General features: G+C 44.1%; 3 protein-coding genes across 4 annotated transcripts in view; all 3 read left to right on the forward strand.

Moving 5' to 3' along the window:
• The first annotated feature begins 1,795 nt into the window (after nt 1-1,795).
• LOC138358681 (tRNA pseudouridine synthase Pus10-like) lies at nt 1,796-29,630 on the forward strand. The gene is given in 10 exon segments (XM_069316826.1): nt 1,796-2,052; nt 2,251-2,462; nt 7,230-7,355; nt 9,931-9,956; nt 9,958-9,987; nt 9,989-10,108; nt 10,110-10,123; nt 20,398-20,632; nt 26,429-26,554; nt 29,551-29,630. Coding segments are annotated over 10 exon segments (1,170 nt in total). The 5' UTR covers nt 1,796-1,810; the 3' UTR covers nt 29,590-29,630.
• A 13,312-nt stretch (nt 29,631-42,942) lies between these two features.
• The window catches only part of LOC123746735 (serine/threonine-protein kinase DCLK1), a 224,286-nt gene continuing 197,228 nt past the window's right edge, over nt 42,943-70,000 (forward strand). For both annotated transcript variants that reach the window (XM_045728486.2, XM_069316827.1), the window contains exon 1: nt 42,943-43,080. The gene's annotated coding sequence lies outside the window, so the exon portion shown is untranslated. The remainder of the gene's footprint in view (nt 43,081-70,000) is intronic.
• LOC138358736 (uncharacterized) lies at nt 68,609-69,406 on the forward strand. Its single transcript, XM_069316903.1, has one exon. It carries the CDS (start codon nt 68,609-68,611, stop codon nt 69,404-69,406), a length of 798 nt encoding a protein of 265 aa, XP_069173004.1.

The following is a 70,000-nucleotide window of genomic DNA, read 5'->3' on the forward strand; positions in this document are numbered from 1 at the left end:
GTAAATTGATGGTAGTCCCAGTTGGTTCCATCCCAGGTTCGGACTTAGCTGGGCCTAGTGTGGGATTCTCGGACTGCAACTATTCCTCTCTCCTGCGGCTTTGCTCTGGTTGCAGTCTCATTCAGTTGTTTTTGAGGGGGGACCTGGATCACTTGGTGGTTGCTCGAGCAGTTGTGAGGGAGCCTGAACTTTGCCCTGCTGGTTTATCCGCTGTGCAGGGTTTGTTTTCTGAGGCTGTTCTGGTGTCTCGGAGCAACCTCCTTCTATTCCAAGTGGTGGGCGGGGATGTTGGCTCTGCTCCAGGGGCCCTCTTCTGTAGTTCCCAGAGCTTGGGAGGAGTTAGAGTTGGGCCTTGGGTCCTATTTGACACTTTGTGAGCTCTGGTGCTGTCTGTGGAGGGTCTTTTGTTGCAGGGAGTGGAGTTTCTTATCCTCCCTGCCTGTAAGAGTTCAATATGGGTGTGGCTCTCCCAAGCGTTCATTTCAGAGTACATTTGGGTTCTTCAATTTCATCATTCCAGATGTTTTCTACCTCCTGAGTCCTCCAGGCAGCAGCTCAGGAGGTCTTTTGTGTGTACTGTACCTCTTGCTCGACCCAGATTCAGCCTTGGTGATGTACCTGGGCTCTTTTGAATTCAGTTTTTCTTCCCATTATTGGAGTACATTAACGAGGTTCTGGAGTCGTCCTGGTTAACAAACTGTTCTTTGTTTACCCTTGGGGCTTGGCGTGGTTTCTATCATTACCCCCATGCTTAACACTTTAGTCCGGGCATGACACAGCATTGAGTCATCCGATTACTGTCGGTAATCTGAGGGATGATGCAGCATTGCGTCATCCCTGGCTGGTGAAAGGCTGGGACCCAAATCGCACAGTTGAGGGGTGGCGGGCGGGGCACGCCAAAGTGTTAAGTGGTAGGTGGTGTCTCTTATTTTGCAGGTGTTTCATTGGGGCATGGGGGTGGTCTCCTTTGAGCCTCTCATTCCCTGCCTCTTTGCTCCTGCTCTCTCCTGTGATGTAGATCTCCTGCAGCTGCATGCGTCTCTTATGTCAGCTGAATTGGTTTCTGACAACTTTGTGCCTGCTCACTTTTGAGTCTTCTGGAGCTGCTTTTCGATTGGGTCATGGAGGATGTTGGCGCACTCGGCGAGGCCCTTCTCGTGGGGTTTTGGTGGCTACTGCCACTGTTGGCGCACTGCGTCAATAATCCTCCTGAACCAGTATGCTCTGGTTCTCAGGGAGACGGTGGTCACATTTTTTGCCTCCCGTTTAGCATGTCAGCAGGTTATCCTGACCTGATCCTTGGAATTGGCATGGACCCAGTATACCTTCTTTGCTTCTTCCTTTTCCTCGCTTCTGTTTTGTAGAAATTGGTTTCCTAGTTCCTGTCATCTGATTTCCAGTTTCATGACCAAAGAGTTTGGCATAGGACCAAAGAGCCAAAACTCAACCCCTGTAAGCACAACTAAGTGACATGGGGGAGGGAGAAGGATGAAGAGTTGAAATTCTGGAAAAGAATGTGGCTGATGAATGAGGAGGCTTGAAAGTTTGGTGAGCTGGCCACCATTGGTTGGCATTAGGTATTGATCTTGAAGTTAATGTTGAGTTTACTTGATCGGCAGGAGGCTAGGGCATGAATGGAGTCTTCTGACTGTGACTGACCTATGATACAACACATTCTTATCTTAGGGAGCAACCCAATGACTACTCATAACGGTGCTTTACACATTGTCTCAAAGCTTCATTTTGATGCCTCTTAAATAAATTTATTGTGGTATATTTAATAAAAAATTGCTTGTATCAAAGTGCAAATATGCAAGTGTGCATGTTTTATGTTGTGTTGTATTATTTATTTATATGCCGTAAGGTATTTAATATAAAACTTTGGCAGGGGCGTGATGATCATGTTGGCACTATCAAAGATGTCTGGAAGAATGTAGTTGGTCCCCAAGTTGCAGAAGTGGTTGGGAAAACCTTTATTGTTGGGCCTTACCAGGACTTTGTTCTCAATGTCACATCTACATACATTCATGACTTGGAAGACTGTAAGATAATGTGAGTACCATACTTGTATTGATTCCAGTCAATATTAAAAAACAATGTCACACATTTATATGATTGAAATTACTTAGATACTGCATTCTGAAACTTTGTCTGATCTCGTCAAACAGTATTCTTTTGTAATTTTTCATATATGTTTGGAGAATTAATTTTGTTAGGAAAATGTTTTAAACAACACTTTGCTGTCTACAGGGACCAGCTGTGTGGAAGCATATTTGCAGCACGTCAAAAGCAACATAGAAAGTACTCCAACGGTATATATTCCAAACAGGCAGTAGACACAGCCATTAAGAAATTACCTGATCAAGAATTTCTTAAGGTTTGTCCATCCCCTCCTTCCATACCAGATGAAGCAGTCTCATTTTCAAGTCTTCAGTGCCAACAGGCACCACTATACATGGCTGGTAAAACACATTCACAAGCTGTAACTTACTGATTTAATGATAGGAAGTCTTAGGGGACAATGGGGGAATGCCTAATGTATTTAGTGTAAACATATTATTATATTTCTGGGGGGAGCCCCGTCGGCTCCCCGGAGCTATCCCAGGCTGATATGCTAATGTCAGACTTTGGCATCAGTCATGTGTATGGAGTTCTTAGGCCTACCGGGGACCACGGCCAGAACCGGGCCCCCTCAGAGAGGCAAGGGGAGCAATGGCCTATAGAAGCCCCCGTGTAGTTGGAAGCATTCTATGTCTGCCATCGACCGGAACAGGCACCCAGAAAGGTAAGCTCCCCAAAACAAACCCCTATTCTGGTTAAAATTGCTACCTAAAACCGAACTAGTGGATAGAACTCCCCAACCGAAAACAAGCAAACTAGTGTGACGTCACACACTGCCGCGCCGCTGTCTGCGCAGCTCCCCCCTCCCCGGGAGGGGGAAGGGGGAGCCCCAGACCCCCCGCGCCGGCTACCCACACCTCAGTTCTTGAGGCTGATGCTATTGGGGGTGCATCATGTTTTGTGTCCGGTTGCGGCGCTTCGCCGTTATTTGCGCGCCACAGCTTCTGTGTCCAGGGATGCGCTGTGGGTTGATCCGGTTTCCCTTCTTCCCTGTTCGCGGGTTCGGGTCTCTCAGGTCGTCCGCAGGGTTATTAGGTCCAGCCAGCCTGCGGTCTATCCCCGTGCCCATGACGTTCGTAAGTTCGCGGCTCTTGCTGCCGTCTTTGGGAATATGTCTTGGTCTGATATTCGGGCGCGGGGATTTTGGCGGTCGAACAGGGTCCTGGCTGCTCATTACCTTGTGAATGTCCCTGGGCCTCGTCGGGCCTGTGTTGCTTTGGGTCGGCGGTTGCAGCCAGTTGTCTCGGCTTCGAGTTGAGGGGTGAGCGACGACCGCCTCCCGGGTAAGTCCCTCTTTTTCTGTCTGTGGGTAGTTAGCTCCGGGGAGCCGACGGGGCTCCCCCCAGAAAACCAGCGTTGAATGTAATGAAACGCCATTTTCTGGGTGAGTCCCGGAGGCTCCCCGGCATCCCTCCCTCCCTCCGGTCGGCGGTTTTTCGCGTTTTTGACATCCAGCCTCAAGAACTGAGGTGTGGGTAGCCGGCGCGGGGGGTCTGGGGCTCCCCCTTCCCCCTCCCGGGGAGGGGGGAGCTGCGCAGACAGCGGCGCGGCAGTGTGTGACGTCACACTAGTTTGCTTGTTTTCGGTTGGGGAGTTCTATCCACTAGTTCGGTTTTAGGTAGCAATTTTAACCAGAATAGGGGTTTGTTTTGGGGCGCTTACCTTTCTGGGTGCCTGTTCCGGTCGATGGCAGACATAGAATGCTTCCAACTACACGGGGGCTTCTATAGGCCATTGCTCCCCTTGCCTCTCTGAGGGGGCCCGGTTCTGGCCGTGGTCCCCGGTAGGCCTAAGAACTCCATACACATGACTGATGCCAAAGTCTGACATTAGCATATCAGCCTGGGATAGCTCCGGGGAGCCTCCGGGACTCACCCAGAAAATGGCGTTTCATTACATTCAACGCTGGTTTTTTGCAACGTATACACTATTGGGTGAACAAGTTTCACACAAAATTGGTGTTTCATTACATTCAATGCTGGTTTTCTGTGGGAAGCTCCGTCGGCTCCTTGGAGCTATTGGACTGATATTAGCTAATATTAGTATGGGGCTTCAGTCATATGGAGTTGTCATGCCTGCTGGAGATGGCTAGCCAGAACATGGTCCCCTCAGAGAGGCACAGGGAGCAATGGCCTATGAAACTTCCTTGTATGAAAGTTTTTTGGTCTGCCATCGACCGGTGTTAGACACCCAGAAATTTAGGCGCCCCAAAACAGGCCCCAACTGGTAGGAAAATAGCAACAGGAGACCAAACAAAGGGTAGAAACTTTCTTCAAAGCAAACAAGAAACAAACAACATGTCATCACACCATGTGCCGCTCATTAGTGACTACCCCCCCCCCCCAGGAGGGGGGGAAGGGTTTCTGCCCACATAGCTGGCCGCCGGACCATTAGTTTGTCGACCAAAGCTAAACGGGGTGGACGTTTACTCTATTCTCAGTTGCCTGACAGGCTTTTCACCCAGTTGGTGTTCCTGCTGTACACTGAGCAGTGGCCAGGAATTGGTGCCAAGGGCTGCATGTGCTTAGGGCTTCCCCTCCCTAAGTGCCCTGTGTGTACAACCCTTGAAGTTCAGGGTTGCCTTCCCTGGATTCATCGGGCTCCCATTCCCATAGAGGTAGCGGTTGCTTGACTTCTGCCTCTCCCTTGGGGTCAGCTTTGATCTCGGTGCTTTTGTTTGGCCCTGGGTAGGGGGTGGTTGTTGCTGGTTGGGGCGCACTGGGCTGCACAGCTTGCATAATCGTAGCGGCTGAGCATCTTTCTGGTCCTCTGGGTTGTGTTGTTTCTTCGGAGTTCTCTTTCCTCCTTTTAGCTTTCTTTATTGCCTGTTGGGAGGCTGCCAAGGTTCCTTTTAGGTGGTGATACCTAGGTTCAGTAGGGCAGTCCTTTGGGCCTCAGAGGTTGGTCCCCTCATGGGCCAGTTTGCCCATATAATATAAGGGGTTACAACCGGCTTTGGCAGCTCTAGTGCCTGGGCTTTCCGTAGGGATACATTCCCTCTACAGGCCCTAGAAACCCCCGTCGGGGCTTGGTTGACCGATGGATGTGTCCTCCGAGCCCCATCTCACCTTGTGTGAGTTTGAGGATTGTTCGTTACCCCTGTCTTAGGGTGACAATCACCTGTTCTGCCTCTGTCATGCTGCTTGTTGGGTCGACGACACCTACGACATGGAGTCTTGCAAAACTTGTTCTCCGCTCGTGCTCCAATTTACCCATTGTGCTTTAGCTGAGGTTCGGGGTCAAGTAGCATGCGTGTTGTATGCTAGGTTTAAGTTGTCGCAACGTGCTAGGTTGGTTGCCCACTCAAATGCCCCGGGGCTGCCTCGTTTTGGTTTTAGGGACCCGGATTTGGGGGGGGGGGGCGTTGATCTTTTCGACCTTGGTTCAGTCCGTGCCCCTTCGCCCGTGCCCCTGTTGCCGGCTCCCAAACATCTGAGGGTTTCGGAGTTGGGGCATGGTTTAGCTGGGAATGAGACTTGGGTGGCTCCAGGGGTTGTCCCATTCGATGTGGAGACGGAGGCATTCGGGCCTGTTCCTCGTGCCAAGGCCTCTGGGTCCTTCCAGCAGGACTTTTCTTTGCTGCCTTTCCCTTGGACTCTGCCTTTTCTTCAAGGGTGGAGGGCATTGAGGGCTGCGTTGGCCTGGTTCCTGGTTTGGATGATTCCGGGGCTGGAGAGGAAGTAGCCTGGAGGTGCATTAACCAGTTTTGATCCCGCGTGGGCTTTGGTGCCTTCGGGGCAGAGTCTGCTGTTGCAAGGTTCGAGGTTTCCATGTCCCTCTTCCTTGTATGAATTTGATGAGAGTTCGCCCCCCCCCCCCCCTCCCGGGGTTTGTTTCCAGATTGCCTTGAATTTCACGGCTTCGTCATTCCGCAGGTTTTCTACTTTTTGGATGTTCCCTGTGGAGGTCTGGGAGACCCTCGATGCCTACCTTCTATGACCTCCTATGAGACCCGGATTTCGTCTCTGTGATGGACCCGGTCTCCATTGAGTTCGGGTCTTCTTCCCCGTATTGGGTGCATTATGAGGTCTCGACATCTTACTATAATGCTGCATCAAAATTAATGTTTTACCACTAGGTATTGAAGTTTATGCATCTGGCAGGCAAATGAAAGTAGCATCATTCCTGTTCCTCAAATAATGCCGAGCCGGTCGGCCGAGCGGACAGCACGCTGGACTTGTGATCCTGTGGTCCCGGGTTCGATCCCGGGTACCGGCGAGAAACAATGGGCAGAGTTTCTTTCACCCTATGCCCCTGTTACCTAGCAGTAAAATAGGTACCTGGGTGTTAGTCAGCTGTCACGGGCTGCTTCTTGGGGGTGGAGGCCTGGTCGAGGACCGGGCCGCGAGGACACTAAAGCCCCGAAATCATCTCAAGATAATCTCAAGATAATCAAGAGCCATACAATGAGCCTTGTGCCACAGGGAGAACATAAGCAATCAGCGGCTAAGCGGATATACTGTTTCGCAGCTTAGTGTATCTTAGTTATATAAATTCTTCTTGAATTGGGCATATTTAAGGAATTAGAGAATAGATCGTCATAGGCACCACCATAGGTTTTGTGTTGAGCAAGTAAAATAAGATGTGTTTGCTTAGAAGAAGGAAAAAGGATATTACTCGAACATAGAAAATGTTGAAAGCATTGCTACAAGAGCTTTAACATAAGGTAGAAAAATTGGATAAAGGTGAGGAAATATTAAAACACGATAGGGGTAAATTTATAAATTATAGAATTATAAATTATAAATTAAATTAAATTAAATTTATAGTGACTTATAAAATATATATGTGTGACCAGTTCATGGAAAAAAAACACTAGGATAAACATTGTATATTCGTGTTTTCAGTAATAATAATCCTGTTTATTTTGACCAGACCACACACTAGAAGTTGAAGGGACGACGACGTTTCGGTCCGTCCTGGACCATTCTCAATCTACTCACAATCGACTTGAGAATGGTCCAGGACAGACCGAAACGTCGTCGTCCCTTCAACTTCTAGTGTGTGGTCTGGTCAACATACTTCAACCACGTTATTGTGACTCATCGCCTGCAATCCTGTTTATAAAGAAATGGCTAAAACTAATGTTTCATTTGTTTTCTTCGCAGGTCGGTACAACAAGTACAGCAGAGACTTGCCGCAGACACCATGGTTTGTTGAGGGTGAACGCAAACTACAATCCAGTGTGCAGGAGCTGTTGTGTGAACGACTTAGTCAGGCTGTTTGTGCCGATGGTAAGCTCGCTTCTCATTTATATACCATTTGAAAATAATTAATTACATGTATTTTACATGTAACTAACATGTAAATTTTACATGTAACATGTATTAATTGCTTGTAATTGCATGTATACATGTAACATAGTGGCACGTTTTATACACGAGAAGCCGAAGTTATTTATGAGTGGCTGTTGGGGGGGGGGTATATATGAGTGGCGGCAGTTACACGTGAGTGGCAGGGGTTACTCATGAGGGGCAGGAGGCTACTTATAAGTAGCAGGGGTTACACATAAGTGGCGGGGGCTACTCACAAGTAGCAAGGGTTACACATAAGTGGCAGGGGCTACTCACAAGTAGCAAGGGTTACACATAAGTGGCAGGGGCTACTCACAAGTAGCAAGGGTTACACATAAGTGGCGGGGGCTACTCACAAGTAACAAGGGTTACACATAAGTGGCAGGGGCTACTCACAAGTAACAAGGGTTACACATAAGTGGCAGGGGCTACTCACAAGTAGCAAGGGTTACACATAAGTGGCAGGGGCTACTCACAAGTAGCAAGGGTTACACATAAGTGGCGGGGGCTACTCACAAGTAACAAGGGTTACACATAAGTGGCAGGGGGCTACTCACAAGTAACAAGGGTTACACATAAGTGGCGGGGGCTACTTACAAGTAGCAAGGGTTACACTTAAGTGGCGAGGGCTACTCACAAGTAGCAAGGGTTACACATAAGTGGCGGGGGCTACTCACAAGTAGCAAGGGTTACACATAAGTGGCAGGGGCTACTCACAAGTAGCAAGGGTTACACATAAGTGGCAGGGGCTACTCACAAGTAGCAAGGGTTACACATAAGTGGCAGGGGGCTACTTACAAGTAGCAAGGGTTACACATAAGTGGCAGGGGCTACTCACAAGTAGCAAGGGTTACACATAAGTGGCAGGGGCTACTCACAAGTAGCAAGGGTTACACATAAGTGGCAGGGGCTACTTACAAGTAGCAAGGGTTACACATAAGTGGCAGAGGCTACTCACAAGTAGCAAGGGTTACACATAAGTGGCAGGGGGCTACTTACAAGTAGCAAGGGTTACACATAAGTGGCAGGGGCTACTCACAAGTAGCAAGGGTTACACATAAGTGGCAGGGGCTACTCACAAGTAGCAAGGGTTACACATAAGTGGCAGGGGCTACTCACAAGTAGCAAGGGTTACACATAAGTGGCGGGGGCTACTCACAAGTAGCAAGGGTTACACATAAGTGGCAGGGGCTACTCACAAGTAGCAAGGGTTACACATAAGTGGCAGGGGCTACTCACAAGTAGCAAGGGTTACACATAAGTGGCAGGGGCTACTCACAAGTAGCAAGGGTTACACATAAGTGGCAGGGGCTACTCACAAGTAGCAAGGGTTACACATAAGTGGCGGGGGCTACTCACAAGTAACAAGGGTTACACATAAGTGGCAGGGGCTACTCACAAGTAACAAGGGTTACACATAAGTGGCAGGGGCTACTCACAAGTAACAAGGGTTACACATAAGTGGCGAGGGCTACTCACAAGTAGCAAGGGTTACACATAAGTGGCAGGGGCTACTCACAAGTAGCAAGGGTTACACATAAGTGGCAGGGGGCTACTTACAAGTAGCAAGTGACACATAAGTGGCAGGGGCTACTCACAAGTAACAGGAATAATAAATTTTATATAATAAAAATATATATACAGTACTGTATATACTACAAGTATTTGTAGTATATCCAGTATATATATTTTTTATCATGCAAACACATGTTAGCATTTTTAAGTGGCATCCAAATTGGCATGCAGAATAGTTAGGAAATGTATATACAGTACATAATAATGCATTGCAATATTGAGATGTTAAAAATATAGAAATGAACCCCTGCAAAATTATTTTAACCCCTGCAGTGTGCATAGTGCCTTAATTCAGACAAATTTTTACACTACATACCTTACCGGGTGGTGCAAAAAATGATCGAGTTAAGAAATATTTTAATGTTTTTTTCATTTTTGTTCACTGTGGTTTCAAATTCAAATTGTTGACTTTGCCAATATTTTGACATTTTTTTCACATTTTACATAACTTCAATAATGTTAATAATTTATCAACCTGTGCCTCATGACATTGTTACATGAAACAGGTGTGCAGTGCAGGAACTAATCTTTTCTTTTGAATGATGAGTAATCCTTTAATAAATGAGTAGCGGGGGACTGTGAAGTGGTCGTGGAAGGGGGAGACAGGGACTACCTCCCCACTGGGGACCCCCACCACTGGGAAGGAATGTCCCTTCTCCGACTTGTATTAGCTCCGTCAGTTATGAGATACAACCAATCTTCTTAAATTGAAGATCTTCAATCTTCAATCAATCGAAAGTGTTAATAATTATCACTTTCACGCTTTGGTGCCTCTTGAGCGAGTCAACTATTTGTGATAATAATTTGAAAGTGTAAATTATAATTATTTGCCATTCGTAATAGATGACTGAGTATTGCTTTAAGCTTTATTTACTTTAAGATTTTTATAGAAGTATACAAGTATTAAGTCATATGGTTCTTGTTCTTTTTTCTTGGCCAGATGTCAAGTTTTCCTCGTCAGGACGAGGAAGATGTTGATGTTCGGTGTCTCGGGAATGGGCCGACCGTTTGTATTTGAATTTATTAATCCATGTCGTTCCAAATTCTCCAGGGCTGATTTAATTAAACTACAGAATTTAATAAATGGTTCCACAAGCTTGATTCATCTGAGGGACCTTCCAAATTGTTGACAGGTAAGATACATACGGGTCTGCTTGTATTTGGTTCCAGAGACATGTTCATATCATGTACTGTATAGTGTTATTGTACATTTATTTCGCAGCCATCATAGCAGAGAAGGTTTAATTCAGCAGTCTGTAGGCACTTTTAAGTTATTGATGCTCTCAATGAATAAAGATATTAAGTTTAATCGACTTGAGAATGGTCCAGGACGGACCGAAACGTCGTCGTCCCTTCACCTTCTAGTGTGTTGTCTGGTCAACATAATAAGTTTATTACGTTTACTGAAAAATAGTATTGAATGAATTACAAGATGAGATTCGTTATTCTGCAAGATGACACTGAAATTGATGCATTACTTGGGATACCCACAGATATATTTAAGAAAACAATGGGGGTGCCAAATTTTCGTTGTTTCTCCAATCTCCAGCTACCCTTAACACTATTCTCTAAACAGCAAGACATATTATTAATTTTTAATCCTTGTAGTGTGGTCATTGTCATGTGTTGATCTCTTGGGTCACTGCAGTTATCATCATTTAACAATTATCACTATTATTTTCTAATTTGTATACCAGTGATGGTAATGTAATAGTCATTATTGCTCTATATGGATGTCATGAATTTAATTAACCAAGGATCATGAAAAAATGGTGCTATCATTTTGTAATTACTTACTATGGAAATGAGGTTATTCTGTACTAGGGGCTGCGGTTATTGTTAACTCTTCGGCCGCGCATCCCTTCATATGAAAGGGATGTCGAGCCGAGCCACAAGTCGAGCCTGGCCTCACAAGTCGAGCCTGGCCTCGAGCCGGGCTTGGGGAGTAGAAGAACTCCCAGAACCCCATCAACCAGGTATGATGGGGTAGCTAAATGTGCTCAGACTGTGCATCACATCATATGAAGTGTTAGGGAACTGTACAAGATTTAAGTCTTCCACATACATGTAGTTCACAGTTCCTTCTTCAGGCCTCCAGTAACAATCCCCCATTTTGGAAAAAAAAAACTGGAGTTCCTTAACATTCCTTCTAGGGCCTTAGTAAAAAAAAATTAAGGACCATATCTGGCAATATCATCCATCCACCCAAGGGGGGTGGTAGGAGAAGCGAACACTCTTACGTATTCAGAGTTAAATGGCAAGTTTTTCCCTGAATGCTCTGTGTTCCCTTCTCTGAGGCTGTGGTTCCTTATAATTGCACCAGAGGTGGTACCCCCTATATATATATATATATATATATATATATATATATATATATATATATGCAAACAAGCCTGAATGGTCCCCAGGACTATATACAACTGAAAACTCACACCCCAGAAGTGACTCGAACCCATACTCCCACAACTGGTATTGTACAGGGACGCCTTAATCCGCTTGACCATCACGACCGGACAAAAGGAAGTGATAGCCGAGGCTATATGAACCACTTCCCCGCCGGCACTCGGATGGTAATCTTGGGCATAGCATTTTATCAAATCACCTCATTCTTTGGGGCACACGTGAGGAACAACAAATGCAAACAAGCCTGAATGGTCCCCAGGACTATATACAACTGAAAACTCACACCCCAGAAGTGACTCGAACCCATACTCCCACAACTGGTATGTACAGGGACGCCTTAATCCGCTTGACCATCACGACCGGACAAAAGGAAGTGATAGCCGAGGCTATATGAACCACTCTCCCCGCCGGCACTCGGATGGTAATCTTGGGCATAGCATTTTATCAAATCACCTCATTCTTTGGGGCACACGTGAGGAACACAAATGCAAACAAGCCTGAATGGTCCCCAGGACTATATACAACTGAAAACTCACACCCCAGAAGTGACTCGAACCCATACTCCCACAACTGGTATGTACAGGGACGCCTTAATCCGCTTGACCATCACGACCGGACAAAAGGAAGTGATAGCCGAGGCTATATGAACCACTTCCCCGCCGGCACTCGGATGGTAATCTTGGGCCATAGCATTTTATCAAATCACCTCATTCTTGGGGCACACGTGAGGAACACAAATGCAAACAAGCCTGAATGGTCCCCCAGGACTATATACAACTGAAAACTCACACCCCAGAAGTGACTCGAACCCATACTCCCACAACTGGTATGTACAGGGACGCCTTAATCCGCTTGACCATCACGACCGGACAAAAGGAAGTGATAGCCGAGGCTATATGAACCACTTCCCCGCCGGCACTCGGATGGTAATCTTGGCATAGCATTTTATCAAATCACCTCATTCTTTGGGGCCACACGTGAGGAACACAAATGCAAACAAGCCTGAATGGTCCCCAGGAACTATATACAACTGAAAACTCACACCCCAGAAGTGACTCGAACCCATAAACTCATACATGTGAGTTTTCAGTTGTATATAGTCCTGGGGACCATTCAGGCTTGTTTGCATTTGTGTTCCTCACGTGTGCCCCAAAGAATGAGGTGATTTGATAAAATGCTATGCCCAAGATTACCATCCGCAGTGCCGGCGGGGAAGTGTGTTCATATAGCCTCGGCTATCACTTCCTTTTGTCCGGTCGTGATGGTCAAGCGGATTAAGGCGTCCCTGTACATACCAGTTGTGGGAGTATGGGTTCGAGTCACTTCTGGGGTGTGAGTTTTCAGTTGTATATAGTCCTGGGGACCATTCAGGCTTGTTTGCATTGTGTTCCTCACGTGTGCCCCAAAGAATGAGGTGATTTGATAAAATGCTATGCCCAAGATTACCATCCGAGTGCCGGCGGGGAAGTGGTTCATATAGCCTCGGCTATCACTTCCTTTTGTCCGGTCGTGATGGTCAAGCGGATTAAGGCGTCCCTGTACATACCAGTTGTGGGAGTATGGGTTCGAGTCACTTCTGGGGTGTGAGTTTTCAGTTTGTATATAGTCCTGGGGACCATTCAGGCTTGTTTGCATTTGTGTTCCTCACGTGTGCCCCAAAGAATGAGGTGATTTGATAAAATGCTATGCCCAAGATTACCATCCGAGTGCCGGCGGGGAAGTGGTTCATATAGCCTCGGCTATCACTCCTTTTGTCCGGTCGTGATGGTCAAGCGGATTAAGGCGTCCCTGTACATACCAGTTGTGGGAGTATGGGTTCGAGTCACTTCTGGGGTGTGAGTTTTCAGTTGTATATAGTCCTGGGACCTTTCAGGCTTGTTTTGCATTTGTGTTCCTCACGTGTGCCCCAAAGAATGAGGTGATTTGATAAAATGCTATGCCCAAGATTACCATCCGAGTGCCGGCGGGGAAGTGGTTCATATAGCCTCGGCTATCACTTCCTTTTGTCCGGTCGTGATGGTCAAGCGGATTAAGGCGTCCCTGTACATACCAGTTGTGGGAGTATGGGTTCGAGTCACTTCTGGGGTTGTGAGTTTTCAGTTGTATATAGTCCTGGGGACCATTCAGGCTTGTTTGCATTTGTGTTCCTCACGTGTGCCCCAAAGAATGAGGTGATTTGATAAAATGCTATGCCCAAGATTACCATCCGAGTGCCGGCGGGGAAGTGGTTCATATAGCCTCGGCTATCACTTCCTTTTGTCCGGTCGTGATGGTCAAGCGGATTAAGGCGTCCCTGTACATACCAGTTGTGGGAGTATGGGTTCGAGTCACTTCTGGGGTGTGAGTTTCAGTTGTATATAGTCCTGGGGACCATTCAGGCTTGTTTGCATTTGTGTTCCTCACGTGTGCCCCAAAGAATGAGGTGATTTGATAAAATGCTATGCCCAAGATTACCATCCGAGTGCCGGCGGGGAAGTGGTTCATATAGCCTCGGCTATCACTTCCTTTTGTCCGGTCGTGATGGTCAAGCGGATTAAGGCGTCCCTGTACATACCAGTTGTGGGAGTATGGGTTTCGAGTCACTTCTGGGGTGTGAGTTTTCAGTTATATATATATATATATATATATATATATATTATATATATATTATATATATATATATATTATATATATATATATATATAATATATATATATATATATATATATATATATATATATATATATATATATATATATATATATATATGAATATATACATACATACAGTATATAAATATTTAGGGGTACCACAACTGGTGCAATTGAAGGGACCCACATCCTCAAAGAAGAAAATAAAGTGTGTTCAGAGAAGACCTTGTGGATCCTCACTAAACACTTTAATCTTTTCCTCTCCTACCACCCCTATTAGTTTTTATTAATTTTGTTTTATTTAATTTTATTGCATTGCTACAGTTTACAGAGAATACACACTTATATAACAATATAACAATCAGTGTTCGAAGACCTCGTCCAGCTCTTCGGAGGTTGAGTGCGTAACCAAGATATGACAAGCATTTCCCCTCAGAACTGCGACACTGAGGCACTGGAACAGGAAACTGGCTGCTCTTGAGTCTTTAGTTTTCCCAATGAGGTCCTCACCCAACTCCTTTAGGAACTTAAGTGCACATTTACCCCAGGCGCCCAGAATCTCAGAGCCTATCGGCACGAACCTGTAACAACATTCTAGGTCCATGTACTTGTTGGTTTTCTGGGTCTCTCTGAAGGTGGCCGTCCCGCCTCCCTCAACTGTGCTGTAAGGTAGATAGGTATCAGCCATGTAGACACACATGTTGTAATCCCATACAACCTGTTTTACCTTCCCTCCATTGCTGCAGGGTGACTCCATATGGGCATTTTTGGCTGTTGTCAGGTCTGCACAAACTGAGGTTCCCTTTGTGCTGGACACCCAGCTGTAGCCAAACTTCTCTCGATGATGTCATTGACTGCTTCATGTCTGGCAATCTTTCTCTGTGACTTACGACAGACGAGATCATGGCTGCCGTATTGGTCCGCCTGTGCATGACTGCAAATACACCGGTGTTCGGTGGAGATAGGGGTGGCAAGGCGCAGGGCGACACCAATACTTAGGGCCTGATGGTCCAGGCGGGTGCCCAAGGCGGAATTTGGGACTGCCAACAGGAAGTCCCTGGCATGGGGAGCTTGCACAGCTAGAAGACGCACTCTGTCCTTCCCAGAAGCTGCCTCCAGCAATGATGTGGCGATTTTCTCCACTATGGGCTATCCCATTTGGCCTGTTTGCAGTCATTTGGAAAAGTTGGTCAAGGGTGAGAGTTGGCAAGAGTGTCCCACTGACCGGCTCCTTCCGCGAATTTGGGATCATGAATCCCAATGGAGTCTCTTAGGTATTCTGGTAGTATTTCTCAACTAGTTCACCTGTAGGACTGGTCGAGGATAAGAATGCCGGCAATGCTAACTGTGTCGCCTTGCGAATACCTATTCCCCCGAGTCTAACTGGGAGCGTTACTTGGTCCCATTGGTCCTCTTGCAAGGAGAGGTTTAACACTTTCATGGTTATTGACCTTAGGAGTGAGTCATATTCTGTTAATTTTGGGCTGTCAAAGGAGGGAGCACACCTTAGGAAATAGGTCAGTCTGGGCAAAGCCAGGCCTTGTGAGAAGCATTGTGGAAATCCAAAGCCCCTATTCTTCCCTCCATCCTCCTCAGGTTGTTCAGCTTTTCCTTGAGGATTACCTCAATGGCGCTCGAGCCCAGAGATGCCCATAGCAGCACACTGTTGGTGGGAACGCTCACTGGGGCTCCTGGCAATATGATTCATACTAGATCTATGATTGGTTGGCTGGATGAGATGATTTCACACTTTGATGGGTTTAGGGTGAGTCCTAACTCCTCGCCCTTAGATTTCACCAGCTGTAGATCTTCTAGCAGGGACTCCTGTGTCCCTGCCAGGGTGCCATCGTCTAGGAACCAGATGTTGAGTTCAGTGGTCAACCTGCTTGTGACCTCTTTAATATCCCTCCATAATATCTAGTGCCCTCTACCCTGTGACGTCACAGATTCGCGGCACAGTTTCGATTTGTCATGAGGCTGGAGTGTTCATTCTGTGGCTTTGTTGGACATATCTGCACATGGAAGGAGAGAGGGAGGGATATATGGATGGAAGGAGAGAGGGACGGATGGATATATAGATGGATGGAGGGAAGGATGGATGGAGGGATGGATGGATGGAGAGAGGGAGGTATGGAGGGATGGATGGGTGTTGAGTTGAACTACGTGACCAGTGAAGCAGAGAGTGCGTATGTAATATTACTTTTGTATATATGTTTGTTTAGTAATATTATTAGGATAATAAAAAATTATATAAATATTTGTTTCATGAATATTGTATTAGATGGAGATTCTCCAGGCTGTCTCCAGGCAATCTACTGAGCCACATCCCAGAAGGGGATCTTGGGGGGGGGGGGGAAAGAGAGAGGCATGAAGTGAGGGTGTGTATCATAAAAAATACTTACTTTAGAACTGATTTATTAGTTTTATTGTTTCGAAGCCGTAGGTTACTGAACTGTGGCGACGAAATCGAACAAAACACGCATGGTGTTGTGTGCACACGGATTAGGCCCGTCCACTCACGCTGGAGTTGTGCAGCCAATAACAAGAATAATTTCTCGAATAGCAGATGTCTATCATATTACAGAAATGTCTATCATATTACAGAATATTTTTGGTTTTATTTAGTTAATTAGATAATAAAGCGTTATTAAAAGTTTAGTTTAATTAGATAATAAAGAGTTACTAAAACTTCAGTTTTAGAAATGATTTATTAATCTGAAACGTTCAAAGTCATGGGTCACTGAACTATGACGACACAGACGAAAGTGAGTGAAACCTCACTTTACAGTGAGGTTTACTGTACAGTATTCCTTTATTTGTCCACCCTCACTCATCTTGTTTCATCACAGAAAATGTGTATAAGAAGATTTCAACACTTTAGCTTGCTATTCACGCTTCAGCCTTTAAATTAATTTGCAAAGATACATGTGCCACAAATCGGTGAACGAAAATCATGGAAACACTCTCGTTCACTTGTGTGGACCATTCTGGCTGGTGTTTGGTTCTTATGGTTCACTTGTTGTGTGGTCCACTTTTGTGATCCAACTTGTCTTATGACGGAATTATTAACACTTTCGCGCTTTAGATTAGAGATAACTCGTCGCTGTTTTTTCTTACGATTCCGCATAACAGCCTAGTTTTCTCGTCAATCGAAAAAATATTTTTATAAATTCCATTTCTTAACCGAAATGGATGGGGATACTTTTGTTTTGTAGAGAATTTATTTGCGAATTTTTTTGGTACCAGAATGAATATTATATCACATAAACTTCTATGAGTAAAAAAAAAAATACACAAAGTATGTTTGGGGGTGTGGCGAGCGTGTGGCAGTGGGTTCCCTTTAGCCGTTGATATATCCAACACGTGGGAAATATTTGTATGTGTTATGTATATGTCTGTGTAGGGAATTTTACTGTGATCACTGTCATACAAATTATAAAATGTTTCAACAAGTATAAACATGATAAACATCAAACGAACGAAAACAATGCGTTCGTTTCTGCCGCGAACGCATACTGAGCGACGTGGTTCTATATTTGGCGCTTCTCTTACACATGCTTTGTACAAATGTTATACAGTTCATCTTATAGAAAATTTTATTGCGAACACATTGGTATAAAAAAGAAATACGTACATAGAAAAGTAGGGTCAGGAAACGTATAAACTTTCCAAGCATGATTTCCCCCCTGTGTTTTCGCCAGTGCGCTCGCGGCTAACTACTCTCCACTTCACACACTCTTGCGGGTGGGCAATTACCTATATTAAACATTCATATGCATATGTCCGTGTAGAGAATTTTATTGCGATTCCAATGACACCAAAATTAGCGATGTAGGACAACTGTAGGCTTCGCAACCATTAAGAGAGTGGAAACATTTTGTTGCTGTTTGGCGCTCTCGGCGAGTGATCTGCATAGTTTTTTATTTGGTGTTGATACTCCTTATGCTTGGGCGGCATTTTATAGGTATGCTCTTATAGACAATTTCATTGCGAACACAGTGATACGAAATTTAAATACGTGCGCCTTCAATTGTTGTCAGGACAGTCAAAAGAGTGTACACTTTTTCGGTCTTACCGCGTAGGTGCGCGAAGTGCCGAAAGCATCTGGGGTATTGTTTTTTTTTTGAGCGCCGAGAGCGCGAAAGTGTTAATTGTAACCTGTGATAGAATGTGAAAGTTTTCCACCACTCTATGAACTGTCCCAACATCGTAAGCTTGTGGTCCACTTGTGGACAACTTGTGTGGTCCACTTGTGGACAACTTGTGTGGTCCACTTGTGTGATCGTACTTGTCATGTGAGGGAATTATTAACACTATCTGTCACCGGGCAGGCGCACGGTCAACTTAGGGGTCATGCACCCGGCATGCGGGCGAGCGTGTGGGCAAGCGCGTGGTGACACCTAAATATGTATACTCGTTTCAGCTTTCTCACCTTAATTCTCGTGCTACGTCGCTCGTTTTGGTATCATTGTGTTTGCAATTAAATTCCCTACAGGTGTGTATAAATATAATGTCCAAAAGCCTGGCTTGACTCCCAACAGCAAAGCCTAAAGTCAGCAAAAGTTACCCATGAGTGCACAAAATCAGTAAAATGTGCATGCTCGTTCCATTTTTCTCACCTTAATTCTCGTGCTACGTTACTCGTTTTGGTATCATTGTGTTCGCAATTAAATTCCCTACAGATGTGTATGAATATAATGTACAAAAGTTAGAGTGCCTCCCCGCAGAAAAGCCAAAAGTTACCCGTGAACGAGCACCAATTTGTACAACACTGCAACCTAATGTTGCAGTGTACCGCAGCAGCAACCTAATAACCTAATGTTGATCAACTGGGCTGTGGTGGGTATGTGGGCCTGCGGGCCACTCCAAGCAACAGCCTGGTGGACCAAACTCTCACAAGTCAAGCCTGGCCTTGGGCCGCTCCAAGCAACAGCCTGGTGGACCAAGCTCTCACAAGTCAAGCCTGGCCTCAGGCCGCTCCAAGCAACAGCCTGGTGGACCAAACTCTCACAAGTCAAGCCTGGCCTGCGGGCCGCTCCAAGCAACAGCCTGGTGGACCAGACTCTCACAAGTCAAGCCTGGCCTGCGGGCCGCTCCAAGCAACAGCCTGGTGGACCAGACTCTCACAAGTCAAGCCTGGCCTGCGGGCCGCTCCAAGCAACACCCTGGTGGACCAAACTCTCACAAGTCAAGCCTGGCCTCGGGCTGGGCTTGGGGAGTAGAAGAACTCCCAGAACCCCATCAACCAAGTATCAACCAGGTATCAACCAGGTAATGTGTATACTCGTTCAGTTTGATAACATCAATTTTCGTGTTACGTCTTTCGTTTTGGTATCAAATTGTTCGCAATAAAAAGGCGCGTATTTTAAAACTAGTCCCATAATAATAGAGCAATAACTGGAATTTTAACAAATATTTTAATTCTGGAAGCTCACCATCACAAAATTATTTATATCTTTCCAGTGTTCCGACATAAATTTGTGTGTTACATCTTTCATTTTGGTATCAAACTGTTTGCGACGTAAAGGCGCGCATTTTAAAACTAGTCCCAACATAATAGCATAATGAATAGAATTTTAACAAATATTTTAAAATTTTGACCAAAAGCCTATTTACAATCATATAGGTGTTCAGACATCAAGTTTCATGTTACATCTTTCATTTTGGTATCAAATTGTGCACATTCTAAAGGCGCTTATTTTTATACTATCCCGAGGTCGATTGGATAAAAGATGAATTTTATACAAATATTTTTGTAGTGGACGCAAGTCCGGTCCAAAGTTAGGACTCGGGAGAAAAATAATGGACACGAGTCCGGTCCAAAGTGACTGATAGTGTTAATTGTAACCTGTGATAGAATGTGAAAGTTTTCCACCAGTCTGTGAACTCTGTCCCGACATCGTAAGCTTATCTGCACGTCCCCCGCTTCGGTGAACCATTGTTCATCGAACCGGGTGAGTAAATCCGACCTGAAAAGTGCGACCTAGCCGGAGATTCGTTGAATCGGGGTACGTTGAATCGACGTTGTACTAATTACATATCACCCTTGATAGCTCAGGGAGCCTTCAGGACTCGCCCAGAAAATGGCATTTCGTTATATCCAATGCTGGTTGTTTTCTGTGAACTCTCCAGTTGTCTATAAAGCTTTGCTGACTTTCTGAATGCCTTTCCGGTGGGGGTGGCGAATTGTTACTCACTCTGTGTCTCTGTGAAGGGGTGGCCAGGTTCTGGCTCTGATCCCCTCTAGGCTACACAAAACTCTTGCAACTGATGTGACCCATTAGATAGAGCAATCTCAGCAAGATAGCTTCAGGGAGCCACTGGAGCTCTTCCTGAAAGAAGCATTTCGTTACATTCAATGCTGTTTTTTTCAGGAAAGATATAAAAAACCTAAAAGAAGGTGAAGAAGAGAAAACTAAGGCTTATTGTGCCCTTTGTGTTTCACGCAAAGGATATAATCCTGCTATACTGGAGAGATTAACAACTGTGCCAGAGCTTACCCTCCAGCAGAAGACACCGCTTCGAGTTCTCCACAGACGCCCACTTGCCACCAGACCCAGAGTTATCCATAGCATGAAAGCCTCACCCGTTGATGATAATTTTTTTAAGGTTGGTATTTAACGTTCTTTATTGTAGTCCAAAGTTATTATAAGAAGAAAGAGCTAAGCCTTTATGATTGTATAGCATAAAATCAAAGTTCAGGTGATTCAAAGATCCTAAATATCACTTGGGAGGCCAATACAGGATTAGAGACATAAGTTTACCCATGTTTAAAGTGGTCTGATTCAATGAGGGCTTCATCAAGAGAGTGAGTGTAAAGAAACAGTTGGTAAGAAAAGTTTCTGATAATCCGGAAAATCAGGACATGCAACCAGGATATGGAAGAATTAAAATGGAACACAGTAAAGGGCATATGTCTTTCCATGAAATGCTCTGGAGTTAACTGTGTGGGGGTGGTATGTAACTCGGCCATTAATGTTTCCTACTTCCTAATGATTGCAACACCAGTATGACTGGGGAACTTGGACGGGAAATATGATGGGAACTTGGTGTGAGATTTTTTTTCTTTGACGATTATCAAAAGAATTAACACTTTCGCGCTTTAGATTAGAGATAACTCGTCGCCGTTTTTTCTTACGATTCCACATAACAGCCTACTTTTCTAGTCCATCGAAAAAATATTTCTATAAATTCCATTTTTTAACTGAAATGGATGAGGATACTCTCAGATTATATACGTTTTGTAGAGAATTTATTTGCAAATTTTTTGGTACCAGAAAGAATATTATATCACAAACTTCTATGAGTAAAAAAAAAAAACACAAAGTATGTTTGGGGGTGTGGCTCTGGGTGTGGCGGGCGTGTGGCAGTGGGTTCCCTTTAGCCGTTGATATATCCAACACGTGGGAAATATTTGTATGTGTTATGTATATGTCTGTGTAGGGAATTTTACTGCAATCACTGTCATACAAATTATAAAATGTTTCAACAAGTATAAACATGACAAACATCAAACGAACGAAAACAATGCGTTCGTTTCTGCCGCGAACGCATACCGAGCGACGTGGTTCTATATTTGGCACTTCTCTTACACATGCTTTGTACAAATGTTATACATTTCATCTTATAGAAAATTTTATTGCGAACACATTGGTATAAAAAAGAAATACGTACATAGAAAAGTAGGGTCAGGAAACGTATAAATGTATAAACTTTCCAAGCATGATTTCCCCCCTGTGTTTTCGCCAGTGCACTCGCGGCTAACTACTCTCCACTTCACACACTCTTGCGGGTGGGCAATTACCTATATTAAACATTCATATGCATATGTCCGTGTAGAGAATTTTATTGCGATTCCAATGATACCAAAATTAGCGATGTAGGACAACTGTAGACTTCGCAACCATTAAGAGAGTGGAAACATTTTGTTGCTGTTTGGCGCTCTCGGCGAGTGATCTGCATAGTTTTTTATTTGGTGTTGATACTCCTTATGCTTGGGCGGCATTTTATAGGTATGCTCTTATAGACAATTTCATTGCGAACACAGTGATACCAAATTTAAATACGTGCGCCTTCAATTATTGTCAGGACAGTCAAAAGAGTGTACACTTTTTCGGTCTTACCGCATAGGCGCGCGAAGTGCCGAAAGCATGTGGGGTATTGATTTTTTTTGAGCGCCGAGAGCGCGAAAGTGTTAAGTCCTATTGATGTTACGTTAATCGTAACTACCTCGCAAGAGAGGCAGACCTTAAACAGCAAGAGCTGCCAGTGGCAGATATTTAATCTTAAAGCCTAAGATCATAGGACCGAGGGAGCAAACCGCCAGGCGAAACCACTCGGGTAACACCTGTCACTTAGGTCGCTGGCTCCTCCTAGTTGACAACTAATAAATGGTAGCCGATGGATTCTCACTTCTTATTTATAGAAGTGTGGTGCTGTGCAATGGACTCGAGCTTTAGATACAGACTTGATATGAACATAAGCAGGCAAAGCGTTGCAGAACATGAAATGTGGGGCAGTAATATTGGAAGGTTTGACGTAAACGACTGTTTTCTATAACAAAACAATTTATTCACAAAACAAGAACTAAAACTACTACACAGTGAATTTACGTTACTTTACTGTCACTCCAGTGGCACATTCAAGAACAGCTAATCAACAGCCTGATGGACCCACGGTATCCTTATCCCGTCGTCGCTGACTGACTAATGACACTAACTGAACAAAATGGTGCCCACTGGTGACGCAAGCTTGCAATCAATATTGTCACGGCTTCACAGTGATCAGTACTATAATCACAAAAACTTGACTGGCGCTCGCTGCCCTCAACGAGGTACCAAGTAACAAGGCGGTTAATCCAAGAATGATAACCCCTTATAAAAAATCTTACGTTAACACTTGTCTCTCAGGACAATCAACAACAAAAGTTACTCTAATCGAATTTAAACAATTACGTTAATACATACGTGTCTCAACGACACTTAAATGGCAGCAATAACTCGTAAATCAATTAATTACATCAACTTGAAAGTCAAGCATTCGGTGAGTAATTCCCAATTAATTACTGAATACAACAGCCTATTAATTCAGACGAGTATTGATAAAGCCTACTGTCTCTCAACTGACAGTTCTCTTCCGGTCTTACGACAAGATTACCTTAACGAGGGTAGACTACTGTACCACACACAAGGTTACAAGACATTCCGTGTAAATAACAACATCAACACCCGGTGAATTCACTAAGTGGCGGTTACTAATTATCTTTAATTAGCTACGAGTGCTTAATCACTCTGTCCGCAGACAGATCTGATCAGTCCAACGAATTACAGCAGCTTAATTACAGCGCAATTGACTCCGATCATAACAGACCGTCAACCCCTTACGTTAATCAATCAATTAACGACAGCTCGTTAAATCGTTAACACTACGTTAGTCTTCACTTGACAATTCCTCCACTGCGTGAACTTCACTGTGACTGTTGCCTTTACACGTCTCTACGTTAATCACAACAATGTTCAACAAAACAAGTGACCTTGTTAAGTAAATCGTGACCCCCGGTGACGTTAACTGACTTTAATTCTCACGGAATCCTTCACAGTACACAACACCTTCCACCAAGGACAAACTTGTCTACGGTTTACACACGGTACAACACAGTACATCACAGTACAACACAGTACATCCTTGCCACTCACGGCAAAACTTGTAAATGACTTCCCCCAGTAAATTATCCACCAATAATTCACATTTTACCACAACACAACAGTAAAATTTATAACCAAGGGAAACCTCCCTGTTACCACTTTCACTGCTGAAAAAGGGAATCAAATTACAGGAAAACATACGCGGCACATAGAAAAAATAGAAGCAAATAACTCACTTTACTCTACCTCTGAATGTGTCACTAGGTGTCCTCACACAAGTCAAAAATCACAGTTGGGCCCAACCTCAACTTGATGACGGCAAACAGGGTAGACTCACACGTCTCCAATTCCCATTCACCTCACCAGGTGGTCACAGGGACAGAGGACAGACGGAACACTGGGGGCGAACCCAGCTTCAGAGTTTTATTACTCAAACGGAAACAGTGTACTTACATCAATCGGCGGGCCCGCAACACTCCCTTTCACTCATATACCCGACAACCTCACACTCCCACTGCTGCTGCTGGATGATGACGTAGGCGTCCTCACTTCCTACACATGGTCAGGTGGAGCACAGGGTCCTAGACCACGGGGTTAGCTCCACACACAGAGACCAGGGTGGTGCGACACACCGGCTTAGGCAGACCAGGGTGCGCGCACAACAGCAGGGATGCGGTACCACGCCCTTCCACTTGACACGGTACCCCAGGATACGACGGTACAAAGTGTTACACGGTACACGAGACCCGAGACGGAGTCTTTCACTGTTCCTCAGAATTAGAACTTTTAAGGTTTCTCTCATAACACTGAAACCTTCTCTAGCACGTCTCGCTGCAGTACCTTCAAGCACAGATACGATAGACGGCGGATGTCACTTTCGTAGTCCGATAATTAACACCTCACTCAGTCCAGTTGCTCTAAGATGGCGTCCCACAATTACGCGGCTAGATGACAAGTTCACACGGTTCGGTACAAGCACCTTTCCGACTACCGGATTCTTACGCACGGCACACGGAAAGATAGCAAGATGATAGGCGTGACTTTAGTAACGTTGCAGGCGGTATTTCCTAATGCTTGGCCTAGCACAAGAAATTACGTCCTCTGACAGCAACGTCCTCTGACAGCAATGTCTTTTCCCGCCAAGTCTGCCTCTGGGGTACTATGCTGTACCCCTCAGCGTCTTGCCCAATCACGGTTCAGCATTCCTGAGGCCCAGGAGCCTTGGCCAATGGCGTACCTGCCTCATGACGCTACCCCCTCTCTCACGAGGTGGACACGTGATAGGGGGGGTGGTCTACGGTCGTTAACCCCCCCATACCCCCCTTTCTACACTTGACTTGTACAAAATTTCCCTGAAATCAACTCCCTCCTGTAATTTCCTTCACAGACCTGATACAGCTATCAGAGTGACATCAATGGCTAGCAAATGTCATGGGCTGTCCAACGACACCCAACACGACTGTGGAAAAGTTATATTCAGAAAGTTGAATCACGGTGCACATCACTGGTGCACTATGCAATTTCGTACTTAATTCAGTGCACGAGAGAGCAGGAAAAATATGTCTCCTGACACTTGGCAAATGCTTTATGGATAATATGTGAATGTACCGATTGATCGAGGCATTTGTACAGGTATAAATAATCAGTGGCAGTAGGTATCGGTTATGAATCAGTGGCAGTAGGAGTATCAGTTATGACATCAAAATATTATATCCACATAGGTGGGCCAAACAGATCATGGACATTAGGAGTGGTAGAGGAAGTGGTGCTGGTTCGAGTGCATTCATGATGCCATATTTTCCCAGGTGAAGTGGTAATAATTAGAGATGGAGGTACTCAAGGTAGCAAGTCAGTCACCACTGAGGTCATGAGAGACATTCCAGCCACAAAAGTGGCCAAGGTATGGGGAGAATCAGAAGGGTGAGTCAATGATGGCAATGGATCTGGGGCCAACACAGCCAGAGCAGCAGAGCCCAGTTTCCATCACAGCCAGAGCAGCAGAGCCCAGTTTCCATCACAGCCAGAGCAGCAGAGCCCAGTTTCCATCACAGCCAAAGCAGCAGAGCCCAGTTTCCATCACAGTCTGACTCTGGGTCCTGGTCGCCCACCCTATGAGTCTGAGAGGGAGAAGGGATATTGAGAAGTTAACAAAAATACCTTTTCAACACAAATGAACTTAAATTGAACTTCAGTGCCCTGCCCAGCCTTCATGGAACACTGGGAGGTACAAGCACATTGGCAATCTCAGGGGTAACACTGAATATATATGCAGGGGGTAACCGCTGAAGGGTCTGAATTGGTACTGATAGGAATACCAACCCTGTCATGCCCACTGGACCCGATGTCTAACCAGCCATTCTAGCCAGATGAGCCGATTGATTCAGGTGGCCCTTGCCGAACCTCCCATTTTATTCCTATTCTCGCCCCTTCCCCCAGTGAACTGTGTTGCTCCTCAGGAGCCACAGCCATTGCATAGGCTTAACGACCAGTTGAAGAAACAATGAGTAATATGTGGGTTTCTGTGCATGACGAAGGTACAGGTGGCCAAGTCACTTTGGGTACACCACCACAGGTTGGGGTTTGAAATGATAATAATCTTAGAATCTTAGAAATAATAATCTTATAATAATCTTAGAAATGATAATAATCTTAGAATGTTATAATGTTGTATATCCTTCTTTTAGTTTTTCAGAGTGTACAATTAATGAAGTTTTGCCATTTAGTTTGATTACAAAACTGACGTATAATTAATGTGTTACAGCTTCATCTAACAACACAAGCTGGAACTTACATCAAGGAATTTGTTCATGGTGACTTTGGGCGCACATCTCCGGACCTGGGATCTATTTTAGGCCTTGAAGTTGATATAGTTGCTTTGGATGTTGAGGTAAGAAACAATAATATTACATGAAATTCTTTTCTGTGTTATATATTGTACATTGATTTCTTTGTAAATGTTTAGTATTTAATCTAGTTTGAAAATAGCATTAACCCTTAAACTGCGCAACACGTTATATGTTGTGTTGATGGGATATAAATTATGAATTAATTCAACCTGTCCTCCAAAATTGATGGTACATTACCTGTGGTATGTATCAAATATGGACTGTTGCGTTCCCCTAAAAAAATCCATGTTTTGTAATATTAATTCTGTACAGGACCTGAGAAAGATGAGGATAATTAAGCCTAACCTCTCATAGATCTAAGGGTACATAATTAGGTGTAAGATAAGTTAGAACAAATCCACAAGGGCCGTGACAAGGATTCGAACCTGCGTCCGGGAGCATCCCAGACACTGCCTTAATCGACTGAGCTACGACAGGGTAAAAGAGTTAAGAGGCAATGTCTGGGATGCTCCCGGACGTAGGTTCGAATCCTCATCACGGCCCTTGTGGATTTGTTCATTTGTTGCATCACGTTAGTGTGATCTCTGTGTGTAAGATAAGTTAGGTTGTTTGTTGTTAATGAGTTTCTGCTATTTCCTTTAGTATGTCAATAGTAAAAAAACAAGAACTTTTCTGTGGGGGAGCCCTGTCGGTTCCCTGGAGCTATGGGACTGATATTACCTATATTAGTCTGGGGCTTCAGTCACATGGAGTTCGAGCCTATCGGGGACCACGACCCAGAACCTGGTTCCCTCAGAGAGGCTCAGGGAACAATGGCCTAATAAACTTCCTTGTATAAGAGTAGTCATGTCTGCCATCGACCAGGGTTAGACTCCCAGAAAGGTAGGCATGATGACCAGACCACACACTTAAAAAGTGAAGGGACGACGACGTTTCGGTCTGTTCTGGACCATTCTCAAGTCGATTGAGAATGCTCCAGGATGGACCGAAACGTCGTCATCCCTTCACCTTCTAGTGTGTGGTCTGGTCATCATTCTTTAGCCACGTTATTGTGACTCATCACCTGCAAAAGGTAGGCATTCCCAAAACAGATACCAATTGGTAGGAAAATTGCAATTGGAGACTGAACAGAGGCTAAAAACTACCCCAAGGAAAACAAAACAAGATAACAAACAACACGTCATTACACCATGCACCGTTCATTCTCATCGAACACTTCCCCTCCAAGGGGGAGGGGGACCACGGCCCACTGAGCCAGCCTCTGGACCGCTAGTTTGTCAACTGAAGCCGGCTGGGGCGGTCATCTTCTCAGGTCAGAATTGCCTACCAGGATTTACACCCGTGCGCTGGTACCCACTGTGTGTTGGTGCGGTGGCCAGGAGTCCAGTACCCAAGGCTGTATGTGCTTAGGGCTCCCTTTCCTAAGCCCCCTGTAAGTACACCCCCCGGGTTTCAGGGTTCTCTTCCCTGGGATCTTCAGGTTCCCACTCCCGTATAGGTAGCGGTTGCTTGGCTTCGGCCTTGACCTTGGGGTCAGCTTAAGTCTTGGTGCTTTTGTTTGGTCCTGGGTAGGGAGTGGTTGTTGCTGGTTGGGGCGCACTGGGCTGCACCATTTGCATAACTGCAGCGACTGTGTCGCTTTCTCGCCAGCTGGGTTGTGGTGTTTCCTAGAGGTTCTTTTCCTCCATTTAGTTCCTTTATTGCCTGTTAGGAAGCTACCAGTGTTCTTATTAGGTACTGTACTCACTTAGTTGTATTCTCCTAGTTGTGCTTGCAGGGGTTGAGCTCTGCTCTTTCAACCCGCCTCTCGACTGTCAATCAATCAACTGTTACTAACTACTAACTAAAGCTGTCTACACAGCCACCGGAGTCCCTACCTAGGGGCACCGGTGATACCTAGGCTCAGTAGGGCGGTCCTCCTCTGGGCCCCTGCAGTTGCTCCCTTCACAGGGGCCAGTTTGTCCGGTTAACATGCTGGGTTCAACTGGGTTTGGCAGCACCAGTGCCTGGGCTTCCCATAGGAAGACATCCCCCTATGGGGCTTGGTTGACTAATGGATGTGTCCTCTGAGTCCCATCTCGCCTTGTGCGAGTTGTTTCAGTGTGACAATCACCTGTTTTGCCTTCGTCATTCTGCTTGTTGGGTTGACGACACCTTCGACCCAGTGTCTTGTGAGATTTGTTCACCAATGTACCCACTCTAGCTGCAGATAGGGGTCAAGCAGCTTACACGTTACATGCTAGGTTTAGGTTGATGCAACGCACTCATTAATAGTCGCCCGCTCGAATGCCCCGGGGCTGCCCCGTTTTGGTTTTAGAGACCCAGACTTGGAGGCGGTGGTCGCTTTGACCTTGGTTCAGTCCGCCCCTTCGTCCTCTCACACCCGAAGGTATGTCAGGTGCATCATGTGTTGTGTCCGGTTGCTGCTTTAAGCCGTTACCTGTGTGCCTCAGCTTCTGTGTCTGGGGAAGCGCTGTGGTTTGACCCTGTATTCCTCGTTCCCTGTTCCAGGGCTCGGGTCTCTCAGGTCATCCAGGAACGGGGTAGGGATTCGCGGGAATGAGCAATGTGCGGTATGGTGACGTGTTGCTTGTTATTTTGTTTTCCCTGGGGGGGGGAGTTTTTAGCCTCTGTTTGGTCTCCGGTTGCAATTTTCCTACCACTTGAGGTCTGTTTGGGGCGCCTACCTTTCTGGGTGTCTAACCCTGGTCAATGGCAGACATGACTACTCTTATTAAAAGGAGTTTCATAGGCCACTGTTTCCTGAGGGGACCAGGTTCTGGCTTGTGGTGCCCTGTAGGCTCAAACTCCGTGAGACTGAAGCCCCAGACTAATATAGCTAATATCAGTCCGATAGCTCCAGGGGCTCTAGCTAGAAAATGGGGTTTCATTACATTCAACACTGGTTTTTAGGTACAACAGTCTATATTATATACATACCCACAGTCACTATAGGTACTGTCATTTTTGGTGAGTGGCTGGATATGTATTTGTATATCAAGATATATAAATAATGATGCTTTATCTTCTGTTACAGAATGTTGCTCTAGATTGGCCACCGAGCTGTGATAAATGACATTAAAGTAATATATGAAATGGAATAAAATAAAAATTCTCTACACTTGTTTAACTGGAACCTGCAGGCTGAATGTCTTAATTTAATATGCTTTTCTTGTCCTTGGTGGTTCTCTGAATGTTTCTCGCTGAGATTGCTACCACCTACTGGGTAACATGTCACAGGAGTAATGTTTGCCATTCCAGGGACCAGAGCCATAACCTGACCCCTTCATGGAGGCACTGGATGTGAGTGATAATCCGCCACCACTCTGGGAGAGCATTTAGAAAATCACTGAAGCTGTACATCTACAAGCTTTGTAGAAAACAAAGCCTTGAAATTACCGAACAACTCCACAAATGATCCAAATGAAACAATTGGTTCACTCAAAACTTGTTCAAACTCATTATTCCTGATAGCCCTCACCAAGCAGCCTGGCCCAAAGCCCCACAGCTGAATTCTGTGGGTCAGTTCTGTTACTGATGTGGTTATAGCAACAACCTTTAGTGGTCCGGATTGCCAGCTTTCATGGCGAGCCCTTCTGCTTTCAGCTAATTGCCAGCTTTCATGGCGGGCCCTTCTGCTTTCAGCTAATTGCCAGCTTTCATGGCGAGCCCTTCTGCTTTCAGCTAATTGCCAGCTTTCATGGCGAGCCCTTCTGCTTTCAGCTAATTGCCAGCTTTCATGGCGAGCCCTTCTGCTTTCAGCTAATTGCCAGCTTTCATGGCGAGCCCTTCTGCTTTCAGCTAATTGCCAGCTTTCATGGCGAGCCCTTCTGCTTTCAGCTAATTGCCAGCTTTCATGGCGAGCCCTTCTGCTTTCAGCTAATTGCCAGCTTTCATGGCGAGCCCTTCTGCTTTCAGCTAATTGCCAGCCATCCTTTGGACCATGTCCTGAGAGGACCTTTTGCTTGTACTTAATTCTCATATTTTAGTGTTTGCTTCACTTGCTTGATTATATCCTGCTTTGTTGTGAGGACTTTGCTTCTTTTGGGCTTTGAGCTGCATGCACTTAGGGTTTACTTTCCTGGGTGCTCGTTAGTGCTGCCCCAGTACTGAAAGAATTGCTTCTTTGGTGTGGTCAGGAATTTGCCCAAGAGGTCAGGCCACTGGAGAGGAGCACCTCATCTTGGGCTGTTCAGTGTCTTTGACTTCTATTTGTGCCCTTAGTTGGGTGGGCATTCTGATTGGTTGTGCTTGGAGTTCACACACATGCTTATACAGCACTTGTCCTGCAGACGCCTTTTGTACCCACACAGCTTTTGGCTGCGTTTGGCGAGAGTTCTTTCAGCGAAAGTCCCCAGTGCCTGGGAATCCTGCTTGTTTAGTTATCTTTTAGGCCATGGTAATTTCCCTACAGGTCTCAGTCGTGGTTCATCATGAATCGGCGTGTTGAATTTGTGCGCACTATATGTGAACTTGAGAGGTGCTCATCATCTCTGCTTCAGGACGACAAACATTCTCTCTGCTTCCGTCATGTTGCCTGTTGGGTCATCGACACCTATGGCCCTGAATCATGTAGTGTGCTCTCAATAAGCTTCTGGCTGAACCTGCATTAAGTACAGAAGCTTGCCAGGCAGCACCCTCTTTACATGCGAAGTTTGCTCATGTTATGGGTGTTCCTGGCTTTGTGCTAGAGTTGGCCCCTATGTGTTTAGGGAGCCAGAATTGGAGGTGATGGTGACCACCTGGCTAAGTCTGCACCTTCTCTTCCTTCTCTTGCAGGTGAGGTTTAATGTTTCTAGTGGTCCTTCTCTTCCCCTTCAGTACTGCCTCCAAAACATCAGAGTTGGAGCAGAGTGTAGCTTGGTCTTCTGGGGGGGGGGGGTCCTCTTCCGCTTATGTATGTAGGTGTATCATAGACAGCTTGATGTATGTATCACAGCCTGATTGATCAGGTATCCTGTGGAGGTGCTTATCGAGTTCTCTCTTGAAAAGTGAGAGGTCCTGGCAAGGGTTCTGCTGTATCTCTGTATGACTAGCGAGAGGTGAGTACCATCTTTATTGTGTTCTTGAGCGGAGATCCTTATTCTCCACTTGAGGGATGTGGGCAAGTAATTATCTAAAGAAGGCACCATGATGCCTTCTTTATGAACTGCATCATGAAGAAGCCGTGATGCAGTTCAGACAATAAGAAGCAGGGCAACTTTCCTTTTAAGTGTCCATGACTTAAGCATGTTTTGGCAAATATGTAATCTAGCCAGAGCCATTTCCCACCATCTATTATGGTAGGTGGAAGGCCAAGGGCATAGGTTTTAAGAAAGTAGTTTGTTACCTATAACGTCATACCAGTGACTGTCAATGGTCACGCACTGAGGAATGAATGAATGGGTAGAAATATGAATAAGGAATGCCTTTTTGTGGAAACCAGGACAAGTGCGGATAGCCTCCTTAGTGCCAGTGTTTGCTCTGCATGTTCATATAAGGTAAGAGTAATGTGGCTGGGAACCCAGCAAAACTCGTCTATCGTAAATTTGCTAGAGATTAGAAACGGCCAATACAGTGGTACCTCGGATTACGAGCGCCCCTGGTTACGAGTTTTTCGGGTTACGAGCAGGATTTGCTCGGAAAATTTGTATCGGGATACGACCGTTGCCTCAGGATACTAGTGTGTTAATACACGTACAGGCCGACCTAGCGTGTGGTGGCATGGCGATCGCTGCTCAGTTTACCAGTGTCTCGTGCCCAGTGACTATACCGCCTCAATTCTTCACCAGGATTTACAGTGTTTCGTTGGATATTTGGCCATTTGAACATAAAAGTTATTATATATCTCGCAATGGGTCCCAAGAAACCAGTGGTAAGGTTCACCCCAAGAAAATAGTTGAGAGTAGATACAGTAGAGGATGTCCCTTCCTCATTAAGAAAATGTGTGAAGTATGGGAAGAACTGCAAAGTTTTGTTGAAAAAAACTCGCCCAGATAAAGCTGTAGCAGGCCGTTGCATTGACCTTTTAAATGTCAATGTGATGTCTTACTACAGACAAGTGTTAAAATGTAGGGAAAAACAAGTGTCTTTAGACAGATTCTTATTAAGACAAGCAAGCAGTGAGCCACAAGCAGGTCCTAGTGGTATGCAGACAAAACGTGCCAGAGAGTGCACACCAGAGAAGTCCTCACTGCCTGATGTTATAATGGAAGGGGACTCCCCTTCCAAACCGTAACACCTCTCCTCCTCCCCTCTCCTCACCATCTTCCATACACCAACAGCAGTCATCAGCAAGGGTTAGTAATAACTTGAACATAGTTTTGTAGTGTAGATTTCGATGAATTAGGTATAAAATTTAGTTTGAAATGAGGTTTTTGGGTAGTCGGGAATGGATTAACTCATTTCCCATTATTTCTTATGGGGAAATAAGCTTCGGTTTACGAGTTTTCGGGTTACGAGCCGTCTCCAGGAACGGATTAAACTCTTAAACCGAGGTACCCTGTATTGTATTTCGACCACCACAAGTTGCAAAGGGTTAAATGACTATAGCCATGAGTCATTGTGCGAGACAACGACAAAAGAACATTGGCAGTGGAAAAGCAGTAGACAAAGAGCATACAGGATTGCATAAAGTTGAACATGCTAGTCTCCAGGAATAGGTGGCATATATGGGCTTGGTAAAAAAAAAATGGAGTAGCCAACACCATCGGCACACTTAGACCTATCTGTGAATGGTGCAAAGAAGTGTTCAAGAAAAAGGCATTTCATAACAGTTGGAAGAGTGGAGAAACTTATCATAATGCCGTAGTGCTTGAATGAAGGTGAAGGAAAGATTTATACAGCACCTTGAGAAAGTGAGAGAGAATAGTGTTACATGATCTGAAATAGAGCAGTAACTCTTCTGGCAGGTGGTGTGCCAAACACATCAATAAAAACAAAAAAATCTGCTTGGTTCCTCTGCTGTGTATTAATTGCAAGCAAAAACTAAGAGAATAAAACTTTAAACATTTAATATTACAAAAATGACTTTAATGTTACACAAAATGTTAAGTAACAATGAAAACAAAACCCCTTATCCACTTGGCTTAAACACAATCAAAAGAGAAATATATTCATGTGAATTTTATGTTAATAACAAAGGTGAAGGTAAAAACTTTATACAAAATGCTGTGTGTGTCTACCGTCACCAGAGGGCGAGGATAGATGCGGAAGCAGTGAGCGCCAGAAGGGTACTCTGGTGCGCTGGACGTTGTTGTTGTTAAAGATTTAGCTACTCAGGACGAGGTGTCCATGTAGCACGGGCTATGGTGAGCCCGTAATTGAGTTTGGTTATACATGATAACCTTTTTCCTGTGATGGGCGCTGGACACTGGCAAGCCTTTGTATACGAGGTGTGACGTCACTTTGGCGCGAAATCTGGAGCTGTAGACATGAAGCCAGCAAGATAACGACTGTTATGATGGTTTGTCTGGCATCGGGAGCGCTGGCTGGACGGCAGGTGTGCTGTCTCTCGTGGAAGGTAGGGTGGAAAGGGGGAATGAGAGGCGTATCTAGACAATACGTGTGGCACATGTTGTTGTTGTTGATGTTGGAGCATGCAGATACGTTGGTGGTAAGGAACAGGCAGAGTCTACTGCTATGCAGGAGATAATTGTAACAGCTCCTCCCCAAAGCCTGTTCCTATCACCTGAGATGCTACTGTGGAGATTTGAAGTGGGAGGTTCCACCTTGTGGACTCTGGAGAGCGTCGTTTGAGATGACGTCGGCCGAGATGTTGAAGATGTAATGTTGCAGGGCTCATAGAATTGTGGATTGTTGGAGAACTGAGCCTGCTGAAAGGACCGTAGGGAATGATGATCCGACAAGATGTTGAGGAGATGATTCAGCAGGTACAAGGCCCAGCGAAGCAAGCGCTGGTTGGAGAACTGTACCTGTTGCAGGTACCGAAGGGGATTGAGGTCCAAGGAGATGTTGGTGAGAGGGTAACCTTGGAGATATGGTTCGTAGTGTTGCAAGCTGGGTTGGATGTTGAGCGGCTCCTTTACGACTGTAGTAGCTGAATGTCCTGATCCCATCTTGCTGCAGTGTCATGACATTCCTAACGCCAGTGTTGCCGGCGTCGACATGGAAGACGAAGGGTTTCCTAACACCTGGCGAGGCAAGAATGGGATTAGTACAAGATAATGGTTTTAGTCATTCAGATGAGGTGGAGTGTGATTTGGTGTTAAGGTATTTTAGCTGAAGGCTGGTCAGAGAGAAACACTCTTATTTGGATTCGGTATGTAGGTAGGAAGATCTTCCTTGATCTCAGAGGTAGAGATCAAGGAGTTAGAACCATTGCAGTCAGGAGAAGCAAAATAATAAGGATTAGACAGTACCTGGGAGATGTTGGTTTTCTTACACAGATCCCTGGAGAGGATGGTGCCACAACTGCTCTGACTCTCCTGGAGACAGTCCCCAGGAGAGCACCTCGTGAAGGCACCTTCACGAGGTGTCTTCACGGCGTTAGCAGCCGTACTGTTCTTGACGGGAACTGCTATAGGGAACCTGGTGGTAGGACACGGGATATTACTGATATGTAGGTTACCTGAGCTTGTCCTGGGCAGAGGCCCGACACAGTTGATGATGAGCTTGCTGAACGGCTCAGAAGGCACTGGTATAAGAATCAGTAGTGCCTTGGGTATGGGAGTGTTCGGCTTACCTGCCATCTGACACGTGTGGCAGGTATTCACAAAGGCCTTAATGTCACGAACCATACCTGGCCAATAGTAGTCCATTATTAGGGACTTAGTAAGTCCCTAAGTAATGTCCCTTGATCCATTATTAGGGAGTAAGTTATTAATCTCGTAGTGAGAGACAGAGGGCCAAACACGTGATTTCTTGTCTTAGGCTGGTAGGGATGTAATATACGATTATGTTACGTTGTTGAGTAGATTAGATACAGTGTTAAGTGAGTTTCGCATTTATTTAGTAGTCTTGATTACAGTAGTCGGTTGGTGGCATTGTCGTAAACGTTCAGACGGAGCTTAGAGCAGAGCAGAGAGCTGAGTGAGGCCGGAGTCGCGGAGCTCTGCGGGAGAGCGTGGCGCATCTATAAGGAATCGTGAGTATCTAAACTGGATGGAGAGCGAGAGCGTTGTAGCTCGATGCGGTCGTAGTCTGCTGTCTGCTCTGTGTCGAAGCTGTAGCGTCTTGGGGTTGATTAGAACTGTTCACGCCGAGTGTTACATTCTTGAGGTTGAAGAGGTGAGGTAAATCCAAAGCGTCTGTACTGGAGTTACCTGAATCACTGTGGAAATTGTACTGTTGACTATTCGGATGATTGATTGATAAAGATTAAGCCACCCAAGAGGTGGCACGGGCATGAATAGCCCGTAAATTGACTTCGTTGTTGTTGTTGTTTAAGATTCAGCTACTGGGAACAAAAAGTTCCAAATAGCACAGGCTATGGTGAGCCCATAGTGGACTTACCTGGCACAGGAGCGGGGCTGTGATTGACTATTCGATTGATTGATTGATGAAGATTAAGCCACCCAAAAGGTGGCAGTATAAGGTTTACTCGCTACAGGGACTACCAGCTGGTCGACATTAGCCCAATCGTCGTCGTCCTCTAACTTACTGGGCCTGTATCTGCGATATAAAAGTTGATTATCTTTAAGACAATACCCAAGGATAGTCGGGTTGGGTTTGAGCCAGAAAAAACAAAGGAGTCAGGGATTGATCTTCTCTCTGCAACTTACGGAACTCCAACAGGTTGAGATTCGCTGGGAAGCCCTGAGAATCTTGAGGGACAGCTGGAGCGGCTGGTTGCGGTCGAGTGACTTGGACACGAGTCGTCACCATGACTGGCTGGGAGATGTCCTCTGAATCGTTGGTCGGTTGAACCTCCTCTTGAACGTATTTCATAACAGGGCTTTCCGTGGAAGTCAAATATCTGTGGTTTGTTATTGATGATGAGGTTCGTTGGTTCTTGATCTTCTTCCAAGTTGTTGCCCAGGAGAAGTTGGCATGGGGAAAGGTTTCTCCCTGATGGCGACTTGGACTTTGCCACGAACGAAAGAACAATCCAGGCGGACTCTAGCGAGTGGGTATGGAGTGGTTGCGGTGAGGTCAGAGATGAGGACGGTTTCTCCAGTGTAGGTGACATTGTGTGCAGCTGCTTTGAGGAGTACCGATTGTAGAGCAGCTGTGTCCCTCAAGGTGTTCACTTGGATCCTTCCCTCCGAATCTCTACCGTTGGCAGAGACTGTTCCGGGGTCTGTGGAAGAGAGAAAGATCAGAAGCTGGAACATGAATAGTCATAACAGGCTTAATGAGGTTTAGGAGGTGAAGGTTTGGGCTTATATGACTCACCTCTGGATTTATAGTGAGGATTGGTACACTTTTCTATTGTGTTCTCATAATATTTGCTCTATCCTGTATTTTCCACCTTATTCTCGTCCCTACAGAAGAGTTTCTCACTCAGATCACCTCTCGAGTACCCTGGTGCTCTGGTACCAGAGGAAAATCTATATACATAAAATCTAAATAAAAAATAAATAAAATAATCTATATAAAATAATATAAAATCAATATAAATAAATAAATCTTTTCCGCTGTGGTAAAATCTCAAGATTTTTCCACAGCTGATTTGAAGGGCTTATTGCAGTTTTTTTTTATTATTTTCTACCACAGACGTGGCCAGACATTTACAATGCTAACCAGCATATATACATTTTCTTCTGTCCTCCATGGACAGGGTTAGAGATGTGTTAAACATATAGTTGAGGGGTTCATTGAACACTCAACTGTTTATTGCAGTGCACGGTGCACCAAGCAGTTCATAAGGCCTATATAATAATAATAATTTATTTACGAACAGGACATACATAGTTGCAGAGTTACAGTACAAACATTCTGTTAGATTTAAAGATAGAGGCAGTACATACAATACCTAAAGCCACTGGTACGCATAGCGTTTCGGGTTTATATATATATATATTTTTTTTTTGAGATATATACAAGAGTTGTTACATTCTTGTACGCGTAGCGTTTCGGGCAAGTCCTTAATCCTATGGTCCCTGGAATACGATCCCCTGCCGCGAAGAATCGTTTTTTCATCCAAGTACACATTTTACTGTTGCGTTAAACAGAGGCTACAGTTAAGGAATTGCGCCCAGTAAATCCTCCCCGGCCAGGATACGAACCCATGACATAGCGCTCGCGGAACGCCAGGCGAGTGTCTTACCACTACACCACGGAGACTGCTTGCTATATTTTACCACTGGATGGAAGAATGTCATGTCCGGTGTGCTTGGAATGTCCACATGCTTAGGAATAAAGCAATCATGCGAAGGCGTCGTATGCCCAGTGATGAATTAGATAAGGTGAATTAAGAAGCATTTATGCTATAGCAACGAGGCAGGAAACACAGAGGTTTGAAGGTGCCAGGCCAGCCCGTCCTCCTAAGGTTTCCTAACGTCAAGAAACTGTCGTATTAACGTGCCACTTCTTAACCTTTAACCTTTAAAAGGGGGGGGGGGCTGCGTGCCAGCTGGCCTGGCATTTGGGGGGCTTCACATGACCCCCCCCCTTCATACGGCACAACTATTATGTTCAATTCATTTATGCTTGCCACGACTTATTTTAAATCTGGATTTCTGTACATATGTATTAATATTCATCGCGCATACTCTTGCAATGTTCCGTATGCATGCAGCTTGTCTCTTCATTTACACATGTAATGAAATGTTAGACACTTATGTAAGTGGGTAATTAGTAATGTTAAATAATTAAGAATACTTGTGCATCGGCGGTACGTATCTTTCGTTATTAAGTGCACTATTTATAATTTTGGGATGAATTCTCTAACCTTGTATACTTTATTTACGTACTACAGTGTTCGGGTGCATGTGCCCCTACTTAGGTAAAATAGGTATACAAGTACAGTTATCTTGAGATGATTTCGGGGCTTTAGTGTCCCCGCGGCCCGGTCCTCGACCAGGCCTCCACCCCCAGGAAGCTGCCCGTGACAGCTGACTGACACCCAGGTACCTATTTACTGCTAGGTAACAGGGGCATAGGGTGAAAGAAACTCTGCCCATTGTTTCTCTCCGGCGCCCGGGATCGAACCCGGGACCACAGGATCACAAGTCCAGCGTGCTGTCCGCTCGGCCGACCGGCTCCCTCCATTTGTTATTAAGGTCACTTAACATGTATCCCTGGCAACCCGTTCTCGCACTTTCTTACAGTCAATATTGACTTATTAAATAAGTGTATATGTGACATAATAATTTATTGTGAATATTTTAGTTTACCTTGAAAAGTTTAATAGAAAACACCGACCTTACCTAACCTTCTTAGTATGTTAAGATAAGCATCTTATTGCTTCATAATTACAATTATTACTTAACCTATTATAGGTATAGGTTAAGTAATAATTGTAATTACGAAGCAATAAGATGCTTATCTTAACATACTAAGAAGGTTAGGTAAGGTCGGTGTTTTCTATGAAGCTTTTCAAGGTAAACTAGTATGTTTAGTATGTCACATATGCACGTATTTAATAAGTCAATATTGACTATACGAAAGTGCGAGAACGGGTTGTCCCTGCACACGCACACCGTAGCCTGCGACTGGCAGTTACAAATTCTAGCAACTGCAGTGTCAACTTTCTAGCTACCGCAAAGCTGCAATAAATTCCAGCAGGTTCAGTTGCAAATTGAAATAAGTTTATTGAGGTAAAATACACACAAAGGGATGAGGTATTTCAAGCTATTTTCACCCCGTTCAGTACAGTTGCAAATTGAAGAGCAATTTGGAGAGCACTGCAACCAGTCCCCAGACTCCTGAACCTAGATTCACAAAGCTCCATATGCAGGCGATGAGTCACAATAACGTGGCTGAAGTATGTTGACCAGACCACACACTAGAAGTTGAAGGGACGACGACGTTTCAGTCCGTCCTGGACCATTCTCAAGTCGATTGTGATTAGGAGATTTGATTGATTGATAAAGATTAAGCCACCCAAGAGGTGGCACGGGCATGAATAGCCCGTAAGTGGTACAATTTTTTTTTTTTTTCCCCAGTGTTCTGAGGTTGCATTTAACTATCAAGCTGTTATCGTGGGGGAGGATACTGCTTCACAGTCTTTATGAGGGTGTCCAGCTGCTGGACACCTTTGTTGACCAGGAGAGTGGCTGTGTTGATGGCTTCAGGGTGGCCACTGCTTGATTCAGGAACTCTTAAAGCTCTTCTAAGGTCATTGGTTGCTTCACATTCCAGAAGATAGTGAAGTAATGGCTTTTCTGTGACAGTTTGGCAGAAGATGCACTCTCTCTGTCGGGGTTCACCAATCTCCCAGTTGCATCTGTAACCTAGACGTAGTCTATATAGCCTAACTGCTATTTCCCTGTGGATTCCTTTTGGGATATTTAACCTTTCTAATTTGGTTGCCTGAAGATACCATGTTGCAGATGGCGAACCTTCAGCTATTCTCTGGTGCAGGTCGGCTTTGTTGAGGTGTGAGAGTTTTTTGGTGATGATGTTTTTTATGTTCTCTAGGCTGGGTTGAATTGTTTTATGTATCACTGGATGACGAGTTACCAATTTAGCAATTTCATCAGCTTTTTCATTTAATGGGATTCCAATATGGGATGGGATCCAGTTTAAAGTTATGGTGAGGCCTTTGCCTTTAGCGACTGCTCCTTGATACAAAATGGTGGTAATTATTTCCACATTATCTTTCCACTGTTTTTGTCCTAGTATTTGAAGTGCAGCTTTTGAGTCTGTGTGTATGATTGCATTTTTAGTGTTTTGTGCAATCACATATGCGAATGCCTGTTGTATGGCGAACAGCTCAGTTTGGGTTGATGATACTAGTCCTCCCAGTCTCCAATATGCCTGAACGCTGGTCGTGCAAAGAGCAGCGCCAGCACTCTCATTTTCTGTGTCCACCGATCCGTCTGTGAAGATGTGGGTGGCTCCTGCAACTGCTATGCTATACATTTGCTCTTCTATTATGCGCCTTAGGATTGTCGGATCATAGGCAGCCTTTTTCATTGGGAGACTTTCTATTACTATTTTGAAAGTAGGCTCTTCCCACGGCGCGGAAGGAGTGTAATTTGGGTGTGGATGATCACCCTCTCTATCAAGAATCATGTTTTTCAAATGTAGTCTGTTTAGGACTTTTCCTGCTCTTGCAACCCAAGAGTTTCCATTGTTTTGGCCTAGTCCAACCACCAAGGCCTGCCGTACTGGGATTGGATCAGAAGAAATAATTATCTTACTGATAATTGTAGCTGTCCTTTGTGATATTCTTTCTTGTAGAGAGGGCAAACCCGTCTCCAGTCTAAGAGTTTCAAGCCTGGTCCACATGGGGGCTCCCAGTGCAGCTCTCATAGCATTGTTTTGGGCAACTTCAAGCTTTTTCCACTGTGATTAGGAGGTAGGGACAGGCAATAAATAAGCAAGAGAGAGCTGAGGAGGAAAGTAAGGTGTAGGGGATAGTAGTAATAATGAGAACTGCAGAAGGCCTATTGGCCCATACAAGGCAACTCCTATTAAAATCCACAAAGCTCCATGTATTTCTTACAAATACAAATACAAATTTTTATCCAGGTAAGGTACATAAATATAAGGTAAGATACAAAAGTTGATGGATTTATAGATAGAGCTAGTACATACAATGCATTCTTTGTAAGTATGTGTGCTACGAAGGTTCCTGATTGATTGATTGATAAAGATTAAGCCACCCAAAAGGTGGCACGGGCATGAATAGCCCGTAAGTGGTGGCCCTTTTGAGCCATTACCAGTATCAATAGATGATACTGGAGATCTGTGGAGGTGCAACTGCACCCTGCGTGACGGGAGATGTCTCCCGTGGAAGATTCCTATAAGTACTGACTGCTTATAGTATGTTTGAAGCATCCGAGAGTGACAGAGATCTGTATATTACCAGAACGAAACATAATAATAATAATTTGTATTTAGGTAAAAGTACATACATACAAAATGAGTTAAAAACATATGTTGGATTTCTAGATAGAGCTAGTACATATAATGCCTAAAGTAACTAATATGCACAGCGTTTCGGGCAAGAGTGAGCGAGTTCATTTATTATGCACCCCATACCCATCCTGTGGGCGGTAGTGGAAATAGGGTTACAGGGACACATAATGGGCTCAGGGACTGAAACCCATAATTCATGTAGCTAAGCAAGTTACAATCTTGATGAGCTAGTTACAAAATTCAGTGCACTCCTGGGATCGATCCCCGGCGGAGGCGGAAACAAATTGAGTTTATTTCACCCTGATGCCCCCTGTTACCTAGCAATAAATAGTTACCCAAGAGTTAGACAGCTGTTACGGGCTGCTTCCTGGGCATGTGTGTGTGTATGTGAGTGGAAAAAAACAGTAGTTAGTAACAGTCGATTAACAGTTCAAGTATGTTTATTGAGATAAGAAAGAAATACATCTCAAAAGGATAGATTAGCTTATGCTAATTGATTGACATCAATCAACAGGAAGTGATGTGGTGGAGGCTGACTCCATATACAGTTTCAAATGTAGTTATAATAGAGCCCAATAGGCTCAGGAACCTGTCCACCAGTTGATTGACAGTTAATAATAATAATAATAATAATAATAATAATAATAATAATAATAATAATAATGTTTATTCAGGTAAGCTACATACATACAAGAGATTTTACAAAAATGGATAGATTTATAGATAGAGCTAGTACGTATACAATGCCTAAAGCCACTATTACACAAAGCGTTTCTGGCAGGGAAGAGGCGGGACCAAAGAGCCAAAGCCCATCCCCGCAAGCTTGAAATTGAAATTGAAATAAGTTTATTGATGTAAAATACACACAAAGGGATGAGGTAGCTCAAGCTATTCTCACCCCGGTCAGTACATCGTGTTAATACATACATAGACACACATCACAAACAATAAACATATTACCAAACATTCTGAGAGATAAACAGTGAATACAATTAGGAGAGTAATGTACTCATTTAGTACTCATTATGCTCAATTAGTATTAAGCTTGTCATTTAAGTTTATCATGCCCGAAACGCTTTGCGTAATAGTGGCTTTAGGCATTGTATGTACTAGCTCTACCTATAAGTCAACCAATCTTTGTAAAAATTTATTGTATGTATGTACCTTACCTAAATAAACATTTTATTTTATTTTATTTTATTTTGTTATACACTTATCTTATTATACACTTATTTTATTTTGTTATACACAATAATCCACTGCCCGAAACGCTGCGCGTGCTAGTGGCTTTACAAGACTGTAATTACCATATTTGTATCCTCACATTCCTTATGTACATTCTTGTATATGCATAAATAAATAAATAAATAAATTTTAGTCGAGTTGCGAGGCGGGAGGGGAGAGGGAGAGGCGGACCCCGGGGCCAGCACCAGTAGGGGAGCAGCACTAGGTGAGGCCGGCCAGCAGACGACTTCCTTCAGTGTGTGTGTGTGTGGGGACGGGCCCGCGCGCGCGCTCGCACGCTCACTACATATTCCTCTTACACTGAGCTGCTCTCGCATGTCCTCTATTATAGTTTTTAAACCAAATCGTTTTGGTAAGTAATGCTTGTGATTGGTTCAGTATTATCTCTGAGATATACACTACTGTTAGGATTTCAGTATAGGTTTTAATATATGTATATATATATATACTTGTATATGTGTGTGTGTGTGTGTGTATGTATATGAACTCTATTTGTACTTGTGGAGGTTGGGCTCTGGCTCTTTGGTCCCGCCTCTCAACTGTCAATCAACTGGTGTACAGGTTCCTGAGCCTATTGGGCTCTATCATATCTACACTTGAAACATTACACTACACACGGGCTCTATCATATCATATCATATCTACACTTGAAACTGTGTATGGAGTCAGCCTCCACCACATCACTGCCTAATGCATTCCATTTACTAACTACTCTGACACTGGAAAAGTTCTTTCTAACGTCTCTGTGGCTCATTTGGGTACTCAATTTCCATCTGGGTCTTCTTCTTGTTCTATCTATGCTAAATATTTTGTTTTGTCCACCCTGTCAATTCCTCTTGAGAATTTTGTAGGTGGTGATCATGTCTCCCCTTACTCTTCTGTCTTGTGTGCAATGTGATTTTGTATCTGGGGAATTCAGGTAATTTCGTACCGTATTTCAGGGATATGGTTATCTGCTCTTACCTCAGGGATAATCACTGATAGGACCATCTTGAGGTTATCTTGAGATAATTTCGGGGCTTTAGTGTCCCCGCGGCCCGGTCCTCGACCAGGCCTCCAACCCCAGGAAGCAGCCCGTGACAGCTGACTAACACCCAGGTACCTATTTTACTGCTAGGTAACAGGGGCATAGGGTGAAAGAAACTCTGCCCATTGTTTCTCGCTGGTGCCCGGGATCGAACCCGGGACCACAGGATCACAAGTCCAGCGTGCTGTCCGCTCGGCCGACCGGCTCCCCTAGACTATTACCGGCCTTAGACTATTACCCCACATTTCTTCTAACCAACATTAATAAACCACCAATAGATACAATGAAGATAAGCTTTAGGCTGCACAATGATACCTCCATAAGCAAATTCCTTGATGTTCTCATTAACAACAAACTGAATTTCCACGGCCACATTCAAAATATTGCTAAAAAAAAGTTTCTAAAATAATTGGAATTTTCTAAGATCGGATATTATGTACCCCGCCCTGCCCTGGTGACGCTCTATTACTCTCTCATCTATCCTTATCTCAATTATGGTATTTGTGCTTGGGGTTCTACTACCCAAAAATCTAATATGTTCTCTTAATTACTCAACACAAAGCTGCTATTAGAACAATATCAAACTCTGGCCCCAGAGAGCACTTGGCCCCGTTACTTAAATCTTTGAATATGTTAGATATTAAGCCACTGCACATCCTCTCATGTGTACTCTAGTACACATGAGTATAAAACTTATACTATAAACTTTATATAACTATTTTATATTTATATATTTATATAACTTTAGTATAAAACTCTGAACTGGAATGTCAATCCTAACCTTAAATGCTTCCTAGAAGGTTGTAACAGAACCCATGGACACCACAATAGGAACAAGTAACTATTTAATATTCCAAGAGTGTGACTTAACCAAATGAGAAATGCTCTGCAAATTAAGGGTCCCAAAATGTGAAATGACCTTCCCAATCGCATCAGAGACTGCCTATCTCTCGACCAGTTTAGGAGAAAAACTAAGTACAGATTCAAATTCAAATTCAAAATTCAAATGTTTATTTAAGTAAAGTACATACATACAAGGGGTGATACAGGTATTGATGAATTTATAGATAGAGCTAGTACATACAATGCCTAAAGTCACTATTACGCAAAGTGTTTCGGGCAGATGTGATTTTGCTTGTGTGCAATGTGATTTTGTATCTGGGGAATTCTATGGTGTGTAAAATTATACGATACAATGGGATTTTGTATCTGGGAATGGTACTATACCTAGCTTATAGGTACAGTACCATCTAATCAACTCCATGTTACCTACCTTACCTCCTAAATGTCAACCTATTCCTTACTATTATTTTTTTTTTTTTTTGAGATATATACAAGAGTTGTTACATTCATGTACAGCCACTAGTACGCGTAGCGTTTCGGGCAGGTCCCTGGAATACGATCCCCTGCCGCGAAGAATCGTTTAATTATTAATTAATAATTATCAAATTATTATTATTAATAATATAATATTATTAATATAATATTATTATTATTAATTATCAAACATTAAAGCGATTAGTGATTAACCTGTAATGATTAATGACTAACTTGTAAAACTGCTGATATCTGCCATGTATAAATTTAAAGAAAATTATGGTCTGTGTGTTTATTTAGTTACAATTACTAGCTGCCATTCTGTTGCAATTTCTGCTGTTCCATTCAACATATAATTGTCATTCTTTTTTTCTACTTCAGTACAATTTATGCTTTTAATCTCAATTAGTTTTAAGTCTTAGTTTTTAAGTTTTTTCTCATCTTCACATCTTGCCTGAAATTCTGTGCATATTAGTGGCTTTAGGTATAGTATATATACAGTACAAGTACTAGCTTTATCTCGAAATCCAACATTCTGCTTGTAACTCTTTTTACCTAAATCATTAATATTATTTTTATTATATAATTATTCACATCGGTATTATCGAACAAAATTCAGACAAGGCAGCTAAAGCTACATATAATACCTGAAATTACACTAGACCTAGAGACCCTAATCTCTATTGTTCAAATCCTATCATCATACTTATTTTATATACAGTATTTATTTACAAGAAGGTACTTTGGGTTGTGAGAGTACTTAACATTGTTATTCTTGCAAATCGTTTTGGGCAGGTCCTTAATCTGGTAATGATGATGATAATTTTATTTTGGGAAAATTACATACACCTGTACATACAAAATGAGTTACAAGCTGGATGTTGGATTTCAAGATAGAGCTACTGTAGTATTTATGCTTTTAATCTCAATTAAAAAAGGTACATTAAAAGAAGGTAAATTAAAAGAAGGTACAATGGGTTTATTTACTCTGTCTAGGACACTTATATGCACAGCATTTTGGGCACAATGTGAAGATGGGAGAAAAAACTTAAAACTAAGACTTAAAATTATTGTAATTTATATCATTTGATTTTATTTATTTACAAGAAAGTACATTGGTTTTATGAGAGTACAGAGGATTTTATTTTATTTTTTTTTTGAGATATATACAAGAGATATTACATTCTTGTACAGCCACTAGTACGCGTTGCGTTTCGGGCAGGTCCCTGGAATACGATCCCCGCCGCGAACAATCGTTTTTACATCCAAGTACAGTACTCATTTTACTGTTGAGTTAAACAGAGGTTATAGTTAAGGATTTGCGCCCAGTAAATCCTCCCCGGCCAGGATACGAACCCATGACAAAGCGCTCGCGGAACGCCAGGTGAGTGTCTTACCTCTACACCACAGAGGATTGAAGTTTTGCATTTTTGTAAAGCCACTAGCACGCATAGCGTTTTGGGCAGATCCTTAATGTAACATATTTATTTTTTTATTTGTTTATATACAAGAAGGTACATTGGGTTTGTGAGGATACATAGCATGGTGTTAACATTCTTGTAAAACCACTAGTATGCACAGCATTTCGGGCAGGTCCTAAATCTAACAGATAATTTTAAGTAGGTAAATGCTAGCAAAATTTATAAAATGATAATAGGTACATTGCAAGAGAAAAAAATGAGAGAGATTAGTAGGTATATTAAAGCACATTGGTAGCTCTGATTGATAGCATTGACGGCTTGATTGGTAATTTAACAAAGATTAATAAGCACAATACAGCATATTGATAGCACACATAAGAAGACAGCAATGATCACAATTGTAAAGTTGTTTGGATTAGGTACATAAAGATTGGGGGATTGGGTAGCACTAGATACAGTGAATTTTACAGCACAAGGTAGGAAACTATGTACTGTAAATGAAATTAGGTACTTTTTGTTTTTGAATAAAGCAAAAGTTGGGCAGCTTTTCAATTCATTAGGGAGTGAGTTCCATAGGCTAGGTCCCTTTATTCGCATAGAGTGTTTACACAGATTAAGTTTGACCCTGGGGATATCAAAGAGATATTTATTTCTGGTGTGGTGATAATGGGTCCTATTACATCTGTCCAGGGAGAGTTTCAGAGCAGGGTTTCCATTTAAGAACAGGATTTTGTAAATGTAATTGACACAAGAGCATGTGTGGAGTGAATTTATGTTTAGCATGTTTAGGTATTTAAACAGGGTTATCTTGAGATAACTTGAGAATGCTGTTATCTTGAGGGGGGCTGAGTGTTGTCTCTGATAGCAGAGTTTATTATTCTGATAGCAAATTTTTGCTGGGTGATGATGGACTTGTTCTTGCTCGGGCCCTAAGCCTCTGGCTGGCCCACTAAGTGTTGCTTGTTTCTGTTTTACTTGGGCGGAGTATGAGTATTTATGACTCGTATGGTCGCTTCAGTAAGATTTTGCCATGTGTGTTTAACAACTTATTCTGCTCTGTTGAATCTAAGTTGAAATCTTAATGGGTTTGTAACTGTGCTCTGTGTTAGATAATGTTCCAGTGGTCTGTCGGGCATTTCTCCACAGTGCTGACATTTCCTCTCATCTTCCGGAATAATATAGTGAGAAGAGAGCAAAGTTAGGTATATAATATCTGATTTTGGAGAGTATACCAACTGTTTTAGAAACTTTTAGTTATGTGTTGTATGCGGGTGCTGAAGTTGTCTCTTGTCTAGGAATAGGCCAAGAAACTTTCCAGCATTTTTATTACTGATGTTAACATTGTCTATGTGAAGCTGAATTGTATTTGTTGATTTGCTTCCGAATAAGATATAGTAGGTCTTTTCTATGTTTAATATTAGTTTGTTGGTTGACATCCATAAGTGGACTTTTTTAAGGTCATTATTCACAACATTATTTAATGTGTGTGGGTTGGGGTCTGAGTAGATGAGGGTAGTATCATCAGCAAACAATATTGGTTTAAGAATGTTAAGAGACATTAGGCAGATCATTGATGTATATAAGAAATAGGAGAGGTCCCAAGGTGCTGCCCTGTGGCACTCCAGTGGTAAATGGTAGAGTGGGAGAGGTTATATCATTGATGGTTACATATTGGTGTCTATCACTAAGATAGGATTGGATATGGTCCAGGGCAAGGCCTCGGATTCCATAATGATGGAGTTTAAGTAAAAGGTAGTTGTGATTAACAGTATCAAAGGCCTTTCTCAGGTCAATGAAGAGTCCAATGGGTAACTCATTTTTGTCAAGGGCTGAGTAGATTGCAGTATATGAAGGAGACTAATAATTGCATCGTTGGTCCTCATTTTTGGGAGCGGAAGCCAAACTGACAGGGGCTGAGTACATTACAGGGACAGCCCCTGAGTACTCAGGGAGCCCCTGATTACAGGGACAGGGGCTCCCTGGCACGTTTTGCTTGCATACCACTAGGTCCTGGTTGTGGCTCACTGCTCGATTTTCTCACAACAAATCTGTCCATGGAAGCTTGTTTTTCCCTTCTTCGCAAGCTGTCTCTGTAGTAAGGCATCACATCGTCATTGAAAAGATTAAGGCAACGGCCTACTACAGATTTCTCTGGGTGAGTCTTTTCAATAAAAGTTTGCATCTCTTCCCACATCTGACACCACTTCTTAATTTCTGCAGAAGGGACATTCTGTACTGCCTCATTCTCCTCCACTGGAGAAACATCTTCAGCTGGGTCTTCTTGCTGTTCCTTTTGAAGGGCTTGAAGTTCTTCGGTGGTCAGTTCTTCCTTGTGTTCTTCCACCAACTTCTCCACATCATCACCATCCAATTACAAGCCCATTTGCCGGCCCAGAGTAACAATTTCTTCAACAATAGGCGCATCATTTACAGGCTCAAACCCCTCAGTCTAGTTCTGTCACACATTCAGGCCACAATTTTCTCCAGCCAGAGATCAGGGTTCTTTGAGTCACTTCTTGCCAGGCTTTGTCAACGAGTTTTAAAGAACTACAAATGTTAAAATGGTCTTTCCAGAACTCTTTGAGAGTGAGGTTTGGGGCTTCAGTCACTTTAAAATATTTCCGGAAAAGTGCCCTTTCATAAAGTTTCTTAAAATTCGCTATGATTTTCTGGTCCATAGGCTAAATTAGAGGAGTGGTGTTAGGAGGAAAGAACTTTATTGTGAGAAATTTACTGTATCTGTGCATCAATTCATCTCCAAGCCTGGAGGATGAGCAGGAACATTGTCGAGGAGAAGCAAGGCCTTGAGTGGCAAATGTTTCTCCTGCAGATATTTTTCTATGGCAGGGCACACCACTTCATTCACCCACTTCGAAAAAAAATCCTAGTCACCCATGCCCTTTTATTAGCCTTCCACATCACACACATTTAGGTTTTCTGCACTTTATACTGTTTGAAAACCCTTGGATTTTCAGAATGATACACTAGCAAGGGTTTAATTTGCAAATCGCCACTCGCATTTGAACACAGCACAAGCATAAACCTATCTCATAAGCTTGTGTCCAGGCAAGGATTTTTCCTCCTTGGTAATGTCCTCTAAGGCAATCTTTTCCAGAACAGTCCTGTTTCATCACAATTAAAAACTTGTTGCGGCAGGTATCCATCAGCCTCTGCAAACTCTTTAAATTCTTCAATAATCGTTCAGCTGCTGGTTTGTCTGAGCTGGCTGCCTCCCTATGCCTCGCAACACTTTGGATACCACTTCTTTCTCTAAATTTTTCAAACCATCCCCTGCTTGCCTTAAAGTCTATCGTATCTGCACTCGTTCCAGGGGTTTTCTTTGCAAGGTCTTCGTGCAATACCCTGGCTCTCTCACAAATGATGGCCTCCGAAACACTGTCACCCGTTAACTACTTGTTGTGTATCCAAATTAATAACAACTTTTCCACTTCAAGTATTTGTGGTCTTTGTTTCGTGATTGTTCTTACGCCTTTTGCCACTTTAGCACTCATAATGTCCTTTTTCTTGCTAAGTATAGTGCATATCGTTGACGTGGCTTTGTTGTACTGCCTACAAAGTTCAACAACACGTGTACCATTTTCATGCTTCCGAATGATCTCTTGTTGTTCCTCTATTGTCATCCTCACATGCGTTTTCTTGCCTTGATCCTTACCACTGGCTTTCTTGGGACCCATGGTGATATATATAATAACAACTTTTATGGTCAAATGACCAAAACTCCAACAAAACACTGAAATTCCTGGTGAAGAATTGACGTGGGATAGTCACTGGGCGCGAGGCACTTGTAAACTTGAGGGGTGAGGGGCGACGATCGCCGTACCTCCACGCTCTAGGTCGGCCTGTACGCGTATCAACACACTCGCCTTCCGAGGTAACCCTTGCCTTCTGAGGCAAATTTTCCTAGCAAATTCTGCTCGTATTCCGAAAAACTCGTATACAGGGACACTCGTATTCTGAGGTACCACTGTATGTATTTATGTACATGAATGTATATACATGTGTATGTAACATTAACAGTTGTGTAACTAGATTCAAAAGATTGTCATTTGCTTAGCTAAACGAACTATGGGGTTCAGTTCCAGAACTGATTATGTGCCTCTGTAACTCTTACTGTGTTTGGTTCTCTGAACAAGACACAAAAAGTGTGTGTAATTACCTAAGTGTAGGTACAGGATGAAAGCTATGCTTGTGTTGTCCCACCTTCCTGAGTACTCTGTCATATAATGCTTTGAAACTACTGACAGTTGTGGCGTCCACCACCTTTGCACTAAACTCGTTCCAACTATCTAGCACTCTGTTTGTGGAAGTGAATTTTCTTATATTTCTTTGGCACCTTTGTTTCCCTTAGCTTGAATCTGTGTCCTCTTGTTCTTGAAGTTGCTGGTTTCAGGAATTCCTTGAATTCCTCTGTCAATTTGGTTGATTCCCGTTATTATTTTGTAAGTGGTGATCATATCCCCTCTTTTTCTTCTATCTTCTAGCTTTGGCATATTTAATGCCTTTTGCCTCTTTGTAACTCTTGTTTTTCAGTTCCGGGAGCTATTTTTTAGCATGCCTTTTCAGCTTATTCAGTTTATTGATATGCTTCTTGAGACATGGCCTATCTAGAGGTTATCTTGAGATGATTTCGGAGCTTTAGTGTCCCCGTGGCCTTGTCCTCGACCAGGCCTCCACCCCCAGGAAGCAGCCCATGACGGCTGACTAACACCCAGGTACCTATTTTACTGCTAGGTAACAGGGGAATATGGTAAAAGAAACTCTGCCCATTGTTTCTCGCTAGCGCCCGGGATCGAACCCGGGACCACAGGATCACAAGTCCAGCGTGCTGTCCGCTCGGCCAACCGACTCCCATGCAACTCCATACAACTGCTTCATATTCCAATTTTGGTCTCACAAAAGTCATGTATAGTTTCTTTATTATTTCACCTGTAATGTGTGTTTACGTATATGAGTTTGAGCAACAAGACACAAAGAGTTTAGTATTTTTTTATGTTTATTTAATATAGTCTTGATTACAGCAGTTAGTTGTTGGCAATGTAGTGTTATGATAGCTGAGACGAGACTTAGAGCAGAGAGCTAGAGTGAGGTCAGGGGTAGAGAGCTCGAATGCAGGATGAGAGCCGTGGAGATTGAATGTGGGACGAGAGCCATAGCAGCCGGACCATGAGCTCAAATGCAGCTAGAATTTGGCTGTCTGCTCTGTGACGAGACTGTAGCATCTTTTGAGAGTAGGAACTAAATTCGATGAGTGTTACATTGTTGCTCTTGAATGTCAATTGGTGTTGAAGATCCATGGTATCTCTTGAGCATCTGTACTGAACCACTATTCGAGTTACTCAGACTGATGACTCTTCCGTTTGCGGGGGCGTACATTACAAGCTTCTCACTTTGCCAAACTGACCAACGTCTTTGCAGGTTTATTTTATCTATTTATTTATTTATTTATTTATTTATATACAAGAAGGTACATTGTGGGGTTAAGAGAGAGCATAGAAATTATATTGATTTTACATTCTTGTAAAGCCACTAGCACGCATAGTGTTTCAGGCAAGTCCTTAAACCAAAAGATAATTTTAAGTAGATAATTTACAGAAAAATTGACAAAAAATGTTTACAGGTACTTTACAGCTTTACTTTACAGGTACAGGTAATTTTAAGTAGATACATTACAGTAAAATTGACAAAAAATGTTTACAGGTACATTGTAAGAAATTTTGACAGAATAAACAAAGATTAGATTAATACACAATAATAACAATACACTATAATGAACAAGGATTACTAGGTACCTTAGGATAAAATTTCAGGGTTATACATTGGTTCACTGTAGCACAATTTGAGGATCATTTCAAGGAATAATGCAGTAGAATATGCACTCAATGTAACAACCATGATATCAGATGATATCAAAGATTACAATGGTAAAGTAATATGGCTTAGGTACATATGTTGGGGGATTGGGTAGCACTAGACTGGTTATCTGTCGACTGGTTTGATTGATCCTGTACCTTTGGGAAGAGATATTAATTGTAATTAATGCACATAAGATTAGTGTAGTACTACTTGGAATGTAAAATTCTTAAGGTTGTATGGAATTAATTAACAGGCACTGAAACATCTGAGAATTTGGAGCAATTATGTTATGCTTAATATAACTGCTACACACCATCCATGTAATTGGAAGTGATTCTGAAGTTGGAAAGGGCAGCATATGCTCCTCGCACAGCGCCCTTCGTGTGTTCTCTGCTGACAGTCTACTACCCAGAACCACCCCTACATCTCTTTGTTTGAGTTCTTAAGTCTTTTCAACTTAATTTGAAGGTTGTGTGTGGTCAATTTTCTCCTATTCCACATTCCTTAACATGGCATTTATTCACATTAAATTCCATTTGCCACATGGTGCTATGAGAACTTATTTTATCTAAGTCAGTTTGAAGGGCATGCCAGTTGTCTAGGTTTCCTATATTTCCTAGTAGCTTAGCATCATCAGCAAGCATGTTCATATAATTCTGTATTCCTTCTAGTAGATCATTAATTTAGACTATGAACAATACAGGCACAAGGTCTGAACTCTGTGGTACTCCGCTAGTAACACAGCTTCTGTCAGATACATTGCATCTAATTACCGTCCTCATCTTAGTAAGTTGAAAATTTTTCATCCATATCAGAAGTCTCTGTCACCTCTCCAACATGTTCTAGGTTCCAACACAACCTCTTCTTTGGGAATCTGTTAAAAGCCTTTTTTTAGGTTTAGATAGATGCAGTCAAACCAACCATCTCTGACTCTTATCATAAAACTATGTAGGTTACACAGGATCTTCCTGTTCGAAAACCAAACTGACTGTTCGTTATTATGTCATGGCTACAGATGTTCTACCCATTTGGTTTTAACTATTTGTTTTAGTGTTTTAACTACTATGCTTGTTAATAATATGAATATGGGTCTATAATTTAAAGGGTCTTCTCTGCTACCATTTTTGTAGATTGGAATTATATTTGCCTTTTTTCATATACTGTATCTTCTAGGCTTCCTGCGCACAGAGATTTTTGGAATAACAATTGAAATGGAATGCTCAGCTCGGTTGCACATTCTCACAGCACCCAAGGTGAAACTCCATCTGGTCCAACTACTTTATTTCTTCCTAGTCCCTTGAGTAATTTTTCCACTTCATTTATTTTTTTTATTTATTTATTTGTATACAGTGGTACCTCAGCTTACGAATTTAATCTGTTCCCAGAGACGGTTCGTAAGCTGAAAATTCGTAAGCCGAAGAAAATTTTCCCATAAGAAATAATGTAAATTGAATTAATCCATTCTACACTCCCCAAAAAATTAACTTCAAAGTAAATTTTATACCTAATTCATCCAAATCTTCAGTACTAAAGTATGTACAAGTTATTGCTTATCTTTATTGATGACTCTTGTTGGCGTATGGAAGACAGTGAGGAGGTGGGGAGGAGGAGAGGTGTTATTGTTTGGAAGGGGAGTCCCCTTCCATTATAACATCAGGCAGCGAGGACTTCTCTGGTGTACACACACTGGCACGTTTTGCCTGCATACCACTAGGACCTGCTTGTGGCTCACTGTTTGATTTTCTCACTAGAAAATGTTCCATTGATGATTGTTTTTCCCTTCTTTGCAACACTTGTCTGTAGTGAGGCGTCACATTGTCGTTGAAAAGTTTAACCCTCAAACCGCTAGGGGCCCAAATGGAATTCACACCCACAGGCGCAACAAAAAAAAAAATTCAAAAAAATTCTTTCGTCTTATAGAAGTGTTCATTTTTGTTCCCTGATCACGGAAAAAATAACAAAAAAATCGTAGGTGGCATATTTTAGCCGCAATAGGGTAGGGAAGTGTGGCAAAAAAGGGGCGTTGGCAGAGCCTTCGCCAGATGAGGTCTACTCCGCCAGAGCTGTCAGACGGCAGTTGCCACAAATATATTATTACCTAATTATTTCAATGTCTCCGATTGATTTTTTCTTAGTTTTTTTGCAGTAATATTATTCCATACAGTGAATTGTGGTATATTTATATTATAAAATGTGTGAACCATTGCTGTACTCAAAATTATGGTGTGCATATTAGTGATTCAATTATTTTCATAAAACAATAAACAAATAGTTTTGCTGTTGTTACACTATATACACAGGTTATATATAAGTATTTGCATGTTTTGTACACCATAACGAACTACTAAGTTGGTCTTGTGTGTCAAAAAGCAACGAGGAGTGACCGCCAAACACCAGCGAGCCACTCACTGCCACTCCCTCCCTCAACACCACCTCACTCACCCTCATTCACCTCCTACAATACTCTTTCTGTATTTATTCACTATACACAGACGTTATATATACGTATTTACATGTTTTGTTCACCATAACTGTACATCTAAGCTTGTATGGTGAGTAAAGGCCACAAAGACGTAGCTACTCACACAGTCAGCTGATCGGCGGCCGCCCTCAAGGCCAGACGCACTAATATTTGTCCTTCAACAATATTGTTTGTGGTGTTATTACGCTATATACACATATTATATATAAGTATCTACCTGTTTTATTCACCATACCTGAACAAATAAGCTGGTATGGTGCCCAAAGACCATAGTGGCCATCAGTAAACACCATGCCAAGACGTGCAGACGGCGCTCCTCCCTCACCAAAATGGCGGCTCCCAACCTCCTACTCTCGCTCTTATCACACTCTATACACACGTTATATATAAGTATCTACATTTGTGTTCACCATATCGAACCACTAAGTTGGTATGGTGAGTGCAGTCAATAAATGGTGGCCACACACAGTCAGAAGACGACGCCACAACCCTCCCTCACACAGCCTTACGCCTCCCTCCATGGAGCACAGCGTTAAATATCACCACAATCCTGCTATTATCAGAATCCTGGTCAGTTTTATCACAGTCAGGGGGCTTCAGTAATACTATCACTGCTAAATAATAGCAGTATCATATATATTATGGTATTTGTAGGCGATGCTGTGGTCACAAGCTGAACAGCGGTGCTGTGAGCTCGTGCTGCGTGCGCCAGCCTTGGTGGCTTGCTCAATACTGACGCTGTAACACCCAAGAATGTTGGCCTGGATTTTTTTTCTAGGTGGCATCTGGCAACTATCGGTCGTGGCTGTACTATAGCTGCCCCTATCCCAGGCGGGGAGTTTAAATTATAGCGCTAGACACGAAATCATATATACTGTAAATGATGTGCGCGGTTTCGGTTTTGTCACTGATATCATTTATATATGATATGCGCGGTTTGAGGGTTAATGCAACGGCTTACAGCTTTCTCTGGGTGAGTCGTTTCAACAAAAGTTTGCATGTCTTCCCACCATTTTTGAGCCTTCATCGTATATTTTACAGAATTTGGCATACATCTCGTTTACTTCTTGGCTAGCAAACAAGTCTTTCCAATCCATTAAAGAATTTGCTAAGTTTCTCTATAGTGTCCTCTCTTGAAATAGTTTCTCAACTATTTCACTTTCTCCATTCTCTTCTAGACTATATTGCTTCGCATATTTAAAATCCAACAGAACATGGTCACTTTTTCCCAATGGAGAAAGGTACTGAATACCAAATATCTCCTCTTCTTTCTTGGTGAATATTAAATCCAGTATTGATGGAACATTCCCTTCCCTCATTCTTGTGGCCCTGCTTAATGTGTTGATACATGAGTGTCTCTAGAATGAGGATTACAAATCTGCCTGTCCAAATGTCCTCCATTCTTGCTTCGTAGGCCTCCAGTCTATTGCGTTCAAATTGAATTACCCCAGTACCAACAATCGTGATTTATCTTTTATCTGCTTTAACTATAATCTCTCTCATGACCATTATGAGACCCTCTAATTTGTTATCTAGTTTCCCGCTTTGTGCATGTGTTACTTGCTGGTGGGCTGTAGGCATTTGTAGGGTTGAGCTAGGCTCCTAATTGTAATAGTCTCACTCTGTTGTAGACTTGTGGTCTCTTAGGTTGCCTTAGTCCGGACTTCCGAGTCCCGCACCTACGGGTTCCAGACAGAGATCATCACAGCCCCCTTTAACCCAAGGCCGGCTTCCTTCAAGACCAAGCAGAAGGAAGAGTAATCATTATGAATTAATTATATTTTATTATAATAATTATACAGTGGAGCCTCGATTAACAAATTTAATCCGTTCCTGCAATGAGTTCGTCATGTGTGTACAAAATGTGTGTGTGTATTATGTATGAAATGTATTTTGAAGTTAATATTTTTGGAAGTGTGGAACAGATTAACTCAATTTACATTATTTCTTATGGGAAAATTCGTTTAGTTACAAATTTTTCAAGTTACGACCCAACTCTTAGGGAACAGATTGAATTCGTAAAGGGAGGTACCACTGTATGTTCTTCAGGTTTCGTCTGTTAATGCGACAATATCTGGGACCTTAAGCTAAAGTATATCTTTTAGCTCCAGTATTTTTTTTATCTGAATCTCTGTTAATATATACAGTATAATTTTCAGGAACATGTTCCCTGTCATTTGGCAATACTTCCTCTTCATTTAATGATTTTGTTGGTTTGTTTGCATGTACCAATCACAGGCTAATCACCAATCCCTAATTAATCACGTGTGATTCCCTGTCACCTTGTACAAGAAAGAAATAATTTCTTCATTTCTATTTTCATTTAGATGTTTCGCTTTATTGAGGTATAGTTTTAGATTTTCTGTCTTTCTTTGATAGGTCTCATCTTAATAACCATAGTGTCCCCATCCTTATTATGTTGCAGTTTCCTGGCATTCCTAACCACTTCTAAGTATCATTTGTTTCACTCGTTAAATGGCACCCTTAAACCGCGCATATTGGGGGCCTAATAGCGAAAAATATTGAAATTATGTAAAAATAACTTAATGTTAAACAAATCTCCAAGTTATTGTCTTCAGTGTTGTGAAACTTTCATCAAAATAGTTTCAGAAAATGATTTTAGATAAATTAAAAAAAAAATAAGAAGGTTTTGTTGATAAGGAGAACAGCTCCTAATAACTGGAACTGAAGAATAATGCAGTAATAAAGAGATGCAAGCACCTGACCAACGCTCAAAGAAGAGCAATAGTAGTAAGAAGTGTCCACAAAGTGGATATGCAGTTGGTGCCTTTACATCATTGCTGAGCAATACGTAATAACACAAATAATAATGAGTAACTATGCTATTATGCTCTATTTTAAGAGCATTATAGGGTATTTATATATTTATATAATGCCTAGGGTATTTATATATCATATAAATACATTGTCCAATGTTAATATATGTTACTTTCATCTATGTCCCAAAAATATTTTTTTTGGGGGGGGGGATTTTTAAGATTTTAGTTTTTTCTCCTTTGTTTATTACCTGATTTTGTTATAACCTTTACATCCTGGAGAATGCATATATTTCCCCAACTATGTGAAGACAGAATGAAATTGGTCAACAAATTAATCTGTCACAACTTGCAAAACTTGGAACTTTTAATTTTTTGGCTGATTTTTTTATCTGATTGCAAACTCTCTTTTCTTTGTCTCTTTAGGTTGTTTTGATGATTAGGGACCAGATTAGGGCTTTTTCACTTATATAAAGTATACCCTAAATATATCCCCTAAATCATTATAATTATCCCTATATTTTGTGTTTTTTGGGGTTATTTTTTTCTTGACTTCAACACATATTGACCGACAACTCTCACATATTCGAGTACGAATGTCAAACAATGTTTATTAAAACTTACAATTAAATTAACGAATTAAAACTACCTTTATTCATTGTTGATAACATCAACTTCAATTATCTCTGAAACTAGAGTTTCATCCTTGAGTGACTTCTAAAATAACAGTTTTTTACCGATTCTCACTATTTTGACGTATTGTGTGCTCAGCTGTCTGTTCTACAATCCCTTCAGAATAGATTTTTCATAAACTATACATTTGGAGTTATAATTTTTTTGGTCTAAATTTGCTGCATATTTCAAATGCCTTGTTGACGATTTTTTTTTACAGTAAACAATACTGAAAACCTATACAGTATTCTAATTTGATGAAAATGAAGATCATATGCTATTCTAAGAGATTAATAACATTAAATGAACAATTGGTGGTAGTTCATATTTTTTATTCTGATTGGAAAATCTGAAGTTTTCAATATTAAATTTTAAAATTAATTTTGATTCTCTTGTTTTTCAAGTTACGCTGTGAACATTTATACAAAGTTGGAGCATTTGCCTAGTTGATTATGCAAAAAAAAATGGAAAGTGTTTGTTCAAGTTTTAAAAATTTATGTAAAATTACTTTTGTCAAATCATATATGTATGAATTGCGCTGTTGAAGGGTTAAGAGGCATTTCTTGTTCTATATTTGCCTATCCTCTTAAAATCAGAGATATGTTTTTTTGTCATAAGGCCTTCTCTTAAACCTAATATTTAATTATTTTATTTTCTTCTCCCACTCTCTCTATCATAGATAGTATTTCCTTTTCTAAACACCCAAAAATTAATTATGGACTTATTTATATCTGCAGTGTTTTATACTAGGTTACGATTGGTAACCAGTTCTTTCCTAATTGTTTGTCTAGTGTTTGGTCCTTGTTGGTCATATCTGTTTTTGACTTCCAAACTTACTTCCTTGATTGTTTCTTTCTCTTCTACAACTTGCGTGTATGTTTATTTTATTTACTCCTTGCACTTTTCCAGTCATTTATTAACCTCTATTTGAGCTGTCAGTGAAGTTTCTCGAAGCATATCCTTGCCTATCTTCTTGAGGTTATCTTGAGATGATTTCGGGGCTTTTTAGTGTCCCCGCGGCCCGGTCCTAGACCAAGCCTCCACCCCCAGGAAGCAGCCCGTGACAGCTGACTAACACCCAGGTACCTATTTTACTTCTAGGTAACAGGGGCATAGGGTGAAAGAAACTCTGCCCATTGTTTCTTGCCGGTGCCTGGGATTGAACCCAGGACCACAGGATCACAAATCCCGCGTGCTGTCCGCTCGGCCGACCGGCTCCCGAGCGGACAGCATGTTTGCCTAACTCCATGTTAGGCTCTCCCGAGCCTAACTCCATGTTTGCACTAGCCTGTAGGGTTATTTTGAGTTGCTCACCATACGAGTCTATTTTGCTGTTAAGTTCTTTAAATTCACTCCTCTCTATTTTCCATATCTCATTATCTTTTACTAGTTCCTTGATTTGTACCTCCAGACTCTTTACCTTATCAGTCAAGCTGATATTTTCTTTATCTTTCTGGAAAATGTTTCATTTTAAATTACAAATTCATTCTTGAGACTTTAATTTTCTTGTTCTAATTTAATTACTTTTTCTTCATACTGTAATTCTTTAGCAATTGTGTGTGTGTAATTACCTAAGTGTAGTTACAGGATGAGAGCTACGCTCGTGGTGTCCCGTCTTCCCAGCACTCTTTGTCATATAACGCTTTGAAACTACTGACGGTCTTGGCCTCCACCACCTTCTCACTTAACTTGTTCCAACCGTCTACCACTCTATTTGCGAAGGTGAATTTTCTTATATTTCTTCGGCATCTGTGTTTAGCTAGTTTAAATCTATGGCCTCTTGTTCTTGAAGTTCCAGGTCTCAGGAAGTCTTCCCTGTCGATTTTATCAATTCCTGTTACTATTTTGTACGTAGTGATCATATCACCTCTTTTTCTTCTGTCTTCTAGTTTTGGCATATTTAATGCTTCTAACCTCTCCTCGTAGCTCTTGCCCTTCAGTTCTGGGAGCCACTTAGTAGCATGTCTTTGCACCTTTTCCAGTTTGTTGATGTGCTTCTTAAGATATGGGCACCACACAACAGCTGCATATTCTAGCTTTGGCCTAACAAAAGTCATGAACAACTTCTTTAGTATATCGCCATCCATGTATTTAAATGCAATTCTGAAGTTAGAAAGCATTGCATAGGCTCCTTGCACAATATTCTTAATGTGGTCCTCAGGTGATAGTTTTCTATCTAGAACCACTCCTAGATCTCTTTCTTTATCAGAATTCTTTAAAGATTTCTCACATAATATATAGGTTGTGTGGGGTCTATGTTCTCCTATTCCACATTCCATAACATGACATTTATTAACATTAAATTCCATTTGCCAAGTGGTGCTCCATATACTTATTTTGTCCAGGTCTTCTTGAAGGGCATGACAATCATCTAAATTTCTTATCCTTCCTATTATCTTAGCATCATCAGCAAACATGTTCATATAATTCTGTATACCAACTGGTAGATCATTTATGTACACAATAAACATCACTGGTGCAAGAACTGAACCCTGTGGTACTCCACTTGTGACATTTCTCCATTCCGATACATTGCCTCTGATTACTGCCCTCATTTTTCTATCAGTCAGAAAATTTTTCATCCATGATAGAAGCTTACCTGTCACCCCTCCAATATTTTCCAGTTTCCAGAACAACCTCTTATGTGGAACTCTGTCGAAAGCCTTTTTTAGGTCCAGATAGATGCAGTCAACCCAGCCATCTCTTTCCTGTAATATCTCTGTGGCCCGATCATAGAAACTGAGTAAATTCGATACACAGGATCTTCCTGATCGAAAACCATACTGTCTGTCTGATATTATATCATTTCTCTCCAGGTGTTCTACCCATTTAGTTTTGATTAGCTTTTCCAATACTTTCACTATTACACTTGTCAATGATACAGGTCTATAATTGAGGGGGTCTTCCCTGCTGCCACTTTTGTAGATTGGAACTATGTTAGCCTGTTTCCACACGTCTGCTACGATTCCTGTACACAGGGATGCCTGAAAGATCAGGTGAAGTGGAATGCTGTGTGTGTGTGTGTGTGTGTGTAATTACCTAAGTGTAGTTACAGGATGAGAGCTACGCTCGTGGTGTCCCGTCTTCCCAGCACTCTGTCATATAACGCTTTGAAACTACTGACGGTCTTGGCCTCCACCACCTTCTCACTTAACTTGTTCCAACCGTCTACCACTCTATTTGCGAAGGTGAATTTTCTTACATTTCTTCGGCATCTGTGTTTAGCTAGTTTAAATCTATGACCTCTTGTTCTTGAAGTGCCAGGTCTCAGGAAATCTTCCCTGTCGATTTTATCAATTCCTGTTACTATTTTGTATGTAGTGATCATATCACCTCTTTTTCTTCTGTCTTCTAATTTTGGCATGTTTAATGCTTCTAACCTCTCCTCGTAGCTCTTACCCTTCAGTTCTGGGAGCCACTTAGTAGCATGTCTTTGCACCTTTTCCAGTTTGTTGATGTGCTTCTTAAGATATGGGCACCACAACAGCTGCATATTCTAGCTTTGGCCTAACAAAAGTCATGAACAATTTCTTTAGTATATCGCCATCCATGTATTTAAATGCTATTCTGAAGTTAGAAAGCATAGCATAGGCTCCTTGCACAATATTCTTTATGTGGTCCTCGGGTGATAATTTTCTATCTAGAACCACCCCTAGATCTCTCTATCAGAATTCTTTAAAGATTTCTCACATAATATATAGGTTGTGTGGGGTCTATGTTCTCCTATTCCACATTCCATAACATGACATTTAATAACATTAAATTCCATTTGCCAAGTGGTGCTCCATCTACTTATTTTGTCCAAGTCTTCTTGAAGGGCATGACAATCATCTAAATTTCTTATCCTTCCTATTATCTTAGCATCATCAGCAAACATGTTCATATAATTCTGTATACCAACTGGTAGATCATTTATGTACACAATAAACATCACTGGTGCAAGAACTGAACCCTGTGGTACTCCACTTGTGACATTTCTCCATTCCGATACATTGCCTCTGATTGTGTGTGTGTGTGTAATTACCTTCTTGAGGTTATCTTGAGATGATTTCGGGGCTTTAGTGTCCCTGCGGCCCGGTCCTCGACCAGGCCTCCACCCCCAGGAAGCAGCCCGTGACAGCTGACTAACACCCAGGTACCTATTTACTGCTAGGTAACAGGGGCATTCAGGGTGAAAGAAACTTTGCCCATTTGTTTCTGCCTCGTGCGGTTGTTTCAATGCTCAGGCATGTTTATTCATCAATGAGAACAGAAATTTTGTCATTTATCTACTTGATATGCTGGCAATTTTTTTTTTCATATTAATGGCTATGTGATTAATTATCTCTGTGGCACTAATGTGGGAATGCAGTCCCATCCCAATGTCCACGCCATTTTGCTTTTGTAGTTCCATTAAGCTAAAGTGATCAGAGTATGGTCTGTCATTCTAAGCTAAATAATATGCAGAATGCAAAATTTAACAAGTTTTTTTTAGATTCAAAGCATTCATGGCATCACAAAATTTTCCAAGAGCATCTTCGCCAGCTACATTTTCATCATGTAAAGCAGCAGTGTGAGCTTTCGATAGTTTATGATCAACAATTTTTTTTTGGAGACACATCAAGTGTGTACTTCAGTCTGCTCCATAATAGGATTCAGTACTGTACATCAGTACTTGGTACATCTGATCTGGTACAGTACCTATACCAGATCTGTACATCTGGTACATTTGATAGTCTTAAACCCTAACCCTTAGAAGTGAAAAATGTTAAATTGTTTGAACATACAATGGAACCTCGGGTAGCGTACATCCCTCTTTACTAATTTTTCGCTTTACGAACTCAATTTCTTCATAAAAATTTTAATTGGGTTACGAACTTTGCCTTGCCTTGTGACTTTGCTGATACACATATGGGTCGACAGAGTGCGTGGTTCCTGGTAGCACCCGCGACCATACTTCGGTTTACCAGTGCCTCCTGCTTAGTGATGAAGGCGCTTGAATTCTTTGTAAAGAATTTCGTTGTTTTTCTGCTTTTTTGGTTTTTGAACATAAAATTATTAAACAGTATAACACATGCCATGGGTCCTAACAAAGTCAGTGGTAAGGTTCAACCTAAGAAAATAGTTTAGTAGAGGCAGTAGAGGATGTCCCTCATAAAGAAAATGTGTGAAGTATGGGATGAACTGCAGTTTTGTTGAAAAAATTTCCCCCAGATAAAGTTGTAGCAGGCCGTTGCATTTACTTTTTTAATGACAAAGTGATGTCTCACTACAGACAAGTATAAAAAATGTAGGGAAAACAATTGTCTTTAGATAGATTCTTACTAAGGCAAGGAAGCAGTGAGCCACAACTAGGTCCTAGTGGTATGCCTGCAAGCGTAGGAGAGAGACTACCGAAGAGAAGTCATCACTACCTGATGTTACAATGGAAGGGGACTTCCCTTCCAAACACTCCCCCTTCTATTACAACATCAGGCAGTGATGACTTCTCTAGGGTACTCAACCATCGCATGACGCAAGCAACTGTTTCGCGTCGTGCAGGTCGTCGTTCAATCCCTGACCGTCCAAGTGGCTGGGCATTATTCCTTCGCCCAATCCCATCCCAAATCCTTATCCTAACCCCGTTTCCCAGTGTTATATAGTCGTAATGGCTTGGCACTTTCCCCTGATAATTCCCCCCCTCATCCTCCTCACCATCTTCCATACGCCAACAAGAGTCATCAATAAAGGTAAACTATAACTTGTACATACCATAGTACAAAATATTTGTGTGTCTTATATATGAAATGTATTTTGAAGTTAATATTTTTTGGAGTGTGGAACGGATTAATTCAAATTTACATTATTTCTTACGAGAAAATATGGTTCGGGTTGCGAATTTTCGTCTCTGGGAATGGATTAAATTAGAAAACCAAAGTATCATTGCACTTGATACTGTACTTGGTACTTGAAGTGCAGTGTTAGAAGTGGTGGATGAAGTGCAGTAATATTAGTAGTTGTGGATGAAGTGCAGTGTTAGTAGTGGTGGATGAAGTGCAGTGTTAGTAGTGGTGGATGAAGTGCAGTGTTAGTAGTGGTGGATAAAGTGCAGTGTTAGTAGTGGTGGATGAAGTGCAGTGTTAGTAGTGGTGGATGAAGTGCAGTGTTAGTAGTGGTTGATGAAGTGCAGTGTTAGTAGTGGTTGATGAAGTGCAGTGTTAGTAGTGGTGGATGAAGTGCAGTGTTAGTAGTGGTGGATGAAGTGCAGTGTTAGTAGTGGTGGATGAAGTGCAGTGTTAGTAGTGGTGGATGAAGTGCAGTGTTAGTAGTGGTGGATGAAGTGCAGTGTTAGTAGTGGTGGATGAAGTGCAGTGTTAGTAGTGGTGGATGAAGTGCAGTGTTAGTAGTGGTGGATGAAGTGCAGTGTTAGTAGTGGTGGATGAAGTGCAGTGTTAGTAGTGGTGGATGAAGTGCAGAAGTATTAGTAGTGGTGGATGAAGTGCAGTAGTATTAGTAGTGGTGGATGAAGTGCAGTAGTATTAGTAGTGGTGGATGAAGTGCAGAAGTATTAGTAGTGGTGGATGAAGTGCAGAAGTATTAGTAGTGGTGGATGAAGTGCAGAAGTATTAGTAGTGGTGGATGAAGTGCAGAAGTATTAGTAGTGGTGGATGAAGTGCAGTGTTAGTAGTGGTGGATGAAGTGCAGTGTTAGTAGTGGTGGATGAAGTGCAGTGTTAGTAGTGGTGGATGAAGTGCAGTGTTAGTAGTGGTGGATGAAGTGCAGTGTTAGTAGTGGTGGATGAAGTGCAGTGTTAGTAGTGGTGGATGAAGTGCAGAAGTATTAGTAGTGGTGGATGAAGTGCAGTAGTATTAGTAGTGGTGGATGAAGTGCAGTAGTATTAGTAGTGGTGGATGAAGTGCAGTAGTATTAGTAGTGGTGGATGAAGTGCAGAAGTATTAGTAGTGGTGGATGAAGTGCAGTGTTAGTAGTGGTGGATGAAGTGCAGTGTTAGTAGTGGTGGATGAAGTGCAGTGTTAGTAGTGGTGGATGAAGTGCAGTAATATTAGTAGTGGTGGATGAAGTGCAGTGTTAGTGGTGGATGAAGTGCAGAAGTATTAGTAGTGGTGGATGAAGTGCAGTGTTAGTAGTGGTGGATGAAGTGCAGTGTTAGTAGTGGTGGATGAAGTGCAGAAGTATTAATAGTGGTGGATGAAGTGCAGTGTTAGTAGTGGTGGATGAAGTGCAGAAGTATTAGTAGTGGTGGATGAAGTGCAGTAGTATTAATAGTGGTGGATGAAGTGCAGTGTTAGTAGTGGTGGATGAAGTGCAGTAGTATTAGTAGTGGTGGATGAAGTGCAGTAGTATTAGTAGTGGTGGATGAAGTGCAGAAGTATTAGTAGTGGTGGATGAAGTGCAGAAGTATTAGTAGTGGTGGATGAAGTGCAGTAGTATTAGTAGTGGTGGATGAAGTGCAGTAGTATTAGTAGTGGTGGATGAAGTGCAGAAGTATTAGTAGTGGTGGATGAAGTGCAGTGTTAGTAGTGGTGGATGAAGTGCAGTGTTAGTAGTGGTGGATGAAGTGCAGTGTTAGTAGTGGTGGATGAAGTGCAGAAGTATTAGTAGTGGTGGATGAAGTGCAGTAGTATTAATAGTGGTGGATGAAGTGCAGTGTTAGTAGTGGTGGATGAAGTGCAGAAGTATTAGTAGTGGTGGATGAAGTGCAGTGTTAGTAGTGGTGGATGAAGTGCAGAAGTATTAGTAGTGGTGGATGAAGTGCAGTGTTAGTAGTGGTGGATGAAGTGCAGAAGTATTAGTAGTGGTGGATGAAGTGCAGTGTTAGTAGTGGTGGATGAAGTGCAGTGTTAGTAGTGGTGGATGAAGTGCAGTGTTAGTAGTGGTGGATGAAGTGCAGTAGTATTAATAGTGGTGGATGAAGTGCAGTGTTAGTAGTGGTGGATGAAGTGCAGAAGTATTAGTAGTGGTGGATGAAGTGCAGTAGTATTAATAGTGGTGGATGAAGTGCAGTGTTAGTAGTGGTGGATGAAGTGCAGTGTTAGTAGTGGTGGATGAAGTGCAGAAGTGTTAGTAGTGGTGGATGAAGTGCAGAAGTGTTAGTAGTGGTGGATGAAGTGCAGAAGTATTAGTAGTGGTGGATGAAGTGCAGTGTTAGTAGTGGTGGATGAAGTGCAGTGTTAGTAGTGGTGGATGAAGTGCAGTGTTAGTAGTGGTGGATGAAGTGCAGTGTTAGTAGTGGTGGATGAAGTGCAGAAGTATTAGTAGTGGTGGATGAAGTGCAGTAGTAGCAGCAGCAGTAGTGGTGGATGAAGTGCAGTAGTAGCAGCAGCAGCAGTAGTGGTGGATGAAGTGCAGTAGTAGCAGTAGTGGTGGATGAAGTGCAGCAGCAGCAGTAGTGGTGGATGAAGTGCAGTAGTAGCAGCAGCAGTAGTGGTGGATGAAGTGCAGTAGCAGCAGCAGCAGTAGTGGTGGATGAAGTGCAGTAGTAGCAGTAGTGGTGGATGAAGTGCAGCAGCAGCAGTAGTGGTGGATGAAGTGCAGTAGTAGCAGCAGCAGTAGTGGTGGATGAAGTGCAGTAGCAGCAGTAGTGGTGGATGAAGTGCAGTAGCAGCAGCAGCAGCAGTTGTGGTGGATGAAGTGCAGCAGTAGCAGTTGTGGTGGATGAAGTGCAGTAGCAGCAGCAGCAGCAGTAGTGGTGGATGAAGTGCAGCAGTAGCAGTTGTGGTGGATGAAGTGCAGTAGCAGCAGCAGCAGTAGTGGTGGATGAAGTGCAATATCAGAAGCAGTAGTGGTGGATGAAGTGCAGCAGCAGCAGTAGTGGTGGATGAAGTGCAGTAGTAGCAGCAGCAGTAGTGGTGGATGAAGTGCAGCAGCAGCAGCAGCAGCAGTAGTGGTGGGTGAAGTGCAGCAGCAGCAGTAGTGGTGGATGAAGTGCAGCAGCAGCAGCAGTAGTGGTGGGTGAAGTGCAGCAGCAGCAGTAGTGGTGGATGAAGTGCAGCAGCAGCAGCAGCAGCAGTAGTGGTGGATGAAGTGCAGCAGCAGCAGCAGTAGTGGTGGATGAAGTGCAGCAGAAGTAATGGTGGAGAAAGCAGTGATGCTGGCATGTAGAGGGGAATGCCGGAGGGTTGCCAAAGTGTGCTGCTTATTGTACGTGATTGTACGATTTGGCGGTGGCGGGCGACTATGAGGGTGGTGGCGGTGGCGGGCGACGAGGGTGGCGGCGGTGGTGGAGGGTGGCGGCGGTGGTGGGCGACGACGAGGGTGGCGGCGGTGGCGGGCGACTATGAGGGTGGCGGCGGTGGCGGGCGACGAGGGTGGCGGCGGCGGTGGTGGAGGGTGGCGGCGGTGGTGGGCGACGACGAGGGTGGCGGCGGTGGTGGGCGACGACGAGGGTGGCGGCGGTGGCGGGCGACGACGAGGGTGGCGGCGGTGGCGGGCGACGACGAGGGTGGCGGCGGTGGCGGGCGACGACGAGGGTGGCGGCGGTGGCGGGCGACGACGAGGGTGGCGGCGGTGGCGGGCGACGACGAGGGTGGCGGCGGTGGCGGGCGACGACGAGGGTGGCGGCGGTGGCGGGCGACGACGAGGGTGGCGGCGGTGGCGGGCGACGACGAGGGTGGCGGCGGTGGCGGGCGACGACGAGGGTGGCGGCGGTGGCGGGCGACGACGAGGGTGGCGGCGGTGGCGGGCGACGACGAGGGTGGCGGCGGTGGCGGGCGACGACGAGGGTGGTGGCGGTGGCGGACGACGACGAGGGTGGTGGCGGTGGCGGGCGACGACGAGGGTGGTGGCGGTGGCGGGCGACGACGAGGGTGGTGGCGGTGGCGGGCGACGACGAGGGTGGTGGCGGTGGCGGGCGACGATGAGGGAGGTGGCGGGCGACTATGAGGGGTGGTGGCGGTGGCGGGCGACGATGAGGGTGGTGGCGGTGGCGGGCGACGATGAGGGTGGTGGCGGTGGCGGGCGACGATGAGGGTGGTGGCGGTGGCGGGCGACGATGAGGGTGGTGGCGGTGGCGGGCGACGATGAGGGTGGTGGCGGTGGCGGGCGACGATGAGGGTGGTGGCGGGCAACGATGAGGGCGGTGGCGGGCGACGATGAGGGTGGTGGCGGTGGCGGGCGACGATGAGGGTGGTGGCGGGCGACGATGAGGGTGGTGGCGGGCGACGATGAGGGTGGCGGTGGCGGGCGACTATGAGGGTGGCGGCGGTGACGGGCGACGACGAGGGTGGCGGCGGCGGGCGACGACGAGGGTGGCGGCGGTGGCGGGCGACTATGAGGGTGGCGGCGGCGGTGGCGGACGACTATGAGGGTGGCGGCGGCGGTGGCGGACGACTATGAGGGTGGCGGCGGTGGGTGGCGACGACGAGGGTGGCGGCGGCGGTGGTGGGCGACGACGAGTGTGGCGGCGGCGGTGGTGGGCGACGACGAGGGTGGCGGCGGCGGTGAGGGTGGCGGCGGTGGCGGGCGACGACGAGGGTGGCGGCGGTGGCGGGCGTCGACGAAGGTGGCGGCGGTGGCGGGCAACGAGTGGCGGCGGTGGTGGGCGAAGAGGAGGGTGGCGGCGGTGGCGGGCGTCGACGAGGGTGGCGGCGGGCGTCGACGAGGGTGGCGTTGGCGGCGGTGTCGGGCGACGAGGGCGGCGGCGGCGGGCGACGACGAGGGCGGCGGTGGCGGGCGACGACGAGGGCGGCGGTGGCGGGCGACGACGAGGGCGGCGGGCGGCGACTAGGGCGGCGGTGGCGGGCGACGACGAGGGCGGCGATGGCGGGCGACGACGAGGGCGGCGGTGGCGGGCGACGACGAGGGCGGCGGTGGCGGGCGACGACGAGGGCGGCGGTGGCGGGCGACGACGAGGGCGGCGGTGGCGGGCGACGACGAGGGCGGCGGTGGCGGGCGACGACGAGGGCGGCGGTGGCGGGCGACGACGAGGGCGGCGGTGGCGGGCGACGACGAGGGCGGCGGTGGCGGGCGACGACGAGGGCGGCGGTGGCGGGCGACGACGAGGGCGGCGGTGGCGGGCGACGACGAGGGCGGCGGTGACGGGCGACGACGAGGGCGGCGGTGGCGGGCGACGACGAGGGCGGCGGTGGCGGCGGGCGACGACTAGGGTGGTGGTGGCGGGCGGCGACTAGGGTGGTGGTGGCGGGCGGCGACTAGGGTGGCGGGCGACGACGAGGGTGGCGGTGGCGGGCGACAACGAGGGTGGCGGTGGCGGGCGACAACGAGGGCGGCGGTGGCGGGCGACGACTAGGGCGGCGGTGGCGGGCGACGACTAGGGTGGCGGTGGCGGGCGGCGACTATTGGCGGGCGACGACTAGGGTGGCGGCGACGACGAGGGTGGCGGCGGCGGTGGCAGGCGACGACTAGGGTGGCGGCGACGACGAGGGTGGCGGCGGCGGTGGCGGGCGACGACGGGGGTGGCGGTGGCGGGCGACGACGGGGGTGGCGGCGGCGGGCGACGACGAGGGTGGCGGCGGTGGTGGCGGACGACGACGAGGGTGGCGGCAGCGGGGGTGGCGGGCGACAACGAGGGTGGTGGACGACGACTAGGGTGGCGGCGGCGGACGACGAGGGTGGCGGTGACGGGCGACGACGAGGGTGGCGGCGGCAGCGGTGGTGGCGGGCGACGACGAGGGTGGCGGCAGCGGTGGTGGCGGGCGACGACGAGGGTGGCGGCAGCGGTGGTGGCGGGCGACGACGAGGGTGGCGGCAGCGGTGGTGGCGGG

The sequence above is a fragment of the Procambarus clarkii genome, chromosome 85 (genome assembly GCF_040958095.1).
Source record: "Procambarus clarkii isolate CNS0578487 chromosome 85, FALCON_Pclarkii_2.0, whole genome shotgun sequence".
Taxonomy (NCBI): domain Eukaryota; kingdom Metazoa; phylum Arthropoda; class Malacostraca; order Decapoda; family Cambaridae; genus Procambarus; species Procambarus clarkii.

Coding starts and splice junctions, on each gene's coding strand:
- LOC138358736 (XM_069316903.1), top strand. CDS start 68,609: ATGAGGGTGGCGGCGGTGGGTGGCGACGACGAGGGTGGCGGCGGCGGT.